The 72,089-nt window shown below is 40.3% G+C and overlaps 1 protein-coding gene and 1 long non-coding RNA gene across 5 annotated transcripts; one reads left to right on the plus strand and one right to left on the minus strand.

Annotated features, from left to right (window-relative positions):
* Positions 1-16,824: 16,824 nt before the first annotated feature.
* DDX6 (DEAD-box helicase 6) lies at positions 16,825-53,151 on the minus strand. 4 transcript variants are annotated; one of them, XM_049856624.1, is made up of 14 exons: positions 53,072-53,151; positions 49,145-49,615; positions 45,993-46,056; positions 44,981-45,085; positions 32,457-32,586; positions 30,488-30,634; positions 29,273-29,367; positions 27,467-27,589; positions 26,520-26,648; positions 25,950-26,066; positions 24,331-24,394; positions 21,282-21,383; positions 20,640-20,818; positions 16,825-19,592 (listed from the first exon to the last, which is right to left on the minus strand). In XM_049856624.1, the coding sequence occupies exons 2-13, from the start codon at positions 49,342-49,344 to the stop codon at positions 20,643-20,645; spliced, it is 1,452 nt and encodes a 483-aa protein (XP_049712581.1). In that variant the 5' UTR covers positions 49,345-49,615; positions 53,072-53,151; the 3' UTR covers positions 16,825-19,592; positions 20,640-20,642. The 4 variants fall into 4 exon arrangements, with proteins under 4 accessions (XP_049712581.1, XP_049712580.1, XP_049712578.1 ...); XM_049856623.1 differs by lacking the exon at positions 53,072-53,151 and adding an exon at positions 52,864-52,953; XM_049856621.1 differs by lacking the exon at positions 53,072-53,151 and adding an exon at positions 52,832-52,902.
* LOC126060477 (uncharacterized) lies at positions 27,659-27,959 on the plus strand. The gene is made up of 3 exons (XR_007513598.1): positions 27,659-27,713; positions 27,755-27,836; positions 27,878-27,959. It is a non-coding gene; the product is annotated as an uncharacterized LOC126060477 (long non-coding RNA).
* Positions 53,152-72,089: the final 18,938 nt, after the last annotated feature.

Genomic DNA, 72,089 nt, shown 5'->3' on the forward strand with positions numbered 1-72,089 from the left:
AGACCATGGTCTCCAGCTCTCAGCCCAGTAATTCGGTCCCTTAGGGATGACACATAAATTTTTAACCCAAAGAAAATTAAGCATTTCTCTTAATTTGACAACAAGTTTACATTTAACTCACAACATACAAACAAGCTTTATTATTTTTTTTTAACAGTTTTTCCTTACAAAGCAGAAACAAATCTTTTGTGGCTTTCCATGAAGTTTCAAAGTTTTGAGGAGTTTATCATAGGTCACTGAGAAAGAATAGTAGTTATTTAACCAAAATGGCAATAAAAGATTTTAAAAGTAAACAGCTTTTTCAAAGCCATGAGGCTTATTTTTCAGCATAAACTCAGGAATGTATTCTAATGAGACACCAGACCGTTGCCTTCAAGGTGGATTACACAGAATAATCAAAGAAAATTTTGTCATTTTAACACCAAGAAACCAAATTTTGGCTTTATATACTACTTGATGCTAAAGCTCTTAAAAATCTCATAAATTAACCCATCAATCTTTAGCCATGACAGATAAAAACTTTGAACACATCAAATAGAATTGCCTTTTTAAAGATTTTATTTTTTATTTTTTTGTTATTGTTGTTCAAATATATACAGTAAAACATATACCAATTCAATAGTTTCTACATGTACCATTCAGTGACACTGATTACATTCTCGAAGTTTTGCGACCATTCTCACCCTCCTTTTCTCAGTTGTTCCTCCCTCATTAACATAAACTCACTACCCCCTAAGTTTCCTATCTAATCTTTTGAGCTGCTGTTGTCAATTTGATCTCATATAGACAGTTTTTAAAAAAGCATAATGCTCAAGGCAAACATTTTTTACTAGTTAAGCTAAGCTATTGTTTGATTTTAAGAAGACTTCAGGGGATATTTTTAGTTTAAGGTTTAAAGGTTATCTCAGGGCAGTAGTTTCAGGGTTCATCTACCCTCCATGGTTCCAGAAAATCTGGAGTGCCTGATAATTTGAAATTCTGTTATGTATTTTCCCCCTTTTGATAGTTATTCTCATATACAATCTTTGATCAATAGAATTCCCTTTTTTATAAACTTTGTCTTTGGCTGGGTTCTCTAGACAAGCAAAACCAGTGAAGTGTATAACCCAAAACCCAGTGCCATTGAGTCGATTTCGATATATATATACTTTTTTTTCCTTTTAAACCAAACCCGTTGCTGTCGAGTCAATTCTGACTCATAGCAACCCTACAGCACAGAGTAGAACTGCCCATTAGTGTTTCCAAAGAGCAGCTGTTGGAATTGAACTACTGACCTTTTGGTTAGCAGCCATAGATAGCACTTAACCACTGCACTACCAGGGCTCTCTCTCTCTCTATACACACACACACACACAGGTTTATCTCAAGGAAATGGCTCACATGGTTGTGAGGCTGGCAAGTCCCAAGTTCATGGGTCAGGCGTCAGGCTAGAGGCTTCTCATGACTCATGTAGCAGCAGGGGCTGACAAACCCCAAACAGGCAGGTAAGACGGCAGGCTGCTGGCTCACAGGCTATGGAAGCTGATGAATCCCAAGATCGGCAGTAAGCTGCTAGATCAAGTTCCAAGAATTGAAGGGCAGACGCAGGATCCAGATGCAAATAGCCTTGCTGGAACATTCATTTATATACTGCAGCAGGCCATGCTCCCAAGGAAACTCCCTTTCAACTGATTGGCTGCTCATAGGAGATGTCATCATGGATGTGATTATGTCATTACATAACTGTCAAATTACATCATTATATACGGTCGCTATGAGTCGGAACTGACTTGACGGCAGTGGGTTATAGCTGCCAAACTACATCATAATTGCTAAACCACTGAGAATCATGGTCCAGCCAAGTAGAGACAAAAACTTAACCATCACAAGCCTGTTAAGTTTTCTGTCTTTGCCACATATCTCTTATATTACAACATTTTAAAGTGGCAAAATGAACACATTTATTGCTGTTGTTAGGTGCTATTGAGTCAGTTCCAACTCACAGCAACCATGTACGACAGAATGAAACACTGCCTGGTCCAGAGCCTTCCTAACAATTGTTGTTATGCTACAGCCTACTGTTGCAGCCACTGTGTCAATCCAGCTTGTTGAGGGTCTTCCTGTTTTTCACTGACCCTTACTTTACCAAGCATGATGTCTGCCATGTTCCCCCAAAATATCTGCCAACTTGGCTGGGCCATGATTCTTGGTATTGTGTGATTGTCCACGATTTTATGTGATTTTCCTGTATGGTGTAAATCCTATCACTATGCCATAATAAAATGGATTAGCGGCAATTATATTGATGAGGTCTACAAGATTAGGTAGTATCTTAAGCCAATTTCTTTTGAGATATAGAAGAGAGAAGTGAGTAGAGAGACATGGGGACCTCATACCACCAAGAAAGCAGCTCCAGGAGCAGAGCCCCTCCTTTGGACCTGAGGTTCCTGCACTGAGATGCTCCCAGATCAAGGGAAAACTGATGACAAGGACCTTCCTCCAGAGCCGACAGAGAGAGAAAGCCTTCCCCTGGAGCCGGTGCCCTGAATTTGTGAGTAAATAAATTTCTCTTTGTTAAAGCCATCCACTAGTGGCATTTCTGTTATAACAAGCACTAGATGACCAAGACAATGTCCTTCTCCAGGGACCTGGTTCCTCCTGACAACATGTCCAAAGCAGATGACAAAGTCTCTCTATCCTTGCTTCCAAGGAGCATTCCTGCTGTACTTCTTCCAAGACAGATTTCTTCATTCTTCTGGCATTCCATGGTGTATTCAATATTCTTTGCCAACACTGTAATTCAAAGGTATCAATTCTTCTTCAGTCTTCATTGCTCATTGTCCAGCTTTCCATGCATATGAGGCAATTGAAAATGCCATGGCTTGTATCAGGTGCACTTCAGTTCTCAAAGTGATATGTTTGCTTCTTAACACTTTAAAGAAGTCTTTTGCAGCAGATTTGCCAGTTGCAATATGTTGTTTGATTTCTTTACTGCCGCTTCCACTGGCATTGATTGTGGAACCAAGTAAGACGAAATCCTTGACAACTTCAGTATTTTCTCCATTTATCACGGTGTTGCTTACTGGTCCAGTTGAGAGGATTTTTGCTTTCTTTATGTTGAGATTGAGAAGCAATCCACACTGAAGGTTGTAGTCTTTGATCTTGATCAGTAAGTGCTTCAAGTCCTGTTCACCTTCCGCAAGCAACGTTGTGTCATCTGCCTACAGCAGGTTGTTAATCAGTCTTCCTCTAATCCTGATGCCGCATTCTTCTTCATATAGTCCAGTGTCTCAGGTTATTTGCTCAACACACAGATTGAATAAGTATGATGAAGGGATACAACCCTGATGCACACCTTTCCTGACTTTAAACCATGCAATATCTCCTTCTTTTCAAACAACTGCCTCTTGGTCTGTGTACAAGTTCTGCATGAGCACAATTAAGTGTTCTGGGATTTCCGTTTTTTGCAATGTTATCCATAATTTGTTTTGATCCACACAGTTGAATGCCTTTGCATAGTCAAAAAAAATACAGGTAAATATCTTTCTGGTATTCTCTAGTCTCTTGTTTCAGCCACAATCCATCTGACACCAACAGTGATATCCCTCGTTCCACATCCTCTTCTGAATCTGGCTTAAATTTCTGGCAGTTCCCCCATCAACCTACTGCTACAGCTGCTTTTGAGTGATCTTCAGCATAATTTTACTTGTGTGTAATATTAATGATATTGTTCAGTAATTTCCACATTCTGTTGGATCACTTTTCTTTGCAATGGGCACAAATATGGTTCTTTTCCAGTTGGTTGGCCAGGCAGCTGTTCTCCAAATTTCTTGACTTAGATTGAGTGAGCACCTCTAGTGCTACATTCATTAGTTGAAAGATCTCAACTGGTATTCTGTCAATTCCTGGAGCCCTGTTTTTCACCAATGTCTTCAGTGCAGCTTTGACTTCTTCCTTCTGTATCATTGGTCCTTGATCATATGACACCTCCTGAAATGGTTGAACGTCGACCAATTCTTTTTGGTACAATGACTCTGTGTATTCCTTCCATCTTCTTTTGAAGCTTCCTGTGTCGTTCAATATTTTCCCCGTAGAATCCTTCAATATTGCAACTCGAGGCATGAATTTTTTCTTCAGTTCTTTCAGCTTGAGAAATGCTGAATGTGTTCTTCCCTTTTGGTTTTCTAACTCCAGGTCTTTGCACATTTCATAATAATACTTTACTTTGTCTTCTGGATCCTCCCATTGAAATCTTCTGTTCAGCTCTTTTGCTTCATCATTTCTTCAGTTTGCTTTAGCTACTCTACTTTCAAGAGTAAGTTTCAGAGTCTCTTCTGACATCTATTTTGGTCTTTTCTTTCCTGTCTTTAAAAAAATGACCTTTTGCTTTCTTCATGTATGATGTCCTTCATGTCATTCCACAACTCATCTGATCTTTGGTCATTAGAGTTCACTGCATCAAATCTATTCCTGAGACAGTCTCTAAATTCAGGTGGGATATACTCAAGGTCATATTTTGGCTCTCTTGGACTTGTTCTAATTTTCTTCAGCTTCAAGTTGAACTTGCATATGAGTAATTGATTGTCTGCTCCCCAGTCAGCCCTTGGCCTTGTTCTAACTGATGATATTGAACTTTTCCATTGTCTCTTTCCACACAGGTAGTCAGCTTGATCCCTGTGTATTTCATCTGGCAAAGTCCATGTATATAGTCACTGTTTACATTTGTAAAAAAAGGTTTTTGCAGTGAGGAAGTTGTTGGTCTTGCAAAATTCTACCCTGTGATCTCCAGCATTGTCTCTATCACCAAAGCCATATTTTTCAACTACTGATCCTTTTTGTTTCCAATTTTCGCATTCCCATCACCAGTAATTATCAGTGCATCTCAATTGCATGTTTTGATCAATTTCAGACTGCAGAAGGGGGTAAAAATCTTCAATTTCCTCATCTTTTGCCTTAGTGGTTGGTATGTAAATTTGAATAATGGCTATATTAATTGGTCTTCCTTGAAGGAGTATGGATATTATCCTATCACTGACAGTGTTGTATTTCAGCATAGATCCTGAAACTTTCTTTTTGAGAATGTAAGTGAGGCCATTCCTCTTCAGTTTGTCATTCCCCACATAATAGACCATATAATTGTCTGATTCAAAACAGCCAATACCAGTCCATTTCAGCTCACTAATGCCTAGGATATTAACCTTTATGCATTCCACGTCATTTTTGATGACTTCCAATTTTCCTAGGTTCGTACTTCATACATTTCACATTTTGACTATTAATGGATGTTTGCAGCTGTTTCTTCTCATTTTGAGTCATGAAGGTCCCAAAAGCTTGACTCCATTCAGGTCGTTAAGGTTGACTATATTTTGAGGAGGCAGCTCTTTCCCAGTCGTCTTTTGTGTGCCTTCCAACCTGAGGGGCTCATTTTCTGGCACTATATCAGACAACATATATAGGATTTGAAGCACTTACTGATGATGATCAAAGACCACAGCTGTCAGAATGGATTGCACCTCACCATAAAGAAAACAAAAATCCTCACAACTGGACCAATAAGCAACATCATGTTAAACGGAAAAAAGATTGGGGTTGTCAAGGATTTCATTTTACTTGGATCCAGAATCAACACCCATGGAAGCAGCAGTGAAGAAATCAAAAGACACATTGCACTGGGCAAATTGACTGCAAAGATTTCTTTAAAGTGTTAAAAATTAAAGATATCACTTTGAGGACTAAGCCATGGTGTTTTCAATCACCTCATATGCATGCAAAAGCTGGACAGTGAATAAGGAAGACCAGAGAAGAATTGATGTCTTTGAACTGTATTGGTGAAGAATATTGAATATACCATGGACTGGTAGAAGAACAAACAAATCTGTCTTGGAAGAAGAACAACCAGAATGGTCCTTGGAAGCAAAGATGGCAAGACTGCGTCTCACATACTTTGGACGTGTTGTCAGGAGGGATCAGTCCTTGGAAAAGGACATCATGCTTGGTAGAGGGTCAGTGAAAAAAGAGGAAGACCCTCAATGAGATGGATTGACACAGTGGCTGCAACAATGGGCTCAAGCATAGCAACAATTGTGAGGATGGTGCAGGACTGGGCAGTGTTTTATTCTTTTGTGCATGGGGTCGCTATGAGTCGGAATGTTCTGCTGCCAATTTTTTCAGAAGTATACTGCCATGTCCTTCTTCCTAGTCTGTCTTAGTCTGGAAGCTCTGCTGAAACCTGTCCACCAAGGTGACCCTGCTTATATTTGAAATACCAGTGGCAAAGCTTCCAGTATTACAGCAACAGGCAAGCCACCACAGTATGACAAACTGACAGATGCATTTATTAGCAGACCCAAAAATATTTATATCCTTTCTCTGTGGCATGAAAAGCAAAAGTATATAAACTTAAGTTATAGTAAATATCCATTAAGTCAACTTAATTTCAGTAAAATACCTAAAGATTTTGAAACTATCTTTATGAAGTCTAAAAAAACCACAAAACATAATTTGGAAATAAAGTTTGTCAAAATATTATAAATCTTTATTGAAACACTTATGTTATCCCATTTTTCCAATCTAACACTATCCCTCTAAGATTTTATCAACTAGTTTTTTGGACTCAAAGTCTCTGCTCAACCTGACCAATGCATTGATATGGATATAACCTTAAGCCTCTGGCTAGGGGTGAAAACATTTTTCCTATTTCAGGTGTGCTTTTATTGGGATTTTTATCTTTTGGCTTTTTAAAAATTCCTCTACAATAGAGAAAACTTGTTTATGAGTCTTTTATGTTGTGGGTTCACTCAGTTTCTAATAAGTGTATTAAGACAGCATTTTTCCTTATTTTAATCCTCATCAATGTCTATGTTATCTATCCTATTTCATTAATATCTTTAAAAGATTATCCACCCTGTTGGGAGGGGTCCCTTGACTTTTTTTTTTTTTTCCTGTACTATTTTCTTGGTAAGCAGTTTAGCCTTCTCTTCTTTCTTTAACTTTCCACTCAACCTTCCTCTAAACTTTCACAACCTTCCACGTCCATCCAAATTTTCTTTCTATGCTTTCCTCTTTCTCATTACGGAACTACCAGTTTTTTACTTTCCTCTTTTTGCTTAACAGAACACATTCTATATCTTAAAAGATCTTGGAAACTGCTTTTACATTGACATAAAAATCTTTGTCAGAATGAATTCACTTTTATTAGTTCCTGGGAATATTAGGATTACTAAGTTTATGTAAGCATTGCCTTAGGCTGGGTTCTCTAGAGACGCAAAACCAGTAAAGCGTATAAATATATAGAGACAGAGATTTATATTAAGGAAATGGCTCACACAGTTGTAGAGGCTGTAGCATCCCAAGTCTGTGGGTCAGAAAGGAGGCTTCTGATTCACGTAGCCCAAGATCGGCAGGCTGGAGAGCAGGGCTGTTGCTCACAGGCTGTGAAGGTCAACAAATCCCAAGATTGGCAGGCTGCTAGCTCAAGTCCCAGGAACTGGAGGTCAGATGAACAAGAGCCAGCCGCAGGATCCAGAATGAGCAAAAGCCCCAGAGCCCCTGCCTGAAGGTCTGCCCACACTCAATGGAGGCCACGTGCCCAAGGAAACTCCCTTTCAACTGATTGGCTACTCACAGCAGAGTCCATCATAGGTGTGATAATGTATCAAATCTCAGCAGGGAAGTGATCACAACATTATGACTGTCAAAACACTGAGAATGATGCCCCAGCCAAGTCGACACAGTCTTAACCATCATAGCATTTACTTATCACTAAACTGATCAGAATAACATTATTTGTAGAAATATTATAATCTAATTTAATAATTTAATTTAATAATACCATCTGGAGGTAGGGAAATATTGTACTTTTATAACTTTATTTTCTCTGTGCTTTAAGGAATATTTTAGAGAAGCAATTTAGAATAATTTTTACCTTTTTAAGGCCTTATTATACTGTAAAAAGGTAGTAGTAGCATTAGAATCCGTCTAACTTCATGAGGGATAATAAGAATCAAGATTAGCCCAAGGCTGACTCCTATAAGGTGGAGGTTAGGCATACCTCCACTCTCCAAACTTTTTACTAATTCTGATGCCAGCTGTCCCTCCCACAGCACTCTCTACTTCATTATAACTCATTGCAGTGACTACACAGAGCTCAGAAGACCATACTTACAGTTAAATGGTTTATTAAGGAAGTAACAGGATACAACATGGGATCAGGATCAACAGGGTACAACTTGGGATCAGGAAGCATGTAGGCAAAGTCTGGAAGGTTTGCCTGGAATGGAAAGCACTTCTCTCCCTGCTTTAGTGCAGGACAGCCCTCTCAGCTTCCCTCGTCTCTGCAGAAGAGGGCCTTCTCTCTGCTGTGCACACGCCCTCTCAGCCATGCAGGTCTCCTTTCAGCTGCCTGAGGACAGGCTCCTCTTGGCCCCAGGAGGACAGGCCTCTGCCTTCAGCCTCTCCACTGCTAACTGATACAGCTCATAGCCAGTGTAGAAGTTTTGTTCATCTCTCTTAACTGCATTCCCAGCAGCACGTTTCTGCCATCACCACCAACTCTGCCACAGGGCCCCTTTCAGGCCTCTTGCTGTCTTCAGTGTTATAGCCCTTGACTTGTGTTACAGTTCCTTTAGGAGGTTCCTTACCTCCTTTCTCTCTGCTTCTTCTCTCTTCTTTCTTCCTTCTGCTTCTGTCTGCCAAGCTCTATGGGGTTGACTTCATATATAAGCGAACTTCAGGTCAATTTCAAGGCACAGCCCTCCCCCCAGGGCCACAAGCTGACCAATACTCTCTCGGTAGGCCACAGGCACTTCATTTGCATATTAGGCTATAACCACTTCATTTGCATAAGTATTTTGACCAATCCCTGCAAGGTGTGTAAAATAGAACAGTCACAGGGCAGGCTGCAGCCCAGCATCAGACAAAAGGTATCAAATCACAAGTTGTTTACAGCTTGCCCAGGAAATGTCAGTCAACCTGGACAAAAGCAACAAACCTTCTAGGGTAGAAAACTAGGGCAAAGATAACTCCTCAGAGCTTAGGGAGAAAATCTCTCAGGATGTTTTTCCAAAGAACCAAGGTAAAATGTCACATAAAGGAACTCATTTCACCATAAATACCAATCAAAATAAACAATCCATCCTTTTTCCAGTGCACTTTTCAAATAGACCAATTTATACTAAAGTTTCTCAGAGTAGCCTCTAAAGCCCAGATCATCCTTAGATAATCATGCCATTTAGAAAGACAGGTACACATAGTAAGCTGTTTTTCTGGAAGGGGAAAGAACTGACACTTAAAAAACTACGCTGTGAAAAAACTGACAACAGTCAGCCTCTGCCTCCAACCAGGCACTGGACAGGAACTCATACAAAATGCTCCGTATAGATCAGAATCAAGCTCTCTGAACAAAACGAGACAGAAAAACCACATAAGCTCACATGTTTGTGAGGTCAGCTCAAATAACCAGGCTTATACTCTTATTACTTTGAGGACTAAGGTGGGCCTGACCCAAGTTATGGTATTTCCAAATGCCTTATATGCATGTGAAAGCTGGGCAATGAATAACGAAGACTGAAGAAGAATTGACGTCTTTGAATTACGGTGTTGGCAAAAAATATTGAATATAATATGGACTGCCAGGGAAACAAACAAATCTGTCTTGGAAGAAGTCCGGCTGGAATGCTCCCTGGAAGCCAGTGTGGCAAGACTTTGTCTCACTTACTTTGGATATATTACCAGGAGGGACCAGTCCCTGCAGAAGGACATCATGCTTGGTAAAACAGAGGATCAGTGAAAAAGTGGAAGACCCTCAAGGAGATGGATTGACAAGGTGGCTGCGACAATGGGCTCAAACCTAGCAATGATTTTGAGGATGGCATGGGACCAGGCAGTGTTTCATTCCGTTGTACATAGGAATGCTATGAGTTGGAACTGACTTGACTGCACCTAACAACAACAACATACTCTTAAAGGAGCCCTGGTGGCACAGTGGTTAAGCACTTGGCTGTTAACCAGAAGATTGGCAGTTTGAACCCAACAGTCACTCCACAGGAGAAAGATGTGGTAGTCTGCTTCCGTAAAAATTACAGCCTTGGAAAAACAGAAGTTCCTCAAAGAAGAAAGACTAGACAATGCAAATGGGAACTCATTTGCCTCAAGTGGAAGGAAAAAGTCAAAGCAGATGGGAGTTCTTTTTCCCAAAGCGATCACTGAAATTCCAAATTACTTTTAGTATATTCAGCTTATAGCGTTTTTGAACACGAACCCCAAACCAGCATCCCGGTAGTGGGGAGCTGCAAGCTCACTTCTCTTAGATGCCAAGGGTCCTATCCCTTAGGTTAAATCTTCAGTTTCCTAGAGCCAAATAAAATTTCTAGCAGGGAGTCTGCCTTTTGGTCAGTGTTTTGTTTTACAGGGTACCTTCTTTGCATGAAAGTTTTCTTGTGTCTGGAAAAAAAAAAAAAAAAAGCCTCCTGATGCTTCCAGCCCTTCTCATGTCCCAGTTTATCCTTTTGTGATTGTTTTTCTGTTGGTGGTGAGAGCCGTAAAGGCCCTTAAAGTGCTAGGCTCATGCCCACACATTTTTGTGGTTCAAAGAACTCTGGGATTCCTTTGTAACAACCATCCGAAACCTAGTTTCAATTTTTCTGAACCTAGTTCATTCTTTCTGAACCTAGTTTATTCTGACAGCTAGAGACCTAGTCTCTTACAACTTCCAATCAATTTCAATTAAGCAGCTGAGTTGCAATGCAAAACTTGAGAGCTTAAGACCCAAGAGTTCTTACCATATTCCCAAAGAGCCTGGAGAGTATCAAGGAGCAAAAAGGAATGTTCTATAGTATGGGCCCAGTTCCTGTGGGAAGTTGTGTTCATAATCCTACTTCTGACACCCTTTTTCATGTTAAAACAAAAATTGTATTAAGCCCATAAGAGGAATTGATCGAAGTTCATTTAATATACAATTTGCAAATTGATGTAATATTTCAACTAACCTGTTGCTGTCGAGTCTATTCCAATTCATAACAACCCTACAGGACAGAGTAGAACTGCCCCATAAGGTTTCCAAAGCTGTAAATCTTTATCGAAGTGGACTGCCACATCTTCCTCCCATAGAGCAGCTAGTGGATTTGAACTGCCAACACTTTGGTTAGCAGTCTAGTGCTTAACCACTGTGCCACTGACAAAGGAGTCAAAAATATTCCTTCTACTTGTTTTTAAATTCCGTGGGGGGGGGGGGGTGGGAACTTAGAGCTGCCTACTCTGCCATCTTGCTGACATCAATCTCACTACACTTTCCAGAACTGGGAAATAACCACAAGACGTACTTACAGGTCCAACGGATCCAGTGGTAGGCATATTCTGACCAAGACTTCATCCATCACCAGACCTCCATATGCCCCTACCCTGACTGGTGAACTGTGGTGGCATTTCGGGTCTCTGTGAATCTTCCAAGCTCAGAGGAGGATCTTAAAACCCTGGAAAGTGTGGATATTTTTTTTCCCCAGCTTCAGAGGCAGATTCATCACAAAGTTGATGAAACTTGATCTTCAAGGCCTCCCACTTACGAAGACCCTTTTCCTACTTCTACTTCTTTTATTGAGGTGTAATTTACATACAATAAATTGCACAAAAGTAAGGTATATTAACTGCAAACTCTTAAGATAGCTGTATCTTTCCATTCTTCATCATCTTTCATCACACTTTTCCTTAAGGCCCTGGCATGGACATGGGCATTTCTGGGACCCATCTAAGGGGAAGCTGAATTGGGGATGCATTAAATTTGGCTTTAGTGAAATATTTTTACATAGTTCACAGTCACTGCTGTGTATAACTAATTTATTGGTAGCCATTCTGGTGTAGGGATGGCCCTGACATAGGACAATGAAGTTGTGTTGCTGGCCCTGACCACTGAAAGCAAATTGTATGCTAACTGCATGTTACAATTTCTATTTCTCTTTTTCTTATGTATGCATTTGAGAGCCTATTCTTGCTATAATAAAATGTCACAGTCCCTTGATCTCCCACGGTACTTCCTCCCACGGTACCAACCAGCGGAAATTTGAATTGTTACAGCACTGTAAGCCTTGGATTACTCATAGTCCATCCCCTGTCTCCTATCAACTCCCATAAGGAAGTTATCATTGAGCCCGTCATATATATGACTAACCCAATACTGAGATCTCATTTTAAGAGACTATTTCCTGAGGCCACCTCTGGTACCAATTACTCTATCAGGGTCCCAGTAAGAAACAGATGGTACACTTGTAATAGGGTAATCTGAGGACAGTTTACTTACATAGGCCCATTTACAAAGGTGTGGGTGTAGGGAATCCTTACAAGAGGAAGAAACAGTTCCCTCAAACTGCAGGATGAGAGTCATGTAGACTCAGCTGCCTTCAGGGGCAAAGCACCTCGAGGATATTGTGCAGCCAGGGAATCAGATGAATACAAACTCTGACCTCATTCTTTTCCCTCCCTCTGATTTTCTGCAGGGGAATCCCTAGTGAGCAAACCCAAGTGGAAGCCAGAGAGAAGGAATGTTAACGTGGCTCATATGGGTCAAACTCTAACAGATAGTGAGCTGAGGCAAGAACAGAGCTGGAGAGGCAAACAAGATACCTGGTGTAGTCTGGTCTGTAATCAGATTACTACAGTTTAGTGGAAGAACTGAATTTGGGGGCAGGTTACCTGACCTGAATTTTCCATCATGTATAATCTTTAAATCTTTGGCAACCTCACTTAAATTTTTTTTTTTTAATTTGAACTAAATAAATTCCAATTCCTATTATTCTGAGACACTACTTATTCTATATGCTCCACATCTCACCTAAGAGATGCTTAATAACTGCTTATCAATCTTCGATAATGTCATGTTCATCTGTCAAATGTAACCAAAGTCATGCAGGATTTTCTCATGTCTTCTAGAAGCTTTATAGTTTTTATTTAGATATACGACTCATTTTGAGTTAATTTCAGTATAAGGCGTGAGGTATGGATAGGGCTGTTTTTGCACATGGACATCTAATTGTTCCAGCACCATTTGTTGAGGAACCCTTTCTCCATTAAACTGCATTTGCACCTTTGTCAAAAGTCAACTGTTTGGGCCTATTTCTGGACTCCCTATTCTGTTCCAGAGACATGTCTACCCTTTCATCAATACTACACTTTATTACTGTAACTTGAAATCAGGTAGCGAGTCCTCCAATTTTGTTTTCCATAATCGTTTTGGCACTTTGTCTTTCCATATACACTTTAGAATCAGCTTGTGGAAAAAAGTCTGCTGGAATTTTTATTGGAAATGCATTGAATCTACAGGTCAAACAGGAGAATCTGATACCTTAATATTTTGTCTTCCAATGAATGAACATGAAAACTTTTCCATTTAGGCCTATTTCTTTCATGTGATTTTCAGCATGTTGTTATTTGGTGCCACTGAATCAGTTCCAACTCATTTGACTACGTACAACAGAACACCGCCCGGTCCTGTGCCATTCTCGTAATACTTGCTATGTTTGAGCCCACTGTCGCAGTCACTGTGTCAGTTCATCTTGTTGAGAGTCTCTTTTTTGCTGACCCGTTGCTACAGCAAGCATGATGTCCTTCTCCAGGGACTGGTCCCTTCTGATAACACATGTCCAAAGTACATAAAACGAAGTCTCACCATCCTCCCTTCTAAGCAGCATTCTGGTTGTACTTCTTCCAAGACAGGTTTGGTCCGTTCTTCTGGCAGTCCACAGTATATTCTTCGCCAGCACCATAATTCAAAGGTGTCAATTCTTTTTCAGTCTTCTATTCATTGTCCAGCTTTTGTATGCATGAGGCAAATGAAAATACCACGGCTTGGGTCAGGTGCACCTTAGTCCTCAAAGTGACATCTTTGCTTTTTAACACCTTAAAGAGGCCATTTGCAGCAGATTTGCCCAATGCAATAATGTCTGATTTCTTGACTGCTGCTTGCATGGGTGTGGACTGTAGATCCAAGTAAAATGAAATCCTTGGCAACTTCAATCTTTTCTCCATTTATCATGATGTTGCTTATTGATCCAGTTGTGAGGATTTTTGTTTTGTATTGAGGTGTAATCCATACTGAAGGCTGGAGCCTTTGGTCTTCAACAGTAAGTACTTCAAATCATCTACACTTTTAGTACATACACCAGGTTGTTAGCCTTCCTCCAATCCTGATGCCATATTCTTCATGCAGTCCAGCTTCTTGGGTTATCTGCTCAACATACAGACAAAATGTGGTGAAGGGATACCACCTTTCCTGATTTTAATCCACACAGTATCCCCTTGCTCTGTTCGAAGAACTGCCTCTTGTTCTATGTACAGGTTCCTCAGGAGCACAATGAAGTTTACTGGAATTCCCTTTTTCTTTGCAATGTTATCCATAATTAGTTTTGATCCACAGTTGAATGCCTTTGCATAGTCAATAAAAAACACATATAAACAGTTTTCTAACATTCTCTGCTTTCAGCCAGGATCCACCTGACATCTGCAATGACATCTCGTTCCACGTCCTTTTTTGAATCCAGCTTGAACTTCTAGCAAGTCCCTGTTGATGCACTTACTGTTGCAACAGCTTTTGAATGATCTTCAGCAAAACGTTACTTGCATGCGATATTGATACCACTCAATAATTTCCACATTCTGTTGTATCAACTTTCTTTGGGATGGGCACAAGTATGAATCTCTTCCAGTTGGATGACCAGGTAGCTGTCTTCCATATTTTTGGTACAGACGAGTGAGCACTTCCAGCGTTGCTTCCGTATACAAGCCATCTCGTGCAACAAACTGACGACATGACTCAGCATGTAGATTTTGCTTGTTTCTTTTAGGGGGCAGTGAGGGTGTGTTCAGCTTTAAGTGTTTGGCTATTCTGATTTTTCATTAGCATTCAAGTTCTGTTCACACTGCATTCAAATTCTGTTCATGTTGTCAGTTTGACACCTAAGTATTTAGTTTTGTGCATGTATTTAGCTTTCTGAAAGAAATAACCTGAGAACAATTCTTCTGGGAGGTGGTGACCTCTGCTAATCCCTTCTGGACATACTGTGAACCAATTCTCTCTCCTTCCCAGCAAATTATCTTAGTTCCCCATTTAGGCTATTCAAACTGACTTTAACTGTGGGTGGCAGGACACTGTCTGGGTGCGATGAAGGTTTCTCAGATTTCATTCCACTGGGCTCAAAAGCATAGTGTTGAGAATGTCTGACTACTTCACCATGTGAATTACTTTAGTAAAATGCTCTAACACGTAGGCATTCCACACCCAGCTTGCTGCCAAGGACATACTACACACACATTTGGAGTTCCAGTGGGCTTTTATTGAGATAAAGTAACAAAAATCAAGATTTTACCAACCATCTTTTCTGAACTGTAAAAACTAAGCCTAGACTCTGGTCCATATACATACAACACATCCCAACAAAAACAGAACCCCACTGGAACATTTGCCAATTAACATAAAGCCAATTTCCCCTTTTCCCCAATGTTTTCAATTTTTTGAGTTCCCACTGCTCATTTCTCAGTGGAACTGGTCCCTTGTGGCTCGGGACACTGGAATTCTCTCCCATTTTCACCGAACAAAAAAATAAATTTTCTCATTTGTTTCAATAAAGGGAACAGTGACTTTGTTTTCTCCAGGAACCCCTCCCCAAAAACCGGTGGTTAAGACACAGTCACCTGTATCTTAACAGCCCAACCCTACCCCCTCCCTTGCCCTGCCCAGCACTGTCTACTGGAGAATTTAAATACACTTCTGTTGGAATCTGTCAGCTGTGGAGGGGTAGAGTCCAGGTGCCAGGCTAGCTACCTCGGACCTCATGAACTGCTAAAACCTTTGGACACTTACTCTTTACCCCAAAGATGAGTATTTAAATCAGAAAGGAGAGTGAGTTTTCAAAAAACTTTAAGAATAAAGCAGAACTATGAGCTCACCAAAGTCCACTTATATTCACCAAAAAGCTGTTTACATTAAGGTCCCATGAGGTCAATAATTTTGCTAAACAGGTATTTTGCCAGAAAATGACTCCATAAGAACTTTTAAGATGCAATATTGGAAAAAGCAGCAAATTAAAATAACATGGCTTAATTCCAAAGGAGAACTTATTTCATCTTTTTGTTACTCATCTATAAGGTCAGGAGTGTGGCTAAAGGCAGTTTCTGATGAGGTTATGAGCTTCCAAAGTGTTTCTAAATCCTTAGTGCAGACACCCTCCCTTTTGGGGCACAGTACCCTCCCACCCACCCCTATTAAAAAAAAGAAAGAAAAAAAATTAAACCAAGTTATCAGAATGAGATGTTTTGATTTCAACAATTTACTCAAAGCTTTGTGTTGTCTGGTTCTAACCCAAGCAAGATGGTATCACACACAAAGCACATGGCAAAGGAAAGATGCTCCCATCTCATTCTGAAAACAAGTGTTGATAACCAACCCTCCCCCCCTCCCAAAACTTTTGGGGCCAACCCATAGTATGATACTGGGACTAACTTGAAAATAACTCAGACACATTTAGGTTTCCCTTACTTCTTTCTATAAAAGATCATTTCAGAATAAATTTATTTCATTCCTAAGGGAAGGGCAAGAAACCTTTTTTTTCCCCACTGGAATTTGTGGGGAAAGGCAAAACATCAGCCAAGAGGCGCTAAGTGTGTAATGGCCCTTAATCCATTACGTAACGATGCAACCACTGGCCAGACCAAGAGTTGGATGGAGTTTAAATATTAAAAATAGGGGCTGGTTCTCATCCAAATGAACCACCGGAGAAGTACCAGCATTACTTTTAAAAAACGCAATATTGGGGAAAAAAACCTGTAAACAATTTCCAATAGTAACAATGCTCCTCATTATGAGGGGGGATTAAAAAAAAAAAAAAAAAAGAAAGACCAGGCTTTGACCTAGTCCTTAGAGCATCTTCCCGTTTAACAATTCCTGTTCAAGAGTCAAGCACCAGAACTGGACAGCCGCCTCTACAAAGCTGTCTGCCCAACAGTGGTGCCTCAGACAGCTTAAGTGCCACTCCTCATCAGAGGCTGTACTTCAGTAATACTTTCCATTTGAAGTCTGTGCTTTAAGAGGGACCCACGAGCATGTGGCACCAGGCAGAGCACAGTCCAAGGCTGACAAAGGAGACCGTGCTGTTTGTTTAGTCACCCACACGCTCTCCAGCGAGATACAAAACTGCATTTACACATCTTTCTTGCTTTTCTTTTATAATGTATGATCCCTCTTATCTCGCCAGAGATGAAGGGAAAAGAGCTGCACCAGTACAAAGGCAAGATTTTTTGGTCAAAATGTGATGCCTTTTAAATCCCCTCCCCCCACCCCACCTTGGAAAAAAGCTACTTCCTTAATTAGGGTTTGCGTTTGATAACCAGCACTGACTGGAAAGAACGTACGCGTAGCTTGGATCCCAAATAAGGAACTTGCTCTTATTTTGCTTGTACTGGGCAGCTCTTGCTACAGTTGGTAAAGAATCAGGGATGTGTCTCATCAGGAGGCACCTGCAGGATTTTGATCCTTGAGGAATTTTGGGTGAGTCACAAATAGTTTCGCTTAGAACTAGGCAGAGTGAAAAAGCAACTTCAAATAACTGAATTCCTTATCCAGATGAGTTAAGTATGAAAGCATATGAGGACTTACGTAGTATTTCAAGGTTGTGAAAAACAAGGGAATATAAAAATCAGAAAAAAAATTTTAAGTTTGTTTTTTGCCTTTTTTCTCCTAGATGCCTCCTGATTGACCTAGTACACTGGGTTAAAAGGAAATTAAAAACTTAAAAAAAAAAAAAAAAGTTCACTGGTTGATTCATCTCACTCCTTTTGCCTAGAGATCAGGCCAAACATCAAGCATGTTGGGAGGGGCACAATTTAAAGCAACACTATTGACTGTAAAGCATTTGCCAGCAATTTACAATGCAAAATGACAGGTAACAATTCTTGTCACAACGAGAATAGCAAGCAGCTTCCTGTAGCATCCAAGTTAACAGCTCTCACGTTGCCCATTCCCGCATGAGTTTATGTATCAAGGCGGACAGAGGGCAATGGATTTACACACTACAGGAAATGATCCACAGAAAGTTAGCTCCAGAACTGTTAATGTTACCAAAGCTGGTACTGGCTAATATTCTGAAATGCAAATCTGTGCTTTATACATATGCATGCCACCCAACAGAATCCCCCCACTGCAAGGTAGGTTAACTTTGCCCCCTTTTGCACAGCTTGAAAAGTTGTTCAAATTTTAAGAAGGGGGAAAAAGCAAAATCAGCTTCTCAAAATAATCTTGAATTGTAGATTTTTGAAGCTTCCTTGCTGTCTCTGGTAAGCCTCCTCCAAAAGTACTAGATGAGACAGTGTGGCAGCAAACAGTGAATCCCAGACTTCTGGGTCCCTTTTCCATTAAAGAATCCCCACAGAGGTCTGCTCTTCACAGTAAAAGGCCAAGGTACTTTTAGAATTTAGTGTTGCGGAAAACTGAGCCCCTCTCATCTTTAGCTGCTCCCATAATCACTCTAATCCCCTTAATCCCAGCAACCTTCATCCAAGAAAAAAAAAAAATATATATATATATGTATATATATATATATGAACCCAGAAAAAAAACTTATTTACAAAGTTTATACAAGTATACACACTCAATTTTCTATGGGACACGCTTTGCCACAGAGGAAAGAGGGTCAGGGCTCTGACATGTCTACACATCAAGTGCCATAACTGCTCATGGAGGCGTATGTAAACCAGTCTTTAGTGTTCTGCTATAGAGCACAAAGGCTTGTCATATGGCTCCTGCAATGAGAGACTGCTCTTTCCTTTGGGAGCGATGATGTTGGATCTACTCAGCCCAGAAGAAATTTTTACTTGGGGTTTTTTTTTTTTAAATACATGTATTTACAGTGCGGGTGATCTGCAGCTGCATATCAACTCCTCCAACATAAAGAAAAAGAAAAGGTGTTTAAACATTACTAGTACGTTTCATCTTCCAGCCCTGGGCTTGAGTGCTCATGTAGAAAGGGAAGAGAGAGACTTCAACTTGAAACCAAAACGAAAAGACAAAAATTAAAAAAAAAAAAAAAGGAAAGAAAGAATTACTATTGTTGATTCCTTGGGCTGTGTCTGAAAGATGATATTCTGAATGGTCTCATAGCATAAGGCACTTTGCACAAATAAGTAACAAGCTCTTCAGGCTTAAAAAACGGATGAGTAATCAGGGAGAAGTTGAAATGCACTAGGAAGTCAGCTGTTGGAGAACTCTGAAATTGTAGACAAGCTTGTGTGTTCGTCAAGATGCTTCTCTTTTTAGGGTTTCTCCCCTTCTCTTCTTTCTCCTCCTTCCTTGTACCCCTCCCCGCTCAAAAATTTTTTTTTAAACTAGCAGTTAGTGCAGCTAATGCTCAGCCGGCACACAGTGCAAACAAACGGAACAAAAAGGCGCATCCCTTCTGTTCGGCGCTGTTCTCTTCGCCAGTTAAACAAAAGGCGCAAAAAAAAAAAAAAGTCTGAGCTCTTTTGAAGTCTTCATAGTTCCAAAATAAAAGAAGATGGAAAACCCACAAGAGAAGAGCATTCCCCCCCAAAATGACGTTGTCACAGATCTGAACGGGCCTTCTACAGTTTGTCAACACCTAAAAAAAAAAAAAAAAAAGAGGAAGAAACCTAAAATTAACATTTGTGAAAGCAATACAAACTAGAATACACAGGTTTTCACCATCTCTCAAGTCCACCGAAGATGCTCTCGCCAGTCGTTCCCACTGAGCCTCTGTCTACTACAGAATCCAAGGATTAACAAGGAGTTTTCGCCAGCCATCCCGGAGCTAAAACGAAGCCTGAAAGCTCTATTACTTGGCAGCACTCACCAATAACAGCTGTATCAAGAAATTTCTTTTTTCTTTCTTACCTAACATGAAATGACTAGCTTGTGGATATACTAGCTATTTTTTATGTTTGAGGGTTTTATGTTTGGCACTTAAATTAGAGAAAAAAGTTAAAGTGAAAACAATAATTTAAAAAGTTTTTAACAACAAGTGGTAAAACGTTCATTGCTAATTTGGAAACTATCACCTCGCGAATTAAATCAGATTTTCCTTAGAAAAAGCTCTGAGATAGCCTACATTCTTTTATAGTGAGCCTTGTTTTGAGCATTTTACCAGCACGATAGTCACCAAGTACTGAACGACCAAATGAGAGGGCTGTGCAGGAAATCAGAGTGGGCATTTTAAGAAGACAGTTTAAGTTATCTTCATAACCTGATTATACAATTGGTAATAAGGTAATAAATACGGCTAACTTTACCTATTTATTAGTATATCCATTAGAAATTAAGAATGAAATGATAAAAACAGAAGGATGACTTTGAGTAATAAAGGAAAATGGAAGGGCAGAGAACACTTTCATATTCAAATGTGCTTCCGTTATTTTGGGAGTTTAAATACTGCTCACATTACTCCAGAAGATTGCATTCAAGAACAGTATTTACAGATTCTCTAATGAGACTACACCTCACTCAAGAACTATTTGCTGTTGACTGTCATTTTTGCCAACAGGTGTTTTACCCTATACTGCTATCACATATGGTGGGACATGACATCCCCTCCAGGAAAAAGTGGATCTTGTTGTCTTTGCTTTCTTTAACCATTCTGCTCACTTGGATATTCCGTCAGGTATGCACATGCCTGTTAAGCTTTCTCATCTTCTGCAGGCTCGCTGTGGTATTCTGCCACGTACAGGCTCTTATCTATGTTGCTTGGGATAGGTTTAATTTCTGTCCCCAGCTGCTCCTCAATACTTTTCAGGTTGAAGCGATCATCATACGTGATCAAGTTGATGGCTAAGCCAAGGTGACCAAAGCGACCTAACCAAAATAAAGACAAGATAAAAAACAAGTTAAATATGAGAACGAATGTGCATGTCTGCAAGTAGCAAAACCACACAAGATTAGTATTTCTGTCCAGCGCCACTGTGTGTCCATGAAATTACTTCTATGGTCTCCTCATATACACATTACCCTAAAACTTCAGTTTCACAGCCCAAAGTAGTACTCTACACAACCTCTTTCAAACGACAAACTGGTTGCTCATTTGCATCAAAGTTGCCAAAATATAGATGCTAAGCAGTAGAGTTACACATTGCAGTGCTTAGGTTCTCACGTGTTAGTTACTAAATTAAGCATTTAGTACAGTTATTTTAATTTTTCTTAATTAGTTCCAATTCACTGTTCTCATTGCTACCACATTCTATTCCACAAAGGAACAGAATTTAGTTGTTACGCTTCTCAAAACAGCTCCCACGAAGACCATCTCCTATCTTATCCTCACCTGATCTTCCAATACGATGGAGATAGGTCTCTGCCAGCTTTGGGAAGTCAAAGTTTATCACCACATTCACAGCTTGTATATCAATACCTCGGGTAAACAGATCTAAAAAAAAAAAATTTTCATTATATCTTCCAATTTAAACATGCCTCTTGGTATCATTATACTCTTCTAATGTATTTCTTGTATAACCCAAGTTTATTCATTTCATTCAGTTATTTGATGCATCTGCAAATTGCTGGCATTAACTTTCATGTACATCATCACAAATAACTTTCTGCTCACAAGTTACTTTTCCCTCGTCCTGCAAACAAGTTTTTAAAAATTGTCTAAGGTAACTGTGCAAATAGGAAGAGACCAGGATAACTGGTAAACTACAGTAAACTCATAAATGAGTCTCAGAAGTAACTAGAAGTTTTCTTTAGTCTATTTTCTAGTATTTAATTCAGGATTAAAACGATCAATTATTAAAAATAAAGTTTGTTGTATAACCTAGAATATCTCAAAAAGAAGTAATTCACTAGCAGTATTTATACTTTATTTAGAAATTATTCCTTCCATTCTGCAAAATGACTTATAACAGTTCTAAGGTGAGCCGAGATGCAGGGTAGTCCCATTCCTTCTACTCTTTCTATTCCCACAAATACTAGGCTAGTTCAGGCTCTTGAAAATACCAAGTAACCATAACATTCTAGTAACTGGGTTTCCTTGCTTTTAACAACTCCTTCCAAGACAATCCATGAGGGTCACACTAATACTTCTAAAGCAGTTTCAAATTTGTAACATTATTTTAAATTACCTCCAGACAAAATCTACATTTGACATTCAAAGTCTTCCACACTACAATCTGGTTCTAATTTACCTAACTCATTTCCTCAAACCTTCCATTTTCACCAAACTTGCCTACTCATCCTTCCTTAAACAGGTATCTCTCTGGGCCATTTTTTATTCCAGTCCTCTCACTTAAAATGGCTTCTTCCAAATGTATGAAACTGAAAAAACAATCCAGTTACTGCTGAGTTGATTCCAGCTTATGGTGATCCCATGTGTGTCAAAAGTACAACTCTGCTCCACAGGGTTTTCAATGGCTTTTTTTTTTTTTTTTTAATTAGATCACTAGGCCTTTCTTCTGTGGCACTTCTGGGTGGACTTGAACCTCCAACCTTTCAGTTAGCAATCAATGGTACCACCCAGGGACTCCATATGAAACTTACCTAGCTTCTAAAGCCAAGTTAAAATCCCATCTCTTCTCAGATCACCTCAGTCACTCCACCAAATGCTTAAGATACTATCCATACCTCACATTTGCAAGTTACCTTTACTCCCTTTGCTGGATCCAGTCCCACACCTGTTATTATAAATACAGTTTTACTGCAACACAGCCATGCCTATTTTGTTTATTCATTATCTAAGGCTGCTTTTGAACTATTAACTGACAGAGCTGAGTACTTAGAGAGTCTACAGTAAACAAAATCTAAAATACTTACTACCTGGCCCTTTACCTTAGAATCCTATTGTTACCATTTACCTAACCTGAATGAGCTGCTAAGAAAATGAGATAAAAGAAGCAAACACAACTCGACCAAGGTCTTACGAGCAGAGATAAAAAATGTCAGGACTTGGACCTTGGGTAATAGTGAATTTATGTTAATGGGGGAGAACAACTCAGAAGAGGTGGGTGTGAATGGTTACATAACTTGAAGGGCAAAATCAATGTCACTAAATGGTATAGGGTCGCTATGACTTGGAATCAACTCAATGACAAGGGGCTTTAAATGGTATATGTAGAAACTGTTGAATTGGTGTATATTTTGTTGTGTATACTTTCAACAGCAACAAAATAAAGTTACATTAAAAAAAGTCAGGACTTGGATGCTATGCTTAAAACTCTAAGAGCCTAATATCCTTCCTAGTAAATCATAGATATTTAATATCTTGAGTACTTCAATACACTTAAAAGTCAGGTCTGTTGATAAACACAAATGTGTTAATTCAGTTGTATTAACTGTTCTTTCAGATGCAAGACAAAGAAACTAGTAGAAGTATGTAAGATATTTCATAACCTTTTCCTTGATTCTTGTAAATTAGCAAATTTAATATTCTGCTAGAAAAAATTTGGAGTCTTTTTTTTTTCTAGAGAAGCCTTTTTAAAAAATTCAGGTGTTGAAATATTTTAAATCCTGATCTAGGTGGTGGTTATATTCAAAAATTTATTTAACAATATACTTAAGATCAGTGTATTTATCTGTATACACATCACACCTTAATTTAAAAAGGATTCACATTTTTTTCCTTACTCAGAAGCCTAGACGATTAATAACTAACATTATATCCCCAGTGTAGAGATCAGGGAGTCTCTGAGTGGTGCAAATGGTTAGTGTGCTCAGCTGCTAACCAGAAGGTTGGAGGTTCAAGTTCACCCAGAGGTGTCTCAGAAGAAAAGGCCTGGTGATCTACTTCTGAAAAATCAGCCATCGGAAACCCTATGGAACACAGTTCTGTGCTAACACAGATGCGGTCGCCATCAATGGAAACTGACTTGATGGCAACTGGTTTTACTGGTAGAGACAGGAGGGCAGCGAATTCACATGGTTCGCCTGATCTGAGCGTCCGCCTGCCTCTCCACCTCCCCAGTTCGTTTTTCTCCATGTAGTGAAATAAACCAAAATTATAGGTCCATCTGCTTCTGGGAAAAAAATTAAAAGGCTATGATAAACAATTTACAAAACTTAAGTAGTTCCTTAATACTACTCATATTGTATTGGCTCATTTTTGTACGATAAAACTATTCGGAAAGTATGAAAATTTCAAAATTGGTTTTAAAAGCAGAGATGAGGTTATGAATGCCAGAACAGGTCTTATGCAGTTTTTGATACAGAACTAATTTTAAAGAGTTAACCAGAGTTCATTCTCAACTTCAGAAACTATGGCAGTAGTGGTAGAACGGGCTGGACTATGCCACAGCCTGCACTATGTGATAGGGACAAAGAAAGCAAAGTAGAGAGAGAGCCAGGAAGGAAAAAAATGGGTGAAAGAAACACAAAATACTCACCAGTGCAAACAAGATTTCGGCATAAGCCGTTTCGGAAATCATGAAATACACGATTTCGATGCTCCTAGGAAAAAAGAGATGCATTCCATTTGATTAAAACTCAAAAATCCTGCCCAAAATTTTTCATCATTTCTTCTATCTGATGAGTTCTTTATACCCAAAAATTGTTCTCACACAAATGAGAGATGAATCAATCTCACACAAGTCAATGAAAAATGAAAGAGATAATTAACCATAATTAGTTTCCCATGGGAATTAACAGGAATTACTAATTTGGAAACCCTGGTGGCATAGTGCTTAAGTGCTACGGCTGCTAACCAAAAGGTCAGGATTTCGAATCCACCAGGCACTCCTTGCAAACTCTATGGGGCAGTTCTACTCTGCCCTATAGGGTTCCTATGAGTGAGAATCGACTCGACGGCAGTGGGGTTTTTTTTTTTTTTGTAATACGTATTTATGCATACCTGTATACAGCACTCACCATAAATCTTAAAGATGTTCATCTTATTTGCTGGAGTGAACTTTAAATGACAGTTTTCACCATGTGTAGGTGTATCTACTTCCGTGGCACAATGGTTACATGTTCAGCTGCTAACTGAAAGGCTGGCAGTTCAAATCCACCAGCCACTCCTTGGGAACCCTATGGGGCAGTTCTACTTCGTCCTATAGGGTCGCTATGAGTTGGAACTGACTTGACAGGAACAGGTTTTTATCTACCACATCTCAGTTTTAAAGAGAAAGGTCTGGCTTGACTAAACACTTACTATTAAGCCTTTTAGATATTACATAAAAAAGCTAAACATAACAACTTTCCAATTAAAAAAACAAAAAGATATACACACTGACTCTAGACTCTTGCCTGAGGCGATAAATCTAGGCTCCTGCACAGTGGTCTTCTGTTCAAAAGCAACTTTCCTCCATTCTGAAATACTTTCTTCAGCTTAATACATTTATTTCCTGCGAAAATTTCTAATCCTAGGCTCCTGAATACTGGCATCTGATCTATTAACCTTTCAAAAGCAAATATCAGTTGATTAATTTTCAAGTTTTTAATCTATTATTCTATAGAAATTGTTTTCTATCCGTGAAATTTCACAATGTTGTAGTCAGCACAAAAAACACCTTGTTAAGAGTTCTGAATTTTTCTGTAGAGCCTTCTGTGACGACGGAAAATTGTTCTGCATCTTCACTTTTCAATACAGTAGCCACTAGCCGTACGTGTGACTGAGTACCTGAAAAGTAGCTTAGTATGACTGAGAAACTGAGTTTTTTGTCACACACAGCTAGCAGTTATCGTATTAAACAGCACAAATCTAGAGACTTCCTGGAAAGGAAGACTAAAATCTTGCCTTTATATCATGCTTGACAGCTTACAAATTCATTAATTTGTAAATCTTCCTGACAACCTTGTATATTCTGAATATGTATTATCATCTCTATTCTACAGATTACAAAACTGAACCTAAGTGAGGTTAAAATGAAGGATCCTTTGGCTATTGAGGAATAGTTCATTCTTGAACTCACGGCAATGGAGAAGCACTAAAACAAAACAAAACCCGAGAAATAACTGGGAAGTTGTCTTTTTTTTTAATCTGTAGGAGTTCTAGTCTCAGGCTCACCTGCCTCATCTTAGCGTGGATGTAGAAGCAAGAGTAACCCAGCTGGGAAATCTTCTTGGCCAGCAATTCAACTCTCTGAGAGGAGTTGCAGAAAATGATCGACTGGTTTATCTGAAGCTGAAAGCAAGAAAAAAAAACCATCAGAAAGAAAAACAACAACTTTCATTTAGTTTGCCAAATCTTGAAAATACCAACTGGCAAACAAGAAACTTTAAAAACATGGTCTAAAACTTGGGGTCACATGATACAAGAGAGATGCAAAAAGTTGTGGATGCTTTTCTTTTACTTACCAGTTGCAGACAATCATTTATAAGTTTCATGATATTTCATAAGGGTCACATAACTGCCAACAGCAGTAAAATAATTAAGCTCAAATTATTTTAGAATCTAATTAAAAGTGCCTGTGACTTGAAAATCATACCCTATCAACTTCAGATGAGCAGCTGACACTTCATTTTAGGAAAAGCTGCCTTTTTTATAGTGAAGATGGTGGGAAAATTGATACAAATGTCTGTTTTACTGGGATTAAGAGATGGATAATATTCAGCAGCTGTGAAGCCTATTACTTACCCTGGAGAAAAGTGTGTTGAGGCAGTGTACTTTTTGGCGCTCAGTCACATATGCGTAGTACTGGGTTACTCCCTTCAGAGTTAGTTCCTCCATCAGGTTAATCTCATAGGGTTTTTGCAAATGGGAATTCTAGAAAACAGAAGAGTCTTACGTTAAACAAAAGCAGAGTGTATATCTCTTAAAACTCCAAATATATGTTTTTGTCTGTTTAACACTAGCTATAAATGATGCACTCCTCTTCAAAACAAGTATATATGATAGTCATGGATCAAATAAATTAGCATAAGGTGGGAGATCTCAGATTCAGATATGTAGTAAAAACGCTGTACTTTGTATACAGGATTTATGCCATAGTCAATTTATCTGGTTATCAACGGCTATGTCAGCCTGATAAGGAAAGCTAAATGAACAATGAAGAATTTAGTCAACTTAGTGTTACAGCTTTTTAAAAAAATTTTTCACAATAAATCTTAACTCATCAGCCGAAGAAAAAGCCAAAACTTGAAATAATGAGTATAAAGTATACAGGTAGTCCCAACCTACAACGTCTTCCAGTTATGACAAGTCGCACTTAAAAGTGTCTGGGGTTTTTTTTTGTACATCTTATCATCAGTAGTATGTACTACATACAGTGTTAAAACATATCTGCACATTTTTATGTAATGCTTCCAAACCCCAAAGACAAAGATTGGATTTATAAGGTTATAAAGACACTGAAAATAAAAGGCAATAATAATGAAAACTTAAAAAAAAAAAAAGAGGTATCTGACTAAGAACCGACTTACAATGGAGTCATCAGAACAGAATGCTGTTGTAAGTCGGTGACTACCTGTACATTATCAGTATCACAGGGAAGATATCATCAATATCACAGGAATGTCAATCTCATAGGAAATATATCATAGGAAACAGGATGGCATCGTTTCCAAGTACAGATTTATACTCACCATGAACTTCTGTACACTAAGAGGGAAAGTAGCAGAATAGAGTAAAATCTGCCTGTTTTTAGGTAGCGTGAGAATAATGTCCTCCATTATCTGTACAAAATCCTGTGACAGCAACTTATCAGCCTACAGTAGAAAGAACAGACAACTTTAAAAACTATGAAATATTATGTCTAAGGTCTCTGGTTAACATATGGTTAGAGAAGAAGGTATTGTCCAACATGTCTAAGGTCTCTGGTTAGAGAAGAAGGTATTATCCAACATGTCTAAAGCCTCTGGTTAGAGAAGAAGGTATTGTCCAACATGTCTAAGGTCTCTGGTTGGAGAAGAAGGTATTGTCCAACATGTCTAAGGTCTCTGGTTGGAGAAGAAGGTATTGTCCAACATGTCTAAGGTCTCTGGTTAGAGAAGAAGGTATTGTCCAACATGTCTAAGGTCTCTGGTTGGAGAAGAAGGTATTGTCCAACATGTCTAAGGTCTCTGGTTAGAGAAGAAGGTATTGTCCAACATGTCTAAAGCCTCTGGTTAGAGAAGAAGGTATTGTCCAACAAGAGGATCCATGGAATGCTCCTGGTTGTGAGCACTAAGTTCTCCACAACACTGTATACTGTCCAATGACACAAAGACAAACTCCCAGTGGTTTGAAAACCAAGTAATCAGATGGGGGAAAGTCTATAATCCCGAGTATCTGGGGTGCGGGGGGCCTCTAGACAGATAAAACCCCTGCTCCCATAACAGAATTTAAATCGTTTAATGTGATTTCCATTAGAGAGGCAATATGGCGTATTGGTTAAAAGTGCAAGCTCTAGAGTTAAACTACCTGGGTTGAACTCTTGTCTCTGACTTGTTAGCTGTGTTGGGAGGTTATTAACATCTTTGTATTTCAGTTTCCATAGCTATAAAATTGGGATGTTTAAAGAAGTAGCAGTGCCTACATCTCATACGATTGTTGTGAAGATTAAGTGAAAAAACATATAAAGCACTTAAATGTGCCGGCACAAAGTGATTAATAAATGTTAGTTTTTATTACGCAAAGATAAAGTCTGATGTGAATCAAACCATAATCAAGCTTGAACCAAAAACAACAACAAAAAAAAAACCTGCTGTCATCGAGTCAATTCCGACTCACAGTGACCCTGTAGGACAGATTAGAACTGCCCCACAGAGTCTCCAAGGAGCGTCTGGTAGATTCGAACTGCTGATCTTTTGGTTAGCAGCCATAGCTCTTAACCACTATACCACTGGGGTTTCCAACCTTGAACTAGTTACCTAAAATACACACCAAATGGGTAAATAACTTCATTTTAAAACATTAACACTGATATGTTATATGTATGAAATTCTGCTAGGAACTGAGGATACAGAGTTGAGTAAGATTATTTAAAGGCACTTATACCCTGGTGAGGTAATACATTTAACAGAGACCCAAAACCAAAGAATACAAAGTAGTATATGCTAAATGGGGACAGAAGCGGTGTTAGAGATAGTGCATGCTTTGAGATGTATCACCGACTGGAAAGAGACTTTTATAAAGCATTTGCTTTATTTATTAACTACCTGAGAAATAAAAATAAAACCTAGATTATTTGTATCCCTAAGGAAAAAAGACAAGGCTGAACTCCTATGAATGCCTATCTATTGCATTTGAAGGGCAAGACATGTTTTATAAGCAGACTGGTTAGAGCTGACAAGAGCTGTGCATTTATTAGAAGGTCATAAACACAAAGAGCTTTTGTTTCACTCACTAGCAGCCATAAGCAAAGCACAGAATAGTACAGAACAGAATCTTTCCAAATGAAGAGACATTACCTCATCCAATACTATCATCTGGACGTGATCAACCTTGGCTACTCCTTTCTTGATAAGATCCAAGATTCTCCCAGGGGTAGCTATCACCACATGCACTACACAAGACACAGAAAACGTATGTTCTCATTAACTTGAGCTTGGGCAAAAAGAATACAGTAAAGGCTTATCGTGTACGTATTTTATCAGAAACTTCGTTGCAGAGACAGAAATAACACAAAGGGGCACAAAGCTGTGTTTTAGAAGATGAATTTCCATTTCACCTAAAATTCGCTAGAGATTACTTGTTTCTTTCACCTCTACACTGGGTGGCAGGTTCCCAAATTACCTGTTCCAAATAAGGGACATGCTTCCTTGCCTTCGAACAGTCCCCAGTGAATAATGGAAGGCATGCCAAGCCTCTGACACAACAATACCTCTAATCGATAGCAATGGTCTTCAGAAAATTGTTACACGGATCAAATGAGAATCAAAGAAGTGTGCAATATCAAGATTACATCAAGGTAGTTCAAGTAATCAAATAACTATTATACAGACACAGACGTCTAATTTTGTAAGTGATCTCTTTCTTGCTGTTTCATTACCTCCTTTTTTCATTCAATACGATACCACAGAGGTCTCTTCATGAAAACTAATACAGATCAACTTCACTTTTTAATGGTTACGTAAAATTCCATTCAGACTATACCACAATGTACAGTGGCATATCTGGTACGCTTAGGTTGTTCAAATTTTTCAGTAATATAAACCACACTGTAGTAAACAACCTTGTACATACAGCCTTGCACTTGCCCATTTCTTTAAAATATGTTCTTGAAAATACACATTTACAATTTTGAAATATACTGCCAAATTGCCCACCACAGAGAATGTATCAATTTACACTCTCATGTGGAAAGTGAACCTATCTCTCCACAAACTTGCATTATTATAGTTATTAATACTTTTCAGCTTTGCCAATTAGATAGGCACAATTAATACCAATTTACTGTTTTTATCTACATTTCTTTCATTACTAGTAAGGTTGGCTATCCTTTCAAGTATTACTATAGATATACTGCTTGTATGCACTCATATGCTTAGATAAGCATTCACTTTATTAATTTTTCTACTGCAGTGTTTCTGTTCCTTGTTAATTTTTAATAATTTTAAAGGAAGCACCTGTGACTGAAATGACACTCAACAGAGTAATGGCACCTTGTATCAATAATTTCCTACCTGTGTCATCAAGCCTCATTATGTCATCCCGTAAATTGGTTCCTCCTGTAGTTGCCATCACTTTGGCCCCTCCCATGTGTTTGCTGACCTGGATGCAAATTTGACTGACCTGTAGAGCAAGTTCTCTAGTGGGAACAATCACCATTGCTAGAAAACATCAAGGAACAGAGAAAACAGAAAAAAAGAACGTCACATTTTGAGATCTGCACACAGAGAAATATTAAAAAGATGAATCATAATACATCTAACAGATATTTTAAAAAATTGAATGAATCTTCTTTAAAAAAAAAAAAGAACCTATTTTATTGTTCTTAATTTAGACTTTTCCTCAGCAATAATGCCATATTAAATACTGTACTCTTCCTTAGTTACAAATCTTTAATGGGTCTCTTAAGTTGGCAGCATTAGCTCAAAGTTTATTAACCCTGCCATGAGACCAGGGTGCCCAGCTACCATTACTGAACATTTTGATCAAAGATTCTGTAAGAGAATCTTAATCAAAACGGGGAAAATACAGAATAGAATTTCAAAACTTAATGGAATCCAGACTTTCTGGAGCCCTGAAACTATTGCCCTAAGATAATCTTCAAACCTTAAACCAAACATATCTGCTGAAGTCTTCTTAAAACCAAACAGCGGTTCAGCTAACCTCGTTAAGACTATCTCCCTTGAGCACTGTACTCTTTTAAGACCTATCTATATGGAGCAGTTCTACTTTGTTCTGTAGGGTCGCTATGAGTTGGAATCGACACGAGAACACTGGGTTTGGTTTTTTGGTTTATATGGGATGAAACTGACAACGGCAACTTGACAGAAAGGAATCTTAGGGGGTCAGTGAGTTTATGTTAATGGAGGAGGCACAACTCAGAAAAGGAGGGTAAGAATGGCTGCACAACCCAAAGGACGTAATCAATGTCACCGAACTGTATGTGTAGAAACTTGAATTGGAATGTTTTTGCCGTGTATATTCTCAACAAAATAATTGAAAAAAAAAAAAATTATCAGCCTGACATTTCTAAGACGTCCTAACTACATTAGCTTAACAGTAGGAGATTCCACCAGTCTAAAACAGCCAACTAGGAAATCCCTTCCCAGGTTCTATTTGTATCATATGAAAGTAGATAAAAGGAAGCTAGAAGGAACAAAAATTACAGATCAAGAAAACTTAAAATTTAAGAACAAGACAAAAACTTAATTAGTTTACTCTGGGTACAACTCTGGAAATTTATTTCTTCTTCACTCCCTAAGCTCTTCAAGTCCCCAAACCACAAACCTTTAAACAGAAAAGGTTGTTTCTCTTTTTGATCAAAGATTCTGTAAAGACTCCTGATCAAAAGGCAGGAAACGTGTAACAGAATGTAGAATTCAGATTTTCTGACACCACTGAGGGTGGATGATCCCTGAAAATACTGTCCTGAAAAAAATCTTTAAACCTTATCAAGCTGAAACCATCCCCTGAAATCATCTTTAAACCAAATAGTATTTTAGCTTAATTAGTAAAGAATGCCTTGAGCACTGTGCTCTTTTAAAGAATTATTTACATGGGATCAAACTGACAACAGCAACTCAAAAGGTTAGATGAGAAGCTTAGAGGGCAGTGAGTTTATTTTAACGGTGGTGGAATAATTTGGAAAAGGATCGTGAGAATGCTTGCTCAACTTGATGAATGTAACGAACACCACTGATTTGTACATGTAGAAACAGTTGAATTGGTGTAATTTTGCAGTATATATTTTCACCAAAAAAGCTAAAATAATTTTTAAAAATCTGTGTATCATATTAAAGTACTTTGAAAACAAACTCATTATAAAAAGTAAGGGTCACTGGGTCAAAAGCTGAGAAAAGAAAGCATGACTCTTCCAGATTATGTAAATTCTGACTAAAAAAAGACGATAATATCTTGTATATAATTCCTAAGTTTAAACTACCATTTTTAGTTTAAATAAACAAAAGCCTTTCTTCAACTAACCTTGTATATTGTCCTTCTTCAGGTCTAGCCGTTCAAGTAAGGGAATGAGGTAGGCACCGCTCTTGCCTGTTCCATTTTTTGCTCTAGCTAAGATATCCCTACCAGATAAAGCAATGGGAATGCTCTCCTCCTAAAAGAGACAAGATAACAAAATGGCTTGTGAACAAAAACAGTACATAAGCAAATTCTTCTCTGAAATACACTGAAAGATATCTCTCTAGTACTACTTTGAAGTGTTCTACATTTACATTTTACATGAGAACCAAGTAAATTACCAGGCCACTCAACATCACCATCATTATCATCAAGTATTTACCATATCTGCTCACGGAGCACATTTTAAACTCTATCTCAATGTACAAAAAGTGCATCATGGACAGACGACAGTACCACCCCATCCAAAAGACATTCCAGTCACTTAGTAATGGCTCCCCCTCCCCCGCCTTTATGATAGTTCTAAGATCAGCGCTTGAGAAGGATACTAGGAAATAATAGGAGGTTATTTCATCTGAAAAGAATTAAGGTCTTAACACTCTGAAAACTGTTAAAAAAAAAAAAAACAATAAAAATAGTCTTTATAATTCTATGTCTATGTGAAAACCAGGCTGCTACCTAATCCTCTGGTTAAATATTAACTCAAAAAAATACTCTGTCACTCCAAATTTAACTTTATAGGCCAGCTGACTAGTACTTCCTCACTTCTAATGGTAAAGTCTAAGATAATATAATGATTCAATGAAGTAGCTACATTTCAAAGACAGAGTGACTATCAGACTCAAGGTGATTGAGGTTTTGTGAACAGGCTCAAATTAGGTTAAGAGTAGTAACTAGTCCCAAATTCAGACTTCTTTCAAGGATCAGGTAGATCTAATGGTATTATAGTAAAGTATTGAACCCTAACCTAAACTAGTCATTGTGAAACCTATGCCCTGGTCATAAAGAAAGAAAAGACAATGGCAATAGCTTAGGACAAACTACAGTGGCAGCAACTGCCTCCTACTTCTACCATTACACCAAACACCTAGAAACCACTCTTCACAGATTCTGGAAGAAAGAACCTGCTTTTTCTTATAAGACCATCTTTCTCCATCTCATGTTAAAAATTAAAAGCACAAGAAACATTTAAGATGATGATTTTTAGATGCAGATGTTTTAGAACATTCATATATTGTTTTAGGGTCTTTACCAAATAAATTCCTGGAAGTAATAAAATAGGATTTTTTTTATGTTGTCAGTTTGTGATTCCTACATACTGAGGGCAAAGTAAACCACAGCTATTAAATAAAAAAGCAAAGAACACTTCTGCTTCCAGAGAGGTATCATCATTGCCCATCACTGAAAAAGAGCAAGACTCAGGGCCTTCTATACTACTAGCCTTGCTTAAAAACAAAACCAAACCCACTGCCGTCGAGTCGATTCCGACTCATAGCGACCCTACACGGCAGAGTAGAACTGCACCATAGAGTTTCCAAGGAGCACCTGGTGGATTCGAACTGCTGGTGTCTTGGTTAGTAGCCATAGCACTTAACCACTATGCCACCAGGGTTTCCTAGCCTTGCTTATGGTGGGCAAATTCTGGACTAGGGCTGAAAGGAGTGGGAGTGTAGTACAGCCACGACACTACCAAATATATAGCAAAAAAGTTTAAAAGACTCTGGAAACAGTAAATAAATCAGAAAGAATTTGCAACCTGGTTCTTGGCACTAATCCCTTGACGTGCAAAGGAAATTTAACACATATTTAATATTTAATAAAAGACCAAATATAGTAATTTTTAGTAATCATATCTAATACGTTTTTACATCCCCAAATTTGAGAGATAACTGTTCATCTGTAAAGGTTACTTTAGAAATGCTAAAAATACTTCTAAAATGTCAGTTTTCATTCCAAATCCTCCATACAATTTATAATAAAAGGGAGGAAAGATTGTTTTTCTTTCAGCTTCCAAACATATAGAAACTTTCGCTAATCATTACTAAAACACAAACTAAAGCATATGCCCTGGTGATGGCAGAGCAGTATTGTCATGTTTGTGAAAAAGAACTTACTGAATGGTTAGTTTGATGCTTAAAATGCAACATGCTTTATCATCTGGCAAAAGACACCATGTCACTGTAAAAACAGAATTCTCACACTAACACTTGTTATAAAAGATCACAAGAACAAGAATATTCAGTCTTATGGCTTCAGGGGACATCTAAGTCAATTGGCAAAATAAATTCTATTAAGAAAACATTCTGCATCCCACTTTGAAATGCGGTGTCTGAGGTCTTAAATGCTGACAAGCAGCCATCTCAGATGCATCAATGAGTCTCGACCCACCCCGATCAAAGGAGAATGAAGAACACCAAGGTCACAAGGTAATTATGAGCCCAAGAGACAGAAAGGGCTACATGAACTAGAGACTACATCATCCTGAGACCAGAAGAACTAGATGGTGACTGGCCACAACCGATGACTGTCCTGACAAGGAGCACAACAAAGAACCCCTGAGGGAGCCGGAGAACAGTGGGATCCAGACCTCAAATTCTCATAGGAAGACCAGACTTAATGGTCTAAGGCTAGAAGAATCCCGGCAGTCATGGTCCCCAAACCTTCTGTTGGCCCAGGACAGGAACCATTCCCAAAGACAACTCATCAGACATGGATTGGACTGGACAATGGGTTGGAGAGAGATGCTGATGAGGAGTGAGCTACCTGCCTCAGGTGGACACTTGAGACTATGTTGGCATCTCCTGTCTGGAAGGGAGATGGGAGGGTAGAGGGGGTTAGAAACTGGCAAAAGAGGGAGCAGGCTGACTCATTAGGGGGAGAGTAAGTGGGAGTATGTAGTAAGGTGTATGTAAGTTTATATGTGAGAGACTGACTTGATTTGTAAACTTTCACTTAAAGCACAATTATTAAAAAAAAAGAATATTCAGTCTTAAAAATAAGGGACATCTTTAACAAACCTTTTTAAAAGCTGAAAAATGCTATTTACTGAATCACAAGTGTCTTGTTGACACTGAAAAAATAAGAGCAAGGAAAGTCCCAGTCCGTTTACCTGACTGACCTGGAAGTAAAACATGAATGAACGGTAGAATGAACGGTTGGAAAAATTCAACTAGTTATTCACTGTCAAAAGAAAATGATTAGTGAAATTTTTTAAACTAGGAAAATAAATTAGAAAACAGATTCACAATAACTGACATAATTTGTTTCTTCTATGCTGGAGCCCTGGTGGTGCAGTGGTTAAGAATTACTGCTGCTAACCAAAAGGCTGGCAGTTCAAACCCACCAGACGCTCCTTGGAAACCCTATGGGGGCAGCTCTAGTCTATAGGGTTGCTATGAGTCGCAATCGACTCAACGGCAACGATTTTTTAATGCCTAGGCTAATGGCTGAAAGAGTATCTCTAGCACTTTAAACAGTTACTGTAGAAACTTCTAAGTTGTATGCATCAAGACAACCATCTGCTACCATGACACTTATTCTGTCTACAAATGGGTCAGATGGGTTTCCACAAGGTCAGAATAACATAGCTGCCAGTACTACGAAAACGGTCCAGTGACGATAGTCTGTTACCTTGTACCTACGGCCAGCATTAAACAAGCTGCTTTAAAGCAGGTCAAAGAGAATATTGATTTTGACCCTTTCGTCTTAATCTCTTTCCACCCACTTTGGGTAAATTCAATTTATCTTCTGTAGTTCTGAAGGCTCCCATTGCCCCCACAGGTTAATTCTCTTCTGTAGTTTTTCGAGTTCACCTGCATACTACTCAGTTCTACAGCATTCGAAAAGGTAGGACTAGAGGGTGTCTAAAAGACTTGGTGAGTAAGGTTCTCTATAACTTCGGAACGAAGAGAGGCAAGGCAGAATTAGATTGGGGATATCTTTTTTTTTTTTTTAAATAATTTCTATTGTGCTTTAAGTGAAAGTTTACAAATCAAGTCAGTCTCGCACATAAAAACTTATATACACCTTGCTACATACTCCCAATTACTCTCCCCCTAGTGAGACAGCCCGCTCCCTCCTTCCACTCTCTATTTTCATGTCCATTTTGCCAGCTTCTAAGCCCCTCTACCCTCCCATCTCCCCTCCAGGCAGGAGGTGCCAACACAGTCTCAAGTGTCCACCTGATCCAAGCAGCTCACTCCTCACCAGCATCCCTCTCCAACCCATTGTCCAGTCCAATCCCTGTCTAAAGAGTTAGCTTTGGGAATGGCTCCTGCCCTGGGCCAACAGAGGGTCTGGGGGCCATGACCACTGGGGTCCTTCTAGTCTCGGTCAGACCATTAAGTCTGGTCTTTTTATGAGAATTTGGGGTCTGCATCCCACTGCTCTCCTGCTCCGTCAGGGGTTCTCTGTTGTGTTCCCTGTCAGGGCAGTCATTGGTTGTGGCCAGGTACCGTCTAGCTCTTCTGGTCTCAGGATGATGTAGTCTCTGGTTCACGTAGCCCTTTCTGTCTCTTGGGCTCGTTATTAGGTCGTGTTGTTGGTGTTCTTCATTCTCCTTTGATCCAGGTGGGTTGAGACCAATTGATGCATCTTAGATGGCTGTTTGCTAGTGTTTAGGACCCCAGACACCACTCCTCAAAGTGGGATGCCGAATGTTTTAATAGATTTTATTATGCCAACTGATTTAGATGTCCCCTGAAGCCATGGTCCCTAAACCCCTGCCCTGCTTCGCTAACCTTCGAAGCATTCAGTTTATTCAGGAAACTTCTTTGCTTTTGGTTTAGTCCAGTTGTGCTGACCTCCCCTGTATTGAGTGTTGTCTTTCTACATTGCGGATATCTTAATTTCCATTTCTGTCTCACCATCTGACTGACTCGGATTAAGGCCATTTATTCTATTTGTTTGCACTCTCTGATAGTTGTTGTTATTAGGTGCTAATGAGTTGGTTCCGACTCACAGCGACCCTACAGGACATAGCAGAACTGCCCCATAGGGTTTCCAAGGAGCAGATGGTGGATCTGAACTGCCAACCTTTTGGTTAGCGGCGGAACTCTTAACCGCTAGGCCAGACTGTTCAAATATAAGGCTTTAACAAAATAAGCAGGCTAGTCTGTTCACATATCTGGAAGTTAAATTGAACTGGTATTCTCCCCCATATGGTGGCCATTTTGAATAGCAGTCAGAGAATTAAACACATGCACACTGTTTCCTAAGAAGATTAGGTAATACGAAGCAAGAGAATTCAAGTCAGGCTCTGACAGCTTTGTGACCCAAATGAAAATCAGGAGGTGCTGTCAGGGAGGAGGAAAAGAAACTAAAAGTTGTTCACACTTACTATGTGCCTGAGCAGCATGCTAGGCACTTACAGTTTCTGTGTATTTTACACTTGTTTTACAGCTGACGAAAACAGATCCTCAGAGAGATTTAATTGTTTTGCCCAACTCACAACATAAGAAATGCTAGAACCAGGATTCAAACTTAGGTCTGCTGCTAATAGTATGTGCTGGCGAGGATGTGGAGAGTCTGGAAGCCTCATACACTTCTCGTGGGAATATCACGTGGTGCAGCCACTTGAGCAACCGTCTGGCAGCTCCTCCAAAGGTTAAACAGAGTGACCACACAGCCCAGTAATTCTACTCTTGGGCACATACCTAAGAGAAATGAGAACGTATCTCCACACAAAAACCTGCAAACAAATGTTCACAACAACATCATTCATAACAGCCACCAAGCGGAGACGACACAAACGCCTGTCAAATGATGAATGGACACACCAGATGAGGTATATCCACACAATGGAGTGTCATTTGGCAATAAAAGGGAATGAGGTACTAACACGTGCTGCAACATGGACAAACCTTCTGCCAGTCATAAAAGACCACATATTGTATAATTCCATTTAAATGAAATGTTTGGAATAGGCAAATCTATAGTCAGGAAATAGATTAGTGGTTGCTTAAGGGTGGTGGAAAACGAAGGACAACTATTAAAGGGATTTATTTTTGCGGTGATGAAAAGGCCCTAAAATTGATTGTGATGGCTGTAACTCTGTGAATATACTAAAAACCACTGAATTGTGCACTATAAAGATGTGAATTGTATGGTATGTGATTTATATCTCAACAAAGCTGTTATTTAAAAATAAAAACAAAAAAACACCTTAGGGCTGCCTAGCTCTAAGTCAATGCTGAACTATAAGGTCTAAGGACTGATTCAACAGATATCTGTTGTGTTCTGGCTACCCAGTATTCATTTCCCTTTCCTAGTAGGATCTGAGAGTTCCTGGGTGGTGCTAATGGTTCACGTACTCAGCTGCGAACCAAAGGGTTGGAGGTTTGCCTCAGAAGAAAGGCTTCGTGATCTACTTCCAAAAAATCAGTCACTGAAAACCTTATGGAGCACAGTCCTACTGACACACACACACAGAGTCGCCATGAGTAGGAATCAACTCAACAACTGGTTAAAAGCACCTCAATTTCATTCTGAAGAGCTACTTCCAACCCCTAATTGATAGAATCTGGCCAACCTTCTAAGCCACGTGGTAGACACGTGACCTAAGGTAAACCAGGTGAACGCTCCCTCTGAAGAATCTCAGTTCTTAGAGTGCATCCATCACTGCTTCCGAGCCCTTCAGACCTGCCTCAGTTCTTGGCCCATCTCTAAGTTTCTCCAGACTTCTCATTAATCTATCTTGTGAACTCTTGATATTCTTTCAATAAATTTCCTTTTCCTTAAGTTAGCCAAAGTTGATTTCTGTTACCTACAATCCCAAAATTGTATACTTTCCAATTTCCTAGTACTGAGCGACATTTTCAAAGGTGTGGTACCTACAAAAGCTCAAAACTACATTTAGAGTAGCTGTTCCTCTTATTTTCACTGCCAGCTGAGCTTAAGAATCTTAGTTTCAGGATCAAAGAAAACTATGGGTACTGTGGAGGAGGTAACAGTGACTGTCACAGAGGCCCCCTACTACTCAGAAAAAAGGAGGTAGGAGATAGTAATTTCAATAATATCTCTTAACTTAAGGGATGCACCCCAATTTTTTAATGGTAACCAGGAAGGAAGGAGAACTGACTTATACTGTCAGACATAGTTGATAAAATAATTAGAGATTCTTGAGTTAGTATGAAATTTTGTTACAGTAAGGACCTTCCATGCTTCCCTCAGTAATGGACTCGCTACCCTCCATTTCATCTTCTTATCTAAAAAGTCTTCAAAAGGTATGCCCAGGGTCTGGAGGTGGCAAGACTATTACCTCAGTCTTATAGCTCTGAATTAGTATAAGGGTTCATAACATTAAGCAGAATAAAACAGTGGCTTTTTTTAGACTCTCCAAAGAAGTCAGTGTTCCTATAAAGCTATCCCTTCAGAATGCCAAAGTTAGGCTACTGAGCGCAGCATTCAGACCCTAAGTATAGTCACAGATGGCCACATCAGTGGAAGACATGAGAGAAGATCTGTAGTATATTTGGTTCAACCTTGCCAGTGTAAAATCCTCTTTTGTGAGCATACAATTGTATATGGCTCATTCTCCAACAATATTATAGCCAACTGCAACTAAGTTCTAGCTCTTAAAAAAACTCAAATGCCTGGATAAAACTGTAAAAGCGAGTACTACAAAAGACAGCAGATACATTTTAGGGAAAAAACAAAACAAAACAGAAAGAGAAGGTGAGTAAGAATCAGAACAACAGTAGCAGACAGCCAGCCAGTCACCAGTCATGAGGTTGGATTTTACTAGAGGATTTCTAAATTCCTTTGATTCCAAAATCCTATTATTTATCGTGTTACCCAATGGTTCTAGGAAACATCTTGTGCTTTCCATGAATTCTCAGGAGAAAACACAGGGAAGAAAGACAGTATGAATGGTAGTCTTAGGGGTCTAAAGTAATGCTGATATTCATACAGTGATTTGCTAGATCAAAATACTTTGTTTATAGTTTGTATCTGATCCTCACAATTAAAACCCTAAGAGATTGCTTAGTATTTCTACAGAAAAAGCTAGACGTCAGACTGGCAGAGTGGCTGCAGTACTAATCACCTATATGCTATATCAATATTGAGTGTACAAGCAAGAAGTCAATTTCAAATTTTAACACAAGATGGGAAACAGGAGCCAGTAAGAATCCACTGAAGGAGCCCTGGTGGAGCAATGGTTAAGTGCTCAGCTGTTAGAACTTTCTAGCAGCTCCACAGCTGGAAAAGATCTGGCTAATCTGTTCCTGTAAAGATTACAGTCTAGGAAACCCTATGGGGCAGTTCTACCCTGTACCATATGGTTACTATGAGTCACAATTGGCTCTACGACACACAACAATGGTCATAAGAATTAAAAAAAAAAAAAAATTAGGTCTGCTAAATTAACCAACTTCCTTTTTTGACAGGACTACTAATAAAATAATAGTCCTCGACATTTATTGAGCACTTATCCTGTTTAAGGCACCCTGGTGGCAGACATGTTAAAGAGCTTGACTGTTAACCAAAAGGTCAGTGGTTTGAAACTACCAGCGGCTCTGCAGGAGAAATATGTGGCAGTCTGCTTCCATAAAGATTCACAGCTTTGGAAATCCTATGGGGTTGCTCTGAGTTGGAACTGACTCAATGGCGGTGGGTTTTAGGCACTATACTAAACGTGTTGTTGTGTGCTGTCGAGCTGATTCCGACTCATAGCAACTCTGTATGAGAGTAGAACTGCCCTATTGGGTTTCCAAGGCTATAATCTTTAGGCGAGCAGATCGTCAGATCTTTTCACCCGTCAAGTCCTTTTACCTGTGGAGTGGGTGGTGGGTTTGGATGGCTGGCCTTTCAGTTAGCAGCCAAGCACTTAACCATTGTGCCACCACAGCTCCTTGTACTAAGCATACTTATATGAATCATCTACCGTAACCTTCACAACAACCCTACGTAATGTACTAGTACTCCCATTTTATAGGTGAGGAAATCGAGGCTTAGAGAGGTACCCAAAATAATTAACTTAGAAAGGAGTAGAGCTGGAACTCAACCGGGGCAGACTGACTGCAGTTAACGCTCTTAAATACTTCCCTAGACCAAGTTCACCTGTAGACATAGGTTACCTCAAGTATTCTAAGCATAACTGAACCTTGAGAGCCTACTTTCTGCCAGATGCTGCGCTAAGTATTGGAGATACAAAGTTGAATGATACAGTCCCTAGAGTAGAAGAACTCATCATAAGTCTTTTCATTCCTGTACCTCAAAGCAGATTCCTACCCCTGGACACCCTTTTAGCTCAATAATGAAGTCACTCCTGAGGTTCACCCTTCATCCAAAGATTAGAACAGGCCCATAAAACAAAACGAGACCAAAGGGGCAAGGACAAGAAGGCAGGAGGGGACAGAAAAGCTGGTAATAGGGAACCCAAGGTCAAGAAAGGAATGCTGGCATGTCGTGGGGTTGGTAACCAATGTCACAAAACAGTACATGTACTAATCGTTTAATGAGAAGCTAGTCTGTTCCATAAGCCTTCATCTGAAGTACAATAATAAAAAATAAAAATACAGACTCCTAAATATTTTTAATATTTGCACCCAAATTGCCTATGTATCTGATAACGCACAGCCTTATCTTGATGTTCTCTCCAGTCATGACAAACTTCTTTTGGTTGGTCCACAAAGCGCACTCTCACCTCTGGTCCATCACTACCATTGTATTCTCTGCTCAGAACATGGATCACTTCTTCCAAGTTATTCCATCTTCCCCTTAGGACTATATGTCTTTGCAATTTCAACTTGAAATGTGTCCATCATGCTATACTGAAATTATATGTACAACTAGCCATCCTTTCCACCAGACTGTGAAGGTAGGAACCCTATCTGCCTTGTTCATCACAGTATCCCCAGTGCCTAACACTGTCTAAGGCACGCAACACGTCTGTTCAATGAAAAAGTATTCAGTGGTATCACAAGGTTTCTATCCTTAGTCTAGCTTGGACTAAACCATTTTATAAACTTAAGACAACGAACACATGCTTACACACTTGCACACGTATAATGCTTGTTTACATATACATGTATATGTATTTTTTTTCTTGCTCTTTCCACTAAAAGGCCTAGTTAGAAAAAAGCACACCTAGTCCCCAGATCTTGGTTTCTGATAAAACCAAAAACCCACCCACCGCTGTCGAGTCGATTCTGACTCATAGTGATCGTACAGGACAGAGTAGAACTGTTCCACGGCATTTCCAAGGCTTTAATTTTTGTGGAAACAAACCACCATATCTTTAACACTACCCCCCAATAACAGGAATCAGGGGTCCCTGGAGAAATGGCTGATTCCAAAGCTGGGGCAGGGAGGTACAAAGTAAGTCTAGCATCATGTCATGCCAGAAAGTGACGAAGTACTCAAGAAAAATGAAGGCAGTACGTGCATCAAGGCTCTCTCACTGGCCAAATCTGGGGCAATCTGAACACAAAAATACCACTGGAAACAAACAGGAATTCAGAACTCATACTGATGACAGACATAAGGAGGGGAGAAGTGAAGGCTCTTCCTTACAGGGCCAACTGTGGAAGGAATGCTCGAGTTGGAAAATTCATCATTTTGTAATCATCACGGTATAGATATCAAGGAAGAATCATCAATGGATGACATTATTCACAAAGCCAAAAGGCAGAAACAATCCAAATGTCCATCAATGGATGAATGGATACACAAAATGTGGTATATACATACGATAGAATATTACTCAGCAATACAAAGGGATGAAAAACTGATACATGATACAATGTGAATCAACCTTGAAAACATTATGAGAAATAAAAGAAGCCATATGATTCCATTTATATGAAATATTCAGACAGGTAAATCCATAGATCCAGAAAGCAGATTGCTGGTTGCCAGGAGCTAAGGGGAGAAAGAGACTACTTAATGGGTACTGCTTGATAAGTATAGGGTTTTCTTTTGGAGTGATGAAATGTTTTGGAACTAGATGGGGTATGGTTACACAACATGGTCAATGTAGTAAATGCCACTGATCTGTTCACTTTATAACAGTTAATTTTATGTCATGTGAATTTTGCTGCCAATAATTTTTTAATTAAAGAAGGATACCATCAATGAATGCAAAAACTAGGGAGAAATTTTAAGGACGAATAAAATATTTGCAGGATCTTAAAGTGCTCCCATAGACTGCTTGTTAGTTTCAAGGGAGGAAAAAATAATAATTATACGTTGGAAAAATCAGCTAACACCTTGACTGAATAATCAAAATTAACATCGCTAGTGAGGAAGAGACAGACATTGTGTATGCCTTCAAATGTGATATACCCTGGGAAGGCCACAACGTGAATTCTGCAGTATTCCAGCTAAGAACGCGTAACTTGACTCTACTCATATGGAAACATCAGACAAGCCCAAAATAAGAAATGTTCCATTAAATAAAGAGGGGAGATAGAAAAATTGGGGAACGGATACGGGTGATGGCTGAACAAGACGAACATGAGTTAATGTCACTGAACTGTACATGTAAAGAATGTTGAAATGGCAAGTGTTTTGCTACACATATATTTATCACAACAAAAGGGGGGGCTGTATTTTTAAAATGTGAATGTCATAAAAGGTGAAAAAAAAAAAGACTAGGGAAATGTTCACAACTAAAAGAAGTTAAAGACGTTTCGATCAAAGATTCTATAGAAGAATTCCGATCAAAAGGGGGAAAACGCATAAAAGAATTTCAAGTTCTGGTGGACTTTTTGGAGCCGTGAAGGTTGGATGAACCCTTGAAACTACCGCCCTGAGATAATCTTTAAACCTTAAACCAAAAAATACCCTGAAATCTTCTTAAACCAAACAATAGTTAAGCTTGATTAGTAAAAAATACCTGCCTTAAGCATTATACTCTTTTAAGAATTATCTATATGGGATCAGATTAATTACAGCAGTTCTCAAAAAGATTAAATTGGGCCCTTAGGGGGCAGTGAGTCTGTGTTAATGGCGGAGGAACAACTCAGAAAAGGAGGGTGAGAATGGTTACACAACTTGAAGAATGTAGTCAATGCCACTAAATGGTACATGTAGAAACTGTTCAACTGGTGTCTGTTTTGCTGTATATATTTTCAGTAACAAAATAAATAAAATTAAAAAAAAAAAGGGGGGGGGAGGGTTCAAGAGACATAACTAATAAATGCAATGCCTAATCCTAGACTGGATCCCGTCCAAGAGAAGAAAATGCTGTAAGGACGTTTTAGAGTCAAATGAAAACTGGAATATAATTAATGAGATAGAAATATTATACTAATGTTAAACTGACTGAAAATAATAACTGTATTATGGTTATGTAAGAAAGACTGAAAATAATAACTATTATGGTTATATAAGAAAGAATATCCCTATTCTTAGAAAAATAGTTAAGAGGTAAAGGGCCATGCTTTTATAATTTACCCCTCTTAAAAAGTTCAGAAAAATAGTGTGAGTGTGTGCGCTTGTGTGCAAGTAGAGAGAGAGAGATGGAGACAAACAGAGAATGAGAAAATACCTTGGTTCATTGTACCACCCTTACAGATCAAAAAGAAAAGTATGTAATGCTTAAATTAACTGATAACATCACATATGCTATGGAAGGGGAAACATACCTGAATAGGAGATGGCTTTTCCCAGCCCATTTCAAAAATTCCCATCAGTAACTCCCGTTTCAAACAGTAATCTTCAAACTCATTTCCTTTTGTGGAGGTCACATCCTAGTCAAATAAACAAACAAGAAAAATAAAGTACAACTGTGTTCCTTTGGTAGTTAATATGTTTAAGAAACTTGTCTGAGAGGCTAATTCTTTATCTACTCCATCTTAAATATAAACGTAAACAGACTACTTTTCTGTCCTGATGTATATATTTAAACTCTTCTTGAAGAACAACTATGTTCCCTGCAATACCCAAGAGTCATAACAACTATGTTTTGAGGAAAAGCCAACCTCTGGTCACATTCTTCTGAGGACTGGTAGAATACTGTTATTTTTTATACACAGAAGTATCATGCTGTGAATTGGAAGTCACAGATGTAAAGTCATTCCTGGTTCCACCACTCTTTAACCACAAATATACTTGGCTAAATCAGGGTTTCTCAAGTTCACCCCTTTTGACATTTTGTTCAAGAAAATTCTTTGTTGTCCTGTAGCATCCCCCAAGTTGTGATAACCAAAAATGTCTCTGGTCATTACTAGATGTCCCCTGGGGGGCAAAATCAGCCCTGGCTGAAGAAAAATGGGCTAAGTGTAATAACTTCTGTGAACTTCAGTTTCTTCATTTGCAAAACTGGGATAAAATCTAGTCTGGTATCTTACAGTGTTGTTGAGAACAAAAGAATTCTGAGAAAACGCCTTGAAAACCGTTAAGAGTATTCCATAAACTATACAGTAAGATGTACATATGCATAAACATACATTATATACTATATATATACAGGCTACCGTTATGCAATTAAGTAAACATTTCAAAGAATGGTAGAAATTTTTGGCCTTTCAACATATATGATCTATACAATTTCAATATTTCAACCTACTTAAGAGTAAACACAGTGTTTATCGTTACTATGAGTAACCACTTCTAGAGTTTCCACATTTTTCCCTTTGAATTTCTCAACCAACTTACCGAAGTTTTGATTCTTAGATCCTTTGGAGGGAGTTTTAAAGTCTTTTTCCAGTCATCACCAGGTCTACAGAGAATATAATAAACTGAAGTTACAGGATTTATAGCATCAATAGTCTAAAAATACAAAGGTGATTCATCTCAATTGTAACTAAATTTTAAACAAGCACAGTAAATTGCCATTTACTTAATATAGCTAACAACACAGTCAAACAACTTGAGAAAAAATGTTCCTCTTACAAAGAATAACAATCCAGAGAGGATCAAAATTCAAGAATAGGAGTGAGTGAAGCATCCATCCGCTTAAAAGCAGCAGTATAGTATACTGAAGCTGTCACAACTGGCAACCCATTTGTGTTTTGTCTGGCCTATATATTCCATGGATGTGATAATTTAAACTGGTTGCCAACAAGAAAAATTAAAGGATTTCATGTAGAAGTCCAGATTCTAACTTTTCTTGAAAAACTGGATGCTTTCGTAATACTGGTTCCAAATTCCTGCATGGCAACAGTCTGGCAGCACTTAGTAAGTCGACTTTAAAATCAAGCAGTTGTTCCTTTTAAAACAGGGCAAAAAACCAAACCCAAACCGAATCCATTACTGTTCTCGATTCTGACTCACAGTGACCCAGTAGGACAGAGTAGAACTGCCTCACAGGGTTTCCAAGGCTGTAATCTTTACAGAAGCAGACTGCCACATCTTTCTCCCCTATGGGTGTGGGTTCAAACCGCAGACCTTTTGGTGAGGAGCCAAGCACTTAACCACTGCGCCACCACGGCTCCCAAACAGGGCAAATACCCACCCTCTAATTTGGCACAGTCCCTGTAGGCATCTGAGTTTATAACTTTTCGTGACTACTTAAAACCAAGAGCTGTGAAATTTCAGACCTCAGTTCAAGTCTTGACTCTCCTACTTCTGCACCAGTTACTTTTCTAAGCCTCCGTTCTTTTATATCTAAAATGGGTTATTAAGAATTATAAAAGGCAATTTATATAAAGCACTCGGCATGGTGCCTTACAAAAAAGCTCAATATTTGCCGTTAATGAGCATCTCAATCTTTTTACTGAGGATGCTTGAAAAAATGAAATAAAAAGGAAAATATAAATAAAATAAAATTATCCTTTTGGTTGGGTGAAAACCTCAAATAAAATTAATACACAAAGTAATAAAAAATTGTGAGAAAATGTTTGCAGACAATAGCGCTTTCAACTGTGAGATCTTTAAAATAAGAAGCATTTTCACTGATTTCATGACAGCTATTCTTATATGTAATCGGGGCCCCTAAAACATCTGTCTTGATTTAGAAAGATGAGCACTTATTTTACTTAAAGCAAGGCCCCACAAAATCCAAAACAGTCTATAATACAGATAACCATTTACTACCAAGTCCAAGGATACTAAATCCTTCACCTTAGTCAATAACATCAAAGTTTACAAGCAAAAACATCAGTTCATAATAGACTTGCCACATTGTCAAATTCAAATAGTGAATAAAAATGGAGAAGACGCTAATACAAAATGTGTCTACAAGAGACTTATAAGGTCAAAACAAAGAATAAGAACTATTTAAAGTGAGTAAATAAGTGATAAAGTATTAGAAGAGTTCTGAGACAGCTGATACAATCTAGAAGCCTTCATGAAGAGGTGACACTTGAGCTGATATTTGAAGAAGCGACAGAACTGAAAAGAAACCATTAATCCTGGGAAAACAAAACAGTTGCCCCAATTCAAAATTGTTTAAATAGAAAATACTGTGTCATTATGAAATAACACAGCTTTCTTTATATGATTCTATCCTTAACTAAAAAGCCTAAATTCTGCTAGCCTATTCGTATTGGGGCAGTGGTTAATCGTTTGGCTGTTAACCAAAAGGTCAACAAGTTTAAATTCACCGGTTGCTCCTTGGAAACCCTATGGAGCAGTTCTACTCTGTCCTAATATAGGATCATTATGAGTCGGAACTGACTTGATGGCAACGGGGTTTTTATTCATATTTCATCAAAAGACAAACTATAACTTGATAAAATATTCTTAATTTCTATACTTACTAAAGCATTCACACTAAACATAATAGAATACATATTAATGCCAATTTTCAAAGAGACCAAATAATTTAACTGAGAATTAATTCTTATAGGTCACTAGAGAACTACATCTATATCGCATCCTGGTAGCTTATGAGGACTAATTTCTTTAGGAAGTGCTTCTTAAGCATGGAAAGGATCTAGGATGTTGTAATAAAACACACAACTCAGTGAAGCAAAGTTTCATCACCCTACGAAGATTTCTAGATGTTTAATCAATTTATACAGCTAGATTTTTAACAAAAACCAAACCTCATGGGGTTAAAGAGTCTTAAATGTTAATTTCCCACAACTGTATTTTTTAGATTGAAAATTACCATCCAAATCATTTAACATGTGCACTTAAACATAACAAATAGCCTACAAACTTTAAGCTTTGAGAGAAAAAAATATCCTGTAGTAGGACCAGGCTCTTAAGTTTTCAAGAAGGTTGCAACTATTCAGAATGGGAGTTTCCAAGAGTTCAAAATCCTGAGTTCACCATGATGTATACATTAGATTCTTCTTTTATGTGTGTATAAAAGGAGGGAAAAGCTTCTTAAAAAAGTAGAAAAGCAAAGCCCTGTAAACTACAAAAAAAAGTTATTGGTAAACTGTCTATGAGTGAATATAATTGGAATTCAGAAGGCTGGGCAAACGTGACTCTTTAAATTCAAAACTTGAAACTGGCTTTAACTGATACTCAATAAAACTAAGATAAAGTGCCCTTATAACACCAGAAACAACTATACCAGCAAAAACAAAACAAACCTGATTATTTCACTCACATATAAAAACTCAGCTAATAACTTCTATACTGTGGTAATTATGAAAGCCAGAAATGTTTCAAAAAATAATCTATACGAAACTAATATATACCATCTGTGCCTGTGTTTATTACTTAATAAACCATAATTAACTATGGCAGAAATATATTCTGTGCTATTGCAAATACATAGTGGGCATAAAACACGTTCTCTATTCGCAATTAAAAACAGTTAAATTAGGTACACACAAAGCAGTTGACAACAAAGTAACAAAGAGAAATCTCCTTAGTCCCTCAAGTGTATTATTATTTCTTCTAACACTTACTTAATAGTGGTGGTCAAACTCTGTGCTTGCTGTTGAGTGCCATTATTGACTGTGTTGGTGTTTTTCAGCTGGTTCATCTGTTGCTGTGTCTGTGTTCCCCCTCCTCCGGGGCCACCACTGGGCTTCACAGGGCCCCTCAGCTGACCATTTTGACTGGACAGACCCATTATAACAGGGTTCTCTGTTCTGGCCGTGCTCATGCTGTGTTAATTGTAAAGATGTCTCTTTCAAACCTCAAAACTTTTGAAAGTCAGTAGAGACACTGTAATAATAGTTTATTAGGCTCTCCAAAACGAAGAGATAAATATAAGTCTTGCTCAATATATGAGTCCTTTATTGCAATGCAGGCAAGCACCTGTAAGTCTCTGAACGGTAAGCAGCAGTAACTTGCTCTCATGCACTGAATCAACTTTTTATTTTTAAAAAGCCCTCTATCAAAGTTGAGTTATAGCCGAATTCACTCACTTCAATCTGAAACAAAGGGAAAAAAATTAAATTAGCAAACACAGGAAAGTTAGAAAACTTTTGTTTTCCTTTGTAAGAACTCCTTTAAAAACCACCTTTAAAAGAATTCATCTTTTAAATTAAAAAAATCAATACATTTATACTTAGAGCAAATTACTATCCAGCCTAGAAAAGACACAGAAAGATGAAATGCCTCAAAACCAAACCTACAGATCCATCTACAACATCTTCTACAAAAACTGTCAGTTCAAAGCAAGTGGAGAGAAGATGAGTTACAAAAATACTATGACTAAATTAGTATTAATTGTCAAATGACAATCTCTTCGCCTCACTGTCCTCACTGATGAATTCTTTACAAGTTTCAGCCACCCCTAAAAGTCATTCATTACACTTAGTAACTGCATCACAACTCAGTGATCACACAATTTACTTAATATAAATCTACATATGAACAGAGCAAAACAATTTTTTCTATCTCTGACAGCAACTGAGAGTCCTTGAAGAGATTAGCAAATTTCTGACCTGAACCTTACACTTTCAGAAAAAACACTGTGTGCCCTTATGAACTTCAACTACAGAAACTGAACTTTCCAAAGAAAAATGTACGTTCCTCTTTCCCTTAAGCTTTTGCCCCTTAAAATAGTGACTGAAGAAATCACGGGACACAGACCTGTCTGCATGTCAAAATTGCATCTTTGAAAAACAGCCAAGAAAATCTTTAACTACTTTAATAAAATCTGAATACTAAAAAACTATTAGCTACATTTTAATATAACATTTTTTCCCAAAACTATGCCCTAATTTAAAATAGTCCTGTTGTTCAAAAATAGATTTAAAAAAATACACAAAAAAATTTCCTGTGTAAAAGGAGTAAATCTGTGAACAGCTAAGCACAGTAGTGACTTTAACAAACCCTTCCAAGAAACCCAGAGTACTAATTATTTGTTTTAAAAAAGAACTAGTCAAATTTCACTACTTTCAACTTCTGTTCCCAAAATCGAATTACAGCCATGGGTTGCTTAAGGTTTACAATATGTTCTGTGAAATAGAATACTACGTGATTTGGATGTTGTGTGAACACCGTATTATATACAGGCAGTCCCCAGAGTACAAATGAGTTCTGTTCCTATGTCTAAGTCGAATTTGTATGTTAAGTCATAACAGGTACGGTTCATTTCTAACGTCAGTTAGTCGAATGCTTGTCTTAGTATGTATATAGTGTACGTTTCTATGCATGAAAAACATTTAAAAAAAACTCCCAGATACACTGAAACGTCTTTAACATGATAAAGTAGGAATCAACTTGACGGCAATGGGTTGTTTTGATGCGCAAGGCAAAGTAGCACCCATTTGTTATTGTGAACCATTGTGTCTACCTCGAATTTTTAATAGGCTTTACAGGGTAGGTTCAAAACTACAGGTTGTACGTTAAGTACGTTAAGCAGAAGTTCCTAGGTTGGGCGTCCGCAACCCAGGGACTGATTGTACTTAGCAAAGCCATATGGGATGCTGTAGTGTTACCTATATTGACTGAACAGCCACCACGAAGCTGTTCCCTATGTCCGGTTCTCCAATCGAGATTTCTTAACTCTATTATAACCTTCTGGGACCACAGACGGATACGTGGTCCAACACTGCCTGAATGGACCTTATGCGGCACATGACTGCATTTAAAAACTTAGTAAATAAAAACTTAATTACAAAGCCCAGAAAACAAAGGCCTGCTGTTGTTTTTTTTTTTAACTCCTTTACATTTCTTACCAAATATACACTAACTTATTAATCAGGACTTATTATTTTTGCCATACATCATGGGTTTTCAAATTTGAAATTATAAAATGCTCCTTTGTCTTCCTTTTTTAATTGACAATCAGGTTGCTCACAAGCCAATCCTAATTATCTCATACACAGAGCTTTATATTTCTACGTTTCCCTGTATCTGTCTGACCACTCAAGCGGACCATGGCTAACAGCCACCTAATTTCAGTTTCAAGGTAGTAAATGGTTTCCTGATTTGGGAGGTTTATATTATCATGATGAACAATATCACCGAGTTCACACCGGGAGACTCATTTGTCTGCAAGACACTAAGAGGATGAAGAGGGCAACCCCTAAAGATTAAATGATATTACTACTACCCATTATAAACAACAGGACCTCTGTTCTCTCCAGATCCAAAATGTGACTATGTGGTAACTGCTCCCCTCTTAATTGAACTGAAATCTGCACTGCAGAGAAGAAAATATTCCTCTGGCCCTTCCCAATTTAGTGTTGCAAATTGTATTTCTACGTTTTCAAAAATACGAAGGAAACGTAAACTAGTTGGGAGGAGCCGCTAGTGGAGTTAACTACAGCACTTTTCAGGTTGTAGTTAGCAACTGACACTTTCACACCCAAAATATCATTGTCATCTCCAACGAGAGCTTTTGTTTGCAAACGCAGCGCAGTTTCGGTATGCTAGATCTGCAAGTTGTAGTGAGTTTTATTCTGAGGGGAAAAGGAGACCGTGGAAGAGAAAAGGGAATGAGAGGGAAATGAAAGAGGCAAGCCAATGATACGAGCCCCGTTTTGTGAGGCAATAATTTCTGATCTACGTTCTCCGCATCCTCAGTCCCTTACACACTTCAAGTCAGCTTCCTCTGGCCATATACACAAAAGGGTTGGGGCCCTGCAATCGTATCTGCGCAACATGAGCCAGGAACCAGCTCCGAAGGTTGGAAACAATAGAGACTCCCTCCATAAGGCCTCAAAGTGATACCCCTAACTCAGAAAGGCCCTCATTTCCTCCACGACTCGGGGGCTCCACAAACACACTCTTGTTATGGATCTAAAAGCCCCATCCCAATCAAGCAACTGCTGGCCCTCTTTTTAACAGGGCCCTTAAATCCGGCATTTCCATGCCGCCCCCTATAGGGCCGCCGCGTACCCTATAACCTCCACCACCCCCCTAGTCCTTGCCGCTCCCTCCAGTTCCATATTCATCATCCACTGCACATCTCCTCCGAGTACTTCGGCCGCTCTGTATCTGGACCCCACCGCGCACGACATTCCTATTTCTGCTCCTCTCAGGCGCCCCCGTCCCACACAGCTGCTGGCAGCTGCCCGCCTTCCTCCCCAGGGCCGGACCAGGCCTTAGGCCTCAGCCTCGGAGCGCCCCCCACGCCGGGCTCAAAGCTTTCCGCAGCCCCAGTGGCCCGTCAGACCTCGACCCCACCACCTCACCCCGCTCCCCGCGGCTCGAGCCCGCGTCCTACCACCGAGGCCACTCCCGCTCGGCACCCTCAGTCCTTTATTGTTGACTCGAAGCTCCCAAAATGGCGGCGGCTCCTTCCTCTTCGGAAACCTCCGCCCACCCCCGCCCGGCCCCCTCGCTTCTGCCTCTTCCTGCCCCCGCCCCGCTCCTGGGGCCGCTCTACTGAGCATCCCGCGTCGGCCCGGCTCCCCGGGCCAGTCCAGCCCTACCTCTGCCGCTGCCCGCTCCCACGGAGCCGCCGAAGTCGCCGCCCGGGCTGAGCTAACTCGGCTCCCCTGCCCCCTCCCTCTCCCGCCCGCCGCCGCCGCCGCCTCCCGCCCTCTTTCCCTGTCTCTCCGCATGGCGGCGGCCGCGGCTCCTCCTCCACTCAAGATGGCGAGAGCTCAGGCAGCCGTCGCTGCGCCCACGGCGGGGTCAAGGCCTCTCCTGCTTCGCGGCAGGAGAAAGGCGACCCGGGGAGCCCCCCTGAGAAAAAAACGGAGGACTGTTCTCCCACACTGACTGGGGGACCAGCGGGTGTCCAGGTGGAGAGAAGTTGAAGGGGAAATAGTTTCCTTTCTGAGGAGAAAGGAGGGGTACTTTTTCCTCAGCTGAGGAGATGTCTGGGTAATAAAGGGTGGGAAGAGTCCACTCTCCCTTTGCCTCTTATGAGTCGGAATCGACTCGACGGCAGTGGGTTTTATTGGGTTCTCAAAAGTGAAAATCGGGGGCTGCGACCAGACGAGGATCTGCTTATTCCTGACCAAAGACACGTTCCGAGAACGGCCTGTTCGGACAGTGGCTCCGGGACCGGATAGCTGGCCTGACTTCTCCCATGGTCTGGGAGCCTGCTGCTGGACCCAAGGAGCCGCGCCCGAGCCCCTCCGGGGGCGCCTCCATCCAGGAACGCGCGGAGCGGGAGTCCCGGAGGCGCCGGCGCGCGCCTGGGGTGGGGGCCGGAAAGGGACCGAGAAGGCGCTGCTGAGGGGTGAGGGGCCGGGACCGACCCCGGAGAGCGCGAGGTGGCCGCTGCCCGGGCGCGGACGGCGGCGGGGCCGGGGAGCGAGCCTTGAAGTGGGAGGCTGGGCTACCGGGTCCCGGAGACGGCGCGGAGGGCGCGGGCCGTGGACAGGGGCAGCGATCCTGCGTTGTCGGCTCTAATCGTCAGCCCTCCAGGGAAGAGGGAGCGGAGGAGGCCAGAGCTCTCCCAGAGAAGCGCGAAAGCTTCTGATGAGTCAGTTAAATGGAAGTAGTTCTGTGAGGAAATGAGGAACCAGAAGGCGGCGAATGCTTTTTTCTCGTGCCTGACCCTCGCTACAAAGACAAGTAATGTATTTGTTCCCAGAATTACTTTTCCTATACACGACCCTGATGTCTCCATTTATCCTTAACAGAAATAACAAGAATGCAGTCTCATCTTAGGTAAAACAAAAATTTGGAGCTAGAGAGCTAACTAGGTCAAGAGAAAATAAAAACCTGGGTCTCACCCAGCTAAGAGACTGAATATACAAGGGGACAGTGGCCAGACCATATACGACAGAACTCTGACCCACAACCTCTGCAACAAGGCTCAGGAAGCCAAGCCACAACCTCTGCAGCAATCGGCCCAGAACGGTCAGCATTCGGTCAATGACCGCCAGCTTCCCTGTTTTTCGCCCGCTTCCAACTCGGAACCAATCAGAGAAAGCCAAATATGCTCCCCAAACCAATCACATAAGATGCCCCCCGCTTGTAGTTAGCCCGCCTCTAGCTTCCCTAAACCAACAACCTTCAGAGTCTACCTGAACCTTAACCTTGTTCTCACTATAAAGCTTCCTTACTCCCCTGCCTGCCTTTGAGTCTCTACCAAATCAAGAGATGATGGTTGATTGCCTTGCTATATATAGCAAGCTCTGGATGAACAGCCCGTTTGTTCTCATTTGTTGGTCTTTATTTCCACACAGCCAATGGAAACGAAGAAGTGTAGAAGGTTATTCCTGAAAAAGGTTCCCCTTCCAATTTTTTAAATTCTAAATTTGTAGCATGTCATTTCTCACACAGATTTTAAAACACCCACTTATGTAAGGGAATAACCTTGCACCTTGTGCCTATCCTAGAAGAGAATAGCTAAGTAGTTTCTTAAAATGATAACGTGGGAGAACTTGTTTGCCTCATTATCTTTCCCAGGATTAGTAGGAATGTGAAGGGCAGGAGGTCACTTCCTGGTGGGATCTCCGTAGGCCACTCAAGAAATGGGATCAGGCAAAGGAAAGCGGTTTGCAACCACAAATAAACTGTTACCTTCCAAAGGGGGCTGATTGAAGTCATGACAAAAAGAGGAAAAGAGAAGAGGCAACCAAAGTGGAGTATGAAGCAGCTCCCCTTCCAGGGCTAAAAGCTTTAAAGACTCTGCTTAATGTTTTTATAAAATAGCCTAGTACCACTGTTATTGTCTGCTGCCCTTGAGTGGGCCCCCATTCATAGCGACTCTGCACGACAGAACGAAATGCTGCCCATTCCTGTGTCATCCCTTGTGCTCCATAGGGTTTTCATTGGCTGATTTTCGGAAGTGGATTGCAATGCCTTTCTTCCTAGTCGTTCAGTTGGGAAGCTTGGCTGAAACCCGTTCAGCGTCATAGCACACAAGCCTCCACTGACGGGGGGCCCATGAGATACATTGGCTGGGAACTGAACCCAGGTCTCCTGCACGGAAGGTGAGAATTCTGTGGATTCTACCACTGAACCACCATGCCCTCAAACCAGTTGCCATTGAGTCTGCTCTGACTCACGGCAGCCTCACGTGCGACAGGTAGAACTGTGCTCCATAGGGTTTTCCATGACTGATTTTTCAAAGGATCACCAGGCCTTTTTTCCAAGGTGCTTCTCTGGATGAACTCAAGCCTTCAACCTTTGGGTTAGTAGCTGAGCGCTTTAACTTTGCACCACCCAGGGACTCCCCAGATCAGCTCTTTCTAGTCTTCTGGTGAAATAGCGTGGATGGTAAAGAATTAATTTTGAATCCTTGTATCTTTTCTTCTGGACTCAATTTTATGGTTGCTAGATCCAACTATCTCAATACCTTTTTTATCCCTAGGTCAGATTAACAAGAATCATAGGAAATGATACCTTAGGAATACAAATTATTTGCTAACGTACATAAACCCAAACCCATTGCTATCGAGTCGATTCCGACTCATAGCAACCGTATTGTTTTCTTAAAGTATTTATACTTTGTATAGACTGTAAGTATACGTATAGGGTCGCTATGAGTTGGAATCGATTCGAGGGCAGTGGGTGGGCATACGTATAATTATACTTTATACAACGTACGCCTACTCCTCAGTTAACAACTCTCTCATTATCTGATACATTGCATTTACGACAACAGTAAAAAATCTACCCGTCTATTTTGTGAATTAATGACGTACGTCTGGCAGTAACCCTTTCTTGTCCAATGGTACAGATAGTGCTCACCTACATTTTCCGCCTCTTGGGTCTGGAGGGACATATGTGTCCCACAAAATATTTTGTGATCTGATGTGGTTATCATCCATTTTTGCATAAGGCTAATTTTCCCATAATGACCTGGTCTTTGGAACCTGACCATGTCAATAAGTTAGGAGTGGAAATATTTTTACTTTAGTATTTATAAAATGAAGAAGCCCTGGTGGTGCAGAGGTTAAAGTGCTCAGCTGCTAATTGAAAGGTCGGCAGTTCAAACCTACTAGCTGCTCTGCAGGGCAAAGATGTGGCAGTCTGCTTCCATAAAGATTGTTGTTGTTAGGTGCGGCTGAGTCAGTTCCGATTCATAGCGACCATATGTACAACAGAATGAAACACTGACTTGTCCTGTGCCATCCTCACAATCATTGCTATGTCTGAGCTTATTGTTGCAGCCACTGTCTCAGTTCACGTCATTGATGGTCTTCCTCTTTTTCGCTGACCCTCTGATTTATCAAGCATGATATCTTTCTCCAGGGACTGGTCCTTCCTGATAACATGTCCAAAGCATATGGGACAAAGTCTCACCATCTTTGCTCCTAAAGAACTTTCTGGCTATACTTCTTCCAAGACAGATTTGTTTGTTCTTCTGGTAGTTTATGGTATATTCAATATTCTTCCCCAACAGCATAATTCAAATGCATCAATTCTTTTTTCATCTTCCTTATTCATTGTCTAGCTTTCACATGCATGTGAGGCAAGTGAAAATACCATGGCTTGGGTCAGGTGCACCTTAGTCATCAGGGGGACATCTTTGCTTTTTAACACTTTGAAAAGGTCTTTTGCAGCAGATTTGCCCAGTGCAATACATCGTTTGATTTCCTGACTGCTTCTTCCATGGGTGTTGATTGTGGATCCAAGTAAAATGAAATCCTTGACAACTTCAGCCTTTTTTCCATTCATCATGATGTTGCTTACTGGTCCAGCTATAAGGTTTGTTTTTTTTGTTTTTTGTTTTTGTTTTTAATGTTGAGGTGTAACCCATACTGAAGATTATAGCCTAGGAAACCCTGTGGGGCAGTTCTATTCTGTCCTTACAGGGTTGCGATCAGTAGGAATCAATGTGAAGGCAACAGGTTTGTTTTTTGTTTGTTTTATTTGTAAAATGTACATGCTTTAAGAAATCTATATTTTTTAAGAAAAATGTTGTATAAATCCAGTCCTTTGGCCTTCTAGTAGATATTGGGTGTAATAGTCGTGATTCGTGATAAATACGGTTATGGAGGCTATGCCATCCCCAGTGAGGCCACCTATCAATTGTAGTACAGAGCTTCCCAAGGCATACAGGCCATTTTCACTTTGTTTTTAGTGACTGTGCACCCTGTACCCCTCCATCCCTCTTTTTGATCTTCGAACTATGAAGTTTTTAACGAGAGTGTTAACCCTTAATTGTTGGCTGGCTACTAGAGTGTCTATCTGTAGGAGGGACATTTTAAAAAAGAAAAAGATTCATAAATTGAATTGAGGTTTTCCATATCTCTGTTTAAAATACAACAGCATTTTCTCTTTTTTTTGGTGAGAAAGAAACGTGACTAGAAACACTACCTGGAATTCGATCACAGTAATGGGTCCTCTTAGCAAATATTGTTTGCCAGTCTCACTTCCTGACCTCATTTATTTATTTATTTAGTATCCTCATTTATTTACCTAAAAATAACTAGAAGCAACAAAAAATCTGCAGGTTAATTTACACTCGATTTCATTTTAGCTTTGGTCTAAGATATTTGGAATCAAATTCCAAGTAATTTAACCCTAGAATATGTACATCTGTGACAATATCTTAAAAATTCAAAGTAATGGTTAAGTGCTACGGCTGCTAACCAAGAGGTCGGTAGTTCGAATCCGCCAGGTGCTCCTTGGAAACTATGGGGCAGTTCTACTCTGTCCTATAGGGTCACTGTGAGTCAGAATCGACTCGACAGCAGTGGGTTTTTAAGATGGTTTTCATACTTTTAACTTTCTGTAAGTTTTTTTTTTTAAGGAAGTAAAATTGTTTTTTTAAGTCAAAACTACAAATATTTGTATCACCTAGAAAAAAAAGTTTTACCTATAAAAGATCCTCAATAAAATGATTATTTCACACCTGGCTAAGCTTTATAGCACAGCATTTTCCCTCTTCCAAATGATATGCAGTATAATAATGTGATTTTCCAAAAAAAGTTTCAATATACATATACAAAGTTCTTTTCGAAATATATTAGAGTAATACAGTAAAACCTGTGGAAGCTGGAACCTGTGTAAGACAGAGACCTGTCAGAGAAGGAAAACTCAAATATTTCCCACTAAGGTAAGCAATAGAAAAGTGGTAGACTGCACGCTGTCAAAGTCAGAAAATTTGTGAGACCTGGAAAAGCAAGGTAGTCCTGTCCTGTTCTGGCTCTCACAGGTTCCACTGTATTTGATAGTCACTAACCAAGTAATGAGCCCAAGGAACCAAGTCCCATTTTCCTTTAACTTTGTAGCAGGTTAGAATTGCGTTTTCTATTTAGACACCTGAAGAAAATGAAGCAGTTTAGGGCTATTGAGAGCTTAGGAAAAATAGCCTCAGAGAGGTACACGTTCTGCCCTGAAGTTAATGCATAGTAAACAGGTGTCCTTAATCACTGAGGGACCACACCAGGCACATTTTGTTGGAATAAGTGTTCCACCTCCAGGGTAACCTCAAGTTGCAAACCAGGAAAGCCGTATTACAAATAAGAGGGAAGTGGGCGGGTTAAACACATTTTCCCCAAACTGCCAGGTGTACTTTGCAGAATTTATGTTCCCTTTGACAGGTAACATCCCTCCACTCCCCGGGGCACCACAACCAGCTAGCTCAGCTCACCAGATGGCCTTCAGCCTCATCAGGTCTCAGCATTGTACGTTCTGGTCATCACCCAGAGAATTCTAGCTACTCATTTTACCTCTTCAGTTTTCCTAGAATTACTAGGCATCAGCAATTTTAGCTTATTCATTAACTTGAAAATAATGTATGGCTGGGAAGGCATTGAAATCTGGAAACTAGCTCTTTAGGTATAAATTTACTTTGGTTGACTCAGACCAAGAGAGAACTGATGCTGTACCCCTCTAAGATGCCATGGTCCCCTTGAGTTTGTTCGGGGCAGTTGTTGACTGGTAACCTCAGTAGCAATCCTTGTTGCACTGCCATGGTGTTGGTATGAGTAGCATGCCGTCATTGTACCCGGCACCCTGTGACAAGATTATACTTCTCAACAATCTTCTCTGCAGGGATAGCAAGAGGGGCCGTAACAATCGTGAAGAAGTGCCCAGCCCAGGTTTTATGTCACTAGTCAATCTGCAAAGCCTTTTATTAGTCCTTGTACATGAAGCTGTGATCTTAGATATGAGCCCTGGGAAGGTAGCTTATAGCTAAGGAGTGGGCAGTCTTTTCAGTCCTGAGTGCCGTGGTTGGGTTAAATAACATCTGTGGCTACCGAGACAAGTAATACAGAAAAAGAAATTATTTCAGTGCAGAGGTCTCCTCAGTGGCCTCCCTAGCTCTATATCTGCCTGAGGAATTTCAACGATTACCTTCTATCATGTCATCCACACCCTAAATAACGGCTCAGTGGTTCCCAGTTTCTTTTTACCACATCAAGTCTATATTGACAGATTGGGATTGCCTACTACTGGAGCCCTGGTGGCACAGTAGTTAAGGGCTCAGCGGCTAACCGAAAGGTCGGCAATTCAAATCCACCAGCCACTCCTTTGAAACCCTATGGGGCAGTTCTACTCTGTCCTGTAGGGTCACTATGAGTGAGAATCAACTCAACAGCAATGGGTTTGCTTTGGGTTTTTTTTATACTCCTACCAGGAGTCCCTGGGTGGTGCAAATAGTCAAGCGCTACTAACTGAAAGGTTGGTGTGCCTCAGAAACAAGGCCCGACTATCTGTTTCCAAAAGTTATAGCCTTGAAAACCCTACGGAGCTGTCGTACTCTGCACACATGGGGTCTCCGTGAGTCAGAATTGACTCTACAGCTACAAGTAGCAACGACATGCTCCTACCCAGCCTGATTGCCAGCTCCTCTTCTAGCACGTTTGTTGCTCTAGCCTCCTGGCTCAGCCCCATTCCTTGCATTCCATTGTTTCTCTTAGTTAGAAACCCTCTTCTCTCTTTCCCTCTGGACCTATTTAAAGTCTACTCAAAGCTCAGCAGATACGTTACCCCAAGCTGTTATCCTTCCATCTCCCTACTCCCTTGCTCTTACCCAGCCAGATTCAGGCTCTGAAGTCACACAGATCTGGGTTCATATCCCAGCTCTGCCATTTGTTAGCTCATAAACCTGGGAAAGTTAACTTTTGTGAGTCAATTTCCTCATTTATAAAATAAGGATAATAGGACCTACCGTTGTTGTGAAAGTAAATGAGAATGTGTATAAATCACTTATCTTAGTTATCTAGCTGATAGATAACGCTAAAAAAATTAGTGTGGCTTTTTTTTTTTTTTTTGCCTATCGTCCTTATTTCACCAGATCAGAGCCTATGGTTGGCCAATTCAATTCTGTTTCCCTAGAATCTACCTTCTCTCACTTCTTCAGCTTTGTGCCTTTCCAATCTTAGTAAACAAGTACCACATTCTAATTTGAAACAGAGCCCTGGTGGCACAATGGTTAAATGCTATGGCTGCTAACCAAAAGATCGGCAGTTCACGTCCACTAGCTGTTCCTTGGAAACCCTATGGGACAGTTCTACTCTGTCCTATAAGGTCGCTATGAGTTGGAATCTGCTTAACAGCAATGAGCAACTCTAGAAAGTGGGGGAAAGATGTGGCAGTTGGCTTTCATAAAGATTTGCAGCCTTGGAAATCTTATGTGACAGGTCTACCCTGTCCTACAGGGTGGCTGTCAGAATCAACTGGATGGCAGTGGGCTGGGTTGGGTACTCCAGGAATGCTGATGCTGGAAAGAAAGAGCCACTTAACCAGGTTGATTGGCTCAACAACAAATTCCTTCTCCCGTGTCTCAGCTGAGCCCTTTCTGCTGCTTTGCAAGCCTCTTCCTGGTGGTTCTCAACTCTGGCTGCTCATTAGACTCAACAGAGGCACTTTTGAAAACACTGATGCCTGGGTTCCATTCCAGAGGAATTAAATCAGAATCTTCGGGTTTAGAGGTCCAGTATCATTTTTAAAGCTCCCCAGATGATCCAAATGCAGCCGAGGATGAGAACCACTGCTCTTCAATGACAAGTATTTCCCACAGTAGCATTCCAGATACTTTATCCCAAAGTCCACCTTCAATTCCCTAATCAATGAAGTATCCATACCTTCTATCTAAGTCTTAGGAAGTCTCTTGTTGTTGTTGTTAGGTGCCGTCGAGTCGCTTCCGACTCATAGCGACACTATGCACAACAGAACGAAACACTGCCCGGTCCTGTGCCATCCTTACAATCGTTGTTATAGGAAGAAGTCCATAGGTAGTGTAAATGATTAAGCACTTGACTACTAGCTGAAAGGATCGTGGTTCGAACCTACCCAGAAGCACCTTGGAAGAAAGGCCTGGCGATCTGCTTCCAAAAGGTCACGACCTTGAAAACTCTTTGGAGCTCAGGTTTACTCTGCAATACACGTGGTTGCCATGAGTCAGAATCAACTCGATGGCAACTGTTTTTTTGTTGTTGTTGTTATCTAAGGCTAACCGGTCACTTCAACCTAACAACCCTTTTTAAATAAATCATTCCATCAGTAACCCCTTTCCGTTACGTTTTAAATCTGTCTCTGCCTCTCTGCTGGTTCTTCCCCTCAACTTGGAATCATACCCAAGTTTTTCTTCCCTTGCTCTGGTTACCTGCTGGTTGAGAGATTAAGGGAGGTAACCAGGATTAACTGAGTGCCTCCTAGGAACAGGTTCTATGCTAGGTGCTGTCCTGTTGCAAAACTCTGTCCAATTTTACTCTGAGATATCAATTTCATCTCTGCCTCTCCACCATTACTGCCACTGTTCTAATCCAGGAGTTTACACTCTTGCTTGGACTATTTCCACAGTCCCCTGGACTTTCTGCTTCAACTTCGTCCCCCTTTTAACCCACCTATAGGGTTGCTATGAGTCAGAATCAATGGCAATGGGTTTGGGTTTTTTTTTTTTTTTTAATTATTGTACTTTACAGAACAAACTAACTTCTCATTAAACAATTTGTACACATATTATTTTGTGACATCGGTTACCAACCCCATGACACGGATATATCAGCACTCTCCCTTCTCAACCTTGGGTTCCCTATTACCAGCTTTCCTGGCCCCTCCTGCCTTCTCATCTTTGCCTCTGGGCTAGTGTGCTCCTTTAGTCTCATTTTGCTTTATGGGCCTGTCTAATCTTTGGCTGAAGGGTGAACCTCAGGAGTGACTTCGTTACTGAGCTAAAAGGGTGTCAGGGGCCATGCCCTTGAGGTTTCTCCAGTCTCTGTCAGGCCAATAAGTCTGGTCTTTTTTGTGAGTTAGAATTTTGTTCTACATTTTTCTCCAGCTCTGTCCACAACTCACTAATGTTATCCCTGTCAGAGCAGTTGGTTGTGGCAGCTGGGCACCATCCAGTTGTGCTGGACTCAGCCTGGTGGAGGCTGTGAGAGTTGTGGTCCATTAGTCCTTTGGACTAATCTTTCCCTTGTGTGTTTAATTTTCTTCATTCTCCCTTGCTCCAGACGGGGTGAGACCAGTGGAGTATCTTAGACGGCCACTTACAAGCTTTTAAGAGCCCAGATGCTACTCACCAAAGCAGAACGTAGAACATTTTCTTTATAAACTATGTTACGCCAATTGAGCTAGACGTTCCCAGAGATCATGGTCCCCACAACCCTCAGCCCAGCAATTCAGTCCCTCTCGGTTTTTTTTTTTTTTTTTGATACACTATACAGAGTAATTTTCCCAGTCATATCACTATCCTGCTCAGGAGTCTTTAATGAGCACAACCTACAATATAAAGTTTAAATGCCCCATCCCTCTTTAGAATAAGTAGGAAGCTCCTAGAATCTCGTCTTGGAAAGTCCCCTAAACCTGGTAAGTGAGAGATTGCACCTCCTGACCTTCAAGTCACTGCTGAGGTAAGACTGTTCCTAGGATTGTTTTTATCTTTGCATTTCTTGATCTTTATCATTCAAGTTTCAGCTTAAAGTTTACCTCCCCAGAGCTACCTCCCCTGCTATTTAAAGTAGCCCCTCCCCTTTATCTCATTTAGCTGTCTGAAATTATTTTATTGGTTTACCTGTTTATTTTCTGTGCCCTCCTAAGCAGCAAGCCCAACTCAAATCCACCTCCACCACTGAGCTTTGCTGATTCATCTCAACAGTTTCTTTGCGGTCCCCACAACTTTGAACTCTTTCATTGTTAAAGTGATAGACACATTTATTTAGAATAGTCTGGGTTTATGCTTGTGTTTTTCCCGAGTAATTATTAATAGTGTTCCTTTTTATTCTCCAAAGTATCCCAATTTGGGCAATAAATTACATAATCACTGTATTTATAGTCTTGTACCTTAGCTATTTGTACACGTCTAAGCTCATTGAGAGCGGGAACTAAGTCATGCTCATCTTTCTTTTGCCAATAAATATAGTAGAGGCTCAGGAAGTGTTTGTTGAACCGGATTGGATGATAAATTAAGATAATGAGTGTGAAAAGTCTAGCACAATATCTAACACACAGTGTGTTAGGTTTAAAAAAAGTTCCCATCCCCTGGATGACTCTGTATGTCTGTATCCCAAGCTCTTTGTTTGTAAACTGTGCCACGCAATTCGGTACTCAAGTAGGTACTGGCTTATTTGCATTTTGAGTGTTATTTGTGTGTGTGTGTGTGTGTGTGTGTGTGTGTGGTCTTATTTCTTCTCCTAGATTGGAAGCTCTTTGAAGGCAAGTATTGTATCTTATAATTGTCAGTTCTACATTGTAAAATTATACATAGCAGAACTAGTTCTTATTTATAAATCAGTGAATATTGAGATGTTCAAAACTTACTAGCTGGCTAATTTACAGGAAATAGTGAAATTATGGCAATGGTAGAAAATACCACCTTAGGTATTGCAATGGCTAAGGTTATGCGTCAACTTGGCTAGGCCACGATTCTCGGTGATTTGGCAGATACTATGTGATCATCCTCCATCTTGTGATCTGATGTGAGTAGCCAGTCAGTTAGAAGGGGAGTTTCTTTTGGGGTGTGGCCTCCGTCCAATGTATATGGATGTTCCGGCAAAACTCACCTTCTCTTGACCCTGTACCTGACTCGTCATCCGCTGACCTCCGATTCTTGGGACGTGGGCCAGCAACCTGCCATCTGACCTGCAGGTTCGGGTTTCGCTTCTGAAGCCCTGTGAGTCAGCAGCCAGCCGACTGACCTGCTGATTTTGAGCTCATCAGCCCCTGCAACCACGCGAGTCAGGAGAAGCCTCCAGCCTGACCCCTGACTCACAGGTTTGAGACTTGCCAGTCTCCACAACTGCGTGAGCCATGTCCTTGAAATAAATTTCTTTCTGCATATATTTACATATACACACTTTACTGGTTTCGCTTCTTTACAGAACCCAGCCTAAAACAGGTACCCACAGTCAGAGGCAGGAGCATCAAAGATCACCTTCCCTATTTAGAGATTCCTATCTGTTGCTTGATGCCATCAAGTCAATTTTGGACTCAAGGTGACCTCATGTGACAGAGTGGAACTGCCCCATAGGGTTTTCACGACTGTTGTCTTTTCAGAAGCAGATCACTGAGTCTTTAACCCATGGAGCCGCTAAGTGAGTTCGAACCTCCAACCTTTCAGTTAGGAGCCAAGCACTTAACTGCTGAGCCATCGGCCAGGAAACATACGGAACCTTCATATTCTAATAAAAAAAAAATTTCAGTAACTGAAAGGATCTAGGTTCAAATGAACAAGCAATCTTTATCTAGGAACACAGTGTCCTCTAGAAGTTGGGGAAGAATGAAGAATATGCATATTATTGAGATCTGACTTTGGAATAAGACCTGAATTTGAATTCCTAAGTTATCTAACTTCCTTAAGCCTGTTTTCCCATCTGTAAAATGAGAATGATGCATCTGCCTCATGGGCTGATTGTGAGAGGAATAAATTAGAAATAGATGTAAAATGCTTAGCATAGGGCCTGACTCATTGCAAGCCTCAATAAGTAATAACTATTTTTATAGTGGGCAATCTGGACAGCTTCAAAGCCTGTTTTGATGCTAAAGGTGGGACTAGCTAAAAATATTATTAAGCTCTAAAATACTTAGTGAAATCTCGTTTCTAGTGCCAGTTATAATTCTTTATTTGTTCATTCAACCATCCATTTTTATTCATTGTTCATTCATTTATTCTATGCCAGGTATACGATAAATGCTTATTAAATGTTACTGGATGGATAATAGAGTAATAGTAAGTAACTTGGGGGGAAAGTAAGACTTTTGGGAGCTAGGCCTTCAATGATATTTCTGAATACACATAAAATTCAGGACCAAGACATTATGCTGGAGGCAGCCAGCCTCCTCACTTATCTGAAACCCCCAGACAAGAATATAACATAGAGGGTAGCTTTAAGCCTTCTAACCTGGTAGTAAGTAGCTAACTCACACTTTGTGGAGAAAACTGGGGTCATAGAGCTCAGCCTTCTTCAATTTCTCTTCTCCACCTCTAGGGTTACCTTCCACAGAATCTAGCCTTACCTCCTTCCCTAATATTCTTAACCCCAGCATTCGAGGCAGAGTTAGTCACTCCTACCTCTGTACCACTATTGAGCAAATTTCTATTACTGTGCAAATCACTGTATATCAGAGTTAATTTGATTATAGGTTTGTCTTCCACACTGAGCACAAGGATATGCCCAGCATCTAGCACATTTGGCAGATACTCGCTAAATGCTTATTGAATGGGTTTTGAGTCAAATTCTTTACCTTTTGCTTTCTTTTCAAAAATAATCCTTAAATCAAGAGATCTATACTTTATCTCCACCTCCGCTTCCTCATCCTAAATCTTTCCCCATCTCCCACATCTAATCTATCACCAAGTCCTATGGGTCTGACCCCTAAAATATTTTCTGAATCTGCCCACTCCTCATTACCCCACTGCTTCCGCTCCCACCCTGGCACCGTTGTCTTTCGCCGGCCTGTTTACCACAGATCACACAGTGTCCTAACTTGGGCTCCCCATCTGTCCTCTTGCCTCACCCTGATCTGTTCCGCACACAACCTTGTGATATTTTTCAAATGTAAGTAACAGCATCATTACCCTGCATTTTCAATGGATTCCCAATGAGCCAAGAATATGCTCCAAATTCCTTGCCCTGGAAAATCTGGGAATGGGTAAGGATAACGGCTGAACAAGATGATGAACATAATTATTGTCACTGAACTGTACATGTGGGAAGATTGTTAAAGTGGCAAATGTTTTGTTACATACGTATTTACCACAATAAACACACACACACACATAAATTCCTTGCCCTGGTCTACACAAACTTAGGTGATCTGACCCCTGCCTGTTCCTGCTTCAATTCATGCCACTCTCCTAATTATTCTGCTCCAGCCACAGTGACCTTTCAGAAGTCCGTGGGTCAGCTAAACTCTTTCCCACCTCAGGGCCTTTGCGTTTGATGTTCCCTATGTCTGGGGTACTCTTCTCCCCACCTCTCAGACAGCTGGTTCCTTTTCCTTTAGGTCTCCAAGTAAATGATCCTCAGAGACCCCACCTGATTCTCTATTACAGAATCAGTTTATTTTCTTCATAATCCTTATCATAAGCTCTAATTATTGTATTTCTTCATTTGCTGATTTGTTTATTGGATAGGAGCTTCTGGAGAACAGGGACCATTGTACCCAAGCGTCCAGTACAGTGTTTGGAGCAAACATTTACAAGTGAATGAACACATGAATCCATATATTCACTAGCCTTAATTACAAACTATACCTCTTCTGATTCCTTCCTTTTAGCTTGCAAAGAGGCCTAAGACTCTCTGAACCAAAGACACCCCTAGATCTCATCTTCTTACTCAAGCTGCTGCCCTGTTTCTGCTTTCCTTACACTGTCAAAGGGGAGTAGATTGCCTGTCTAGACTTCATCAACTCCCACTCTATGCAACAGCTGTCACTACTGTCATCACTGACCTCTTTATTGTTAAATCCAATGACATAAGCTCCAGTTCACAGCCTACCTTACCTTTCCACACTGCATCTCCTAAATTTTTTTCTGCAGAACGCCCTGCTTTGAGCTGCTGTAGCAAAAAAAGTATGTTCATGTTCCTCCTATTATACACTTTTGTAGTACCCAGTGCTTCAGCTCTGTAGCATTTAGCACAATTACAACTGATTAATTATTTGTGTAATCGGTTAGCGTCATCTGACTTTCCTGAGAGATGTAAGCTCTTGAGAGCAGGAGCCATGTCTGTTTTACACTACTGTAGCCCCATAATTCCAGGCATCTAAAAGATGTTTAATATTTGTGGAATTGAATGAATAAATGAATGAACATGTTTCCCTCTGGAAAATTCACAGTGTAAATTAATATGTTAAATGTAAAATTCTACACAAAAGGGATTTGTTCAAATTTGTTTAGTGCAGGATTTCCCAAAGTCCACTGCCCATAGCTCTGTTTGTTCTCCCATGCCCACAGTGGAATACTAGCAGACATACTGAGGGATTCTGTAAAACACATTAGAACAGGCTACTCTCCAGCATTTGACACTGTTGAGTACCCACTATTTCTCCATATTTTTCTCCCTTGGCTCCCAGGACTCCACCTTTCCTGGTTCTGCTCTTTGAAGGCTATCTCACCCATAAGTGTGACTTCACCAGGCATTATGGTGTGACAACCACCTAGCTACAGAGGCCTCAGGCTTGTGTTCTAGCTGGTGACTAAACGTACGTCTACTTGAGTCTCATGACCCTTTATTCTGACCACATCCAAAGCCCCAAGTACTACCCTTCTTGTATTGTGTATCCTCGTTAATGGTATCACCAGCCACCCAAGCCAGAAGCCTGGGGATCTTAGCCTTGGTTCATCTCATTATCTTACCCCTCTAAATTAAATCAATCTACTTTATTTCAGAAGTATTGTTTACAATTAATCTATCTTCTCTATACCCACTACCATTATCTTGATCCACACATTTATTATATATTGCCGCATTATTGCAACGGCCTTCAGCGCGTCCCCTCCTACGCCAGTCTTTTCCCCATTCCAATCTACTCTTCGCACTGTTATTAAAATTGGCTTCCTGAAGCAGATTGATCCATGTGACTCTCCAGTTGTCTGCAGAGTGAAATCCAAGTGAGGCCAGCATACAAGGTACCTTATCACAACTACTCCAACCTTAGCGCCTGCCTCTTCTCTCTCTTTCAGAATCTTCTTTCCCTCCCTCCTTCATGTTTCACCTGCAGAGAGCTTCAGTTCATTTTAAAAATATTAACTGGACATCTACTGTGTACCGGGCATTATACTTAGCTTTGGAGAAACAATTATAAATGAAAACAGACATCTGACCTAAAGGAGTTTACAGTTTAGTAGAGAAGATAGACTTATAAACAAGAATAATACAATGATGCATTCTGTAACGTACTAAGCCTAGGATGAGGACTGACTAAAAAAACAACAAAAAAAAACCCTGCTACGATCATGTCAATTCCGACACACGCAATATCAGGTGTTACAGAGTAGAACTGAGCTCCGTAGGATCTTCTTGGCTACTGTCTTTACAGGAGGAGCCCTTGTGGTGCAGTGGTGAAAACACTCAGCTGCCAACCAAAAGGTGGGCAGTTTGAACCCACCAGCTGCTCCACAGGAGAACAATATGGCAGTCTGCTTCGGTAAAGATTTACAGCCTTGAAAGCCCTATGGGGCAGTTCTGCTCTGTCCTGTAGGGTGGCTGCGAGTCGGAATTAATTCCACTGCAGTGAGTTTAATATTTACAGAAGCAGATTGCTGGGACTTTCTTACATGGTACCGCTGGGTGGATTCAAACCACCAACCTTTCAGTTAGCAGTCAAGAGCAAACTATTTGCGCCACCCAGCAAGAGAACTGAGGAGGGAGCAATTAACTCTGCAAGGGTGCAGAGGTGCGACGTTTCAGGGAAGGTTTCAAAGATAAAATTCTGAACAGGACTTTGAAGGTTGAAAAGGAATAGCTATATGATTTCAGACAAGTTGCCCTATATTTCTGAGACTGAGTTTCCTCACGTGGATAATGGGTTTTATACTCTCCATGTCCAGAGCTATTGTGAGGATAAAAGGAGATAACGCATACAAAAAATGCTTATCCTGGGGCCTGGCCTCATCATAAGCTACTTAATAAATGCATTTATTAATTCAAAAAGATTTATTGACAGTGTCCTCTGTGTTAAATGCTGAGTTAAATTCTGGGGGTATAGCAGTAAAACAATAAGCAGGTAATTATAATATTGTGTGATGTGCGCTGTTATAAGGAAGTAGAGAGTCCATGGGAGGGGCACTTCACTGGCATGGCTTCACAAAGAAAATCACGCCTAAAATGAAACATGAAGGGTAAATTGGTATTAGATGAATGGGTGAGGGGAGATGAGAATAGCAAATACGAAAGCCTAGAGGCAAGATAGTTTGTTAAATTTGAGGAAGAAAAAAAAAATCACCCTGAAGGGTGCCTACAGAATAGAGTTATAGGGAAAGATGAGGCCAGAGAGGGGAGCAGGAACCAGATCATGAAGGGCCTTGTAGGTCAAAGAAAACATTTGTACTTTACTGCGATGGAAGGCCAGTAAAGCAGGGGGCCAGAAGCTCAAATGCCTTCAGGGTTAAGGCAGGTGACAAGAATGAATGTAATACAAGGGTGAGTAATGGAGCCTACAAAGACTTCAGTGGTACAAGTTCTGCCCCAAAGCATTCAAGTTCGAATTTTAAAACTATTACCTTGAAAAGGGTTTTAAGCAGTGGAATGCATTACCACATTTGCATTTTAGAAGAAGAGATGAGAATGCATGGGAATAGGCTAGACCAGAGGCAGGAAGACTGAAAGGTAACCTAGGTGAGAAATGAAGGTTTGAGCTAGGGTCAAGTGTGGAGGGACAGAGACGATGGATTTCTAGAGATATTTAGCAGGAAGAATCAAAAGGCCTTGGGTTTGATGTGAGACTAAGGGAAGAGAAGTCAAGATTTCTTAATTTTTATTTTGTTCTTCTTGAGTGGGATTCTAGAGGACACAGTGAAAAGAGATGGCAAGGAAGTCAAAGAGGAGCCAAAAGGAAGGAAATAAGAAGAAGGAAAAGGACACAGAATTAAGAAAGTATGTGACCCAGAAGAATTGCATTTGGGTAACTGGCCCTGGGTGCTGGGGAGAGAGGCATGAAGGAATTTAAAAGCCTGAAAATTCAAATTGGAGTTCCAGTAAGAGATGGCAAATTAAACATTCATCTCATTTCACTTCCTTCTGAAATCCCACTAAAATGGCAGTGAGGGGACTTTTCCAAAACACTTAAGGACAAAGAGAACAGAGAGGGAATCAATGATAAGTGAGTTAGCGGAACCAGGAAGCCTGCATCCTAAGTTGACAGAAGGGAAAGCCAAGAAGCGACCCGATTTCACCACAGAACTTCCGGGAGGCTCAGGAACTGACCGCACAGGTCCCTCTGGAAGTTGAGGTAGACGGCACTACGAACAGGAGAGTGGTTGGAAGTGGGCTTACCATGCAATTAGACTTCTAGACCCCCTCACTGGCTCCAGGCAGCTGGGCAACTAACTGCTGCTCCTTCATTCTAGCAGAAAACTGGAGGTCTAGTTTCTGGAGGGAGTCCTAGGGTGGTGCAAATGGTTAGCACTCAGCTGCTAACGAAAAGGTTGGAGGTTCAAGTTCACCCAGAAGTTCCTCAGAAGAAAGACCTGGTGACATACTTCTGAAAAAATCAGCCATTGGAAACCCTGTGGGCCCAGTTCCCTGAGTCGGAGTCGGCTTGATGGCAGCTGGTTGTTGTTGTTATTTTTACTGGAACGTGTAAAACAGATAAGGCCTTTGGATGTTCCCCAGTGAAACAGCCTCGCCAGATCAGTAAAGCGTCCAGTTGAAAAGCAAAGCTCCCCACCCCAGCACCATCACCACCAGTGCACACTTGTGCACATATATCCACACACACACACAGTTAACCACTAGATATCTAAGGAAAGCCTCTTATATGAAGGAGAGAATAAAACAAACAGAAAAAAAGAAACTGGACAAAAACTTCCTCCCTTCTCTTCTTTTCTCTTCCCTCCTCTTGAGGAGTTCAGTCCAAAAACCATTAGGTGGAGATGAGCAAGGTAGACATCCATGTGGGGTTTGGTGGGGGTATCCAAGCCTGGGCAGGGTGAGAAGGACTTCTGTTGGTGGGGGGGGTGGTGGCAACCAGAAGTGGAGCATTGGAGCCCAAGTGGTGTGAGGTGGAATCCACACAGGTGTTGAGCTCAAATGAAGAGGGCCTCTGTATGAGGGGTGGGGTGGTAGCATGGCAGCCTGGCAGGGTATTGGAGCCTCAATGAGGCAAGGAGGGCATCTGAGCATCATGGGGTGGGTGGCAGTAGCCTCAAGCTTGACATTGGAGCCTGAGCAGGGCGAAGAGAGTGTCTGTCCGGGGAGGCAGTGGCAGTCACGCAGCTTGGGATATCAGAGTCTGAGCAAAGTGAGGAGTCATGCCCACAGCCTAGGATGGTGTGTTGGAGCCCAAGAAGAGTAAAGGTGGCATCCTCTTTGGATGGGGTGACCGTGGCCCAAAGCAGTTATAAGTGCCCAAGCAGAGTGAGGTGAGTGGGGAGGGAGGAAGGCAAGTGTCTGCAAGTGGGTTTTTGGAGCCAAGAAAGGTGAG

This window comes from Elephas maximus, chromosome 17 (assembly GCF_024166365.1).
Source record: "Elephas maximus indicus isolate mEleMax1 chromosome 17, mEleMax1 primary haplotype, whole genome shotgun sequence".
In the NCBI taxonomy this organism is placed as follows: Eukaryota; Metazoa; Chordata; class Mammalia; order Proboscidea; family Elephantidae; genus Elephas; species Elephas maximus.

Bases quoted from the DNA above. Each gene is read 5' to 3' on its own strand.
- DDX6 (XM_049856624.1), bottom strand. From the start codon at position 49,344: ATGAGCACGGCCAGAACAGAGAACCCTGTTATAATGGGTCTGTCCAGT. The intron at 29,368-30,487 runs GTAGGAAATTAT...TGTCTTGTGTAG, and splicing joins AATGAGGCTTGATGACACAG to TGCATGTGGTGATAGCTACC. The intron at 26,649-27,466 runs GTGAGTATAAAT...TCTGTTTTCTAG, and splicing joins TTAGTGTACAGAAGTTCATG to AATTCCCATTTGCAAAAACC.